Here is a 60,948-nt window from a genome sequence, read left to right on the forward strand (position 1 = left end):
GGCCCCGAGACGAGGGAGAGAGCAGAGCAAACGCCTGCATTCCCGTCAGCAGAGCCATGCCTGCAAGCCTTATTCACGACCGCAGGGCCGGACGGAGACAGGGGAGACACAGGGAGAGGGGAAGGGGCTGTGCTAAGCTGTTTAGGGGCCCTTCATCAGAGGGGGCACCAGATGTCCTCGGTGGGCGAGGAGCTGCCATTGTAAAAACAGAGCCCTGCAGAGTTCCACACCTGCCACCTCGCCAGCAGGTGTTTCAACTCACAGCATCCCCGAAACGCCGCATGTTGCAGGTTGACAGCCTCCCACTCCAGCTGCCAGTCTGCGCTCAGGCCTGGAAGATCATTGTTGCCTCGGGGCAGGCTAGAGGGGCACTGGAAGAGCAGCATGTCGGCTCCCCCCCAAGACCGGAATAGTGAGCGGGCTGCAGGTCAGGATTAGGGGCATCAGAAGAGTTGTGGGTCAGATCCCACTATTGGAATGTGGGGCAGGGGCTGTGGGTTGAGATTACAGGGCAGTGGCAGAACTGTGTATGGGGAGGCCAAAGCTGGAGCAACATAGTGGGCAGTGGGTCAGGACTGAGGGGCATTGGCAGAGCTAGGGCGGAGAGCCCAACAGTGGGGGAGAGGGGGATGCTTTAGATCAAGATGAAAGTGCATTGTCAAAGCAGTTTGTATGGGGGGGGGAGGGTCTCCTCTCATTTGCACCCCCCTGCATTACACTCAGTTGTAACTCGTGTCAGTGCTCCTGCCCCATCACAAGCATGACCCTCTCCCGGTTCCCAGAGATTCCCTCTGCACCAGGCAGCGATGAGTCAATAAGATGGCCGACTGCTGCCCACAAGGGAATGACAGGAGACCTTCAACCTCGCTGTATCTCTGGCATACGGCTGGGTAGGAGAACCTGCCCACGGCCCCTGCTGGAGCATCGTGGCAGGGGCTGTTTCACTGCTCGGCAAGCCCATACACCCTCCTCGCCAGCGCTCAGCCCGTAATCATGCAGGAGCAGCACAGAGCTGTCTAATTTACACCCTGAAGACCTTGTCAGAGAGTCACCCTGACAGGGCTGTCGCTTCATTCGGAGCACACCTGAGACATTCGCTTTGCCTTGCACAGTGCAGACATTTGCTGTCTACAAATGAAGAGCTCCCCAGACTCCATGCAGGCCAGGAACCGAAGCCGAGTGGCAGCAGATTTAGCAAAGCAAGGCCGGTTCGGCACGGATCCCTCTCCCCCTACTGCGGCCCTTCACCACCACGGCCTACACTAGCGCAGTTTGCGAGGCGAGGCTCTCTGGCTATACCCAGTGCTGCTGCTGCCCTTTCGATGCCTTGAAGCTGCCCTCGCGAGTCTGAGGCTTTCACAGCCCATGACACATAATAAAACGCCTCCAAAGTTTGCCAGAGAAAGGCGGGGAGCGGTTGTGCAAGCCTTTATATATTAATCCCCCGGTGCAAGTCTGCGAGAGTAATTCAAGCCAATGGCATGGAACTGACAGACCGGCTCTGGCTCGGGGAGAAGGAATTGGGGCTGTGCTCACTACAGAAAGGAGGCATGGCTGCCTAGCTGTTAGAGCAGGAGGCCGCGGGGAAGGGGTATTCCTGACTCTGCTGCAACCTGTCACATCATCGCCCTGTTCCTCACCTACCCGGGATATAACAACATCTGTAAGGGGCTGCGATTGGAGGTACTGTAGGAAAAGTCATTGTCACATTGCATCACACCAGCATCCATCCAGCCGATATCCTCTCCCCTACAGCATTCAGCACCAGCTGCTACAGAGGCCTTCCCAACCATGCGCTGTTACCCAGCTGAGCAGTGACTAGCCAAGGTAGCCAGCTCCCAGGGCGAGGAGATCCCCTGCTAACACTTAGGTGCTGATGTCAGGGTCAGCTCCCCACAGACACACTGGACAGCCCAGCCCAGCCCAACCCAAAAGAAGGTTCCGTGCCCAGGAGGTCACTGCAAGGAGCACTTGGCCGTCTGCCCCACCTCGACGCCCTGGATCCTGAGAGCAGAAGGCCCTCACCGGCCCCAAATCCCGAGAGTGCTTGGGGCAGAGTTTCCTCCTGCTCCATGCGGCCCTCCCTCCAGACTCCAAGGCCAGCTGGATCCAAAGTCCCAGGCTGTTTCAACTCACAGAGTCCCTGCTATGTAGGCATACAGGGAAACCCTGCCAAGCTTGTGCCAATCCCCTTCCCCCCTGCTGCTTTCTCCCTTCCCCTCCCCCGGTTGCTGCCCAAAAGGCCACTCCCAAAAGATGCTGGCAAGCAAGGGGGAGTGGGGGGAGAAAATGTTCTCCTGCCTTCTCTGCCCCTGGGCAGCAGCACTCAGCAATTCCATTGACTCCTGAATGAATCCATTACAATGCTGAGTCTGGCGCTCACAGCTCCCTCGGGAGGCCGAGAAGCAGCGAAAAAAGCATTCGTTCTTGTCCAGCCATCATCCCCAGGCCCCTCCACTCCCTTCATGCTCTTCACCCCCTTCGGGGCTACCCAAGGTGACTGCAGATCCCGTCCCCCACCGCTCCCTCCTGCCAGGGAAGACGGTCTTTGGGCCTCAGTGAGCAGGCGACAGTCCGGTTCCACCGAGAAGCCACTGACCAGCAAGGCCTGGCCCGTGATGCTTCAGCCGCAAACCCCATCCATCCCCATCCATCCGCTCTGCCGTGGCACGGCAGGATTGAAGGGAATGCAGCAGAGCTGGGTGCGCCGACAGCCAGGCCAGCACCAGCCACAGCTGCCAAAGGCAATAGAGTTTATTGCTGAAGCCCCGCTCAGGCTAACAAGAGAACGCAGCAAGGGAAGGGTGGCTCAGAGTGGGTGATCGGCCCTAGGAGAAGAGTGAATCCCGGCTGCGGAGAGCCCCAGAGCAGATGCAGGCCCCAGGAATTCATTCTTGGGTTCACAACGCTGGATTCAGAGCTAGGGCCAAGATGCAAACTACAGAGCTCAGCCTGGGCCCAGATCCCAGCCTCCCCAGAGCCGGGTTGGAACCGGGCTTGGGGGCTCTCTTGGATTATAATCCCACCCTGGTTTTTTCCAGGCAAAATAAGAAACCCCGATTTTCCAGTTAAAGCAAAAAAGAGGCAGTTTGGCCAAATAGATTGGGCTGGGAACCAGGAGAGCTGGTTCTACCCCTGAGCTTGCGTGAGTCACCTTCCCTCACCACCCTGCCTGCGTCTTCAGACTGCTGAGCCCAGGGCTATCCCTCACCACGTCTCTGTGCAGCACCTGGCACAATGGGGCCCAGTTGTGACTGGGGCCACTGGTGCTACTGTCTCCAAAAACTTAGAACAGCATCAGCAAGAGGGTCACGATGAAGGTCACATCAGAGTCAAGCAAATCTGTACAGAAGACGTTTTGCGTTCTTTGCGCAGGGAGGTTAAGTGAGGTGCCTGCAGCCTGCCCTCACGCACCAAGTCAGTGGCAAAGCCAGAGTGGCATCCACGTCTGCTATCTAGCAGCACCTATACTGGCTGTGTCACCAGCGTATATTAGCACCAAATCATTTCCACCAAGCATACACATTAAGGGAGGTGCTGAGTGCCCCCAATTCCCACTGACCCACTGGACTTGCGGGTGCTCACTTCTGAGAATCAGGTCCAAATCTCCCTACTGCTAGCCCCACCAGCTCTAACCACTGTACTCTGTGGCGGACTGGGAGAGTCAAATTCACATCCTCCGCTCCACAGAACTAAATAAATGCATCAGAGACAAGAAAGGTGTGGCAGGGTCCCCTCTGGATGTTGGTATCAGGCCATCAAATACCATCGGGGGGGGAGGGATAGTTCAGTGGTTTGAGCATTGGCCTGCTAAACCCAGGGTTGTGAGTTCAATCCTTGAGGGGGCCATTTAGGGATCTGGGGCAAAAATTGGGGATTGGTCCTGCTTTGAGCAGGGGGTTGGACTAGATGACCTCCTGAGGTTCCTTCCAACCCTGAGATTCTGTGGTATAAAACTATCGAGAGTGACACACAGATGGATGGGTATGTACACTGAAGACATAAGCAGACAGAGGAGTTGTATGTATGTGGAGATGGATGGATGGATAATTCACCCAACCAACTTGGAAACATCTATATTGGTTAATAATTTATATTTCCTTCCCCACACCCCTTTCCTTAGCCCCCTCCTCTGAAGGGCTCCACTGCCTGTCCAAGGATTTAACATAATCCAGAGAGAAAAATGAAAGCCCCAGCCCTGCAAAATAGAATATGCTGTCTCGTGTAGAACTAATAGTTATTATCTACATTAAGCACCCTGGCTGTCAGGGCAGAATTAATTTCTGAGCATCGAGAGATGAAAGTTCCCCATTTTTCAGGGAAATCTACACTACACAAGCTGGCTAAAGAAAAATAACTTAAATGTGATTAAAAATGATCTCCATTTTATTAAAAATAATTCTAATTTATCTCTCCCTCCGGTTTCCTGTTCCATTGGAATAAATCCTGGTAACAGGAGAAGAGACAACTGGTGGGTATCAGAGTGTGTCCGACTTATGCCAATATAGTCCATCTTGTTAATGCCTGGATTATGCCAGTTCATGGCAAAGAGGAAGCTGGGGCACCCTTAGTGCAATGCTGAAATTACACCAGTTTAGAGAGAGAATGAGGATAGAAGTGTCTTGGATCCCTTGAGAACCTTCCATTCTAGGCTTTGACAACATGCGCTCGTTCTCCGGACACCCAGTGAGGCAGCAAGGCACTGCCACCCCCTCGGCTGAGTGGCTGCAGGTGTTGGGGTCGGCTGCCTGTTAGTGGAGAATTCAGTGACGCAGTCTGAATATTCGCTCTGTGTAACTCAGTTATTTCCACTCTGTACAGCAGTCCTTGGAGAGAGGTGGACACAAACAACATGCAAGCAACTTCCTCTTTCAGGTATCCCAGAATATCCCCAAAATATCAGTGTAAACATTTCCACCCAGGCTTGAACCTGGGCTCAGAGACCCAGTGTGGGGTGGGGCTCTTGGGTTGGATCCCAAGCTCTGAGACCCCTGCCCCTCACCGGGTCTCTGAGCCTGAGTGTGAATGTCTACACTGCTCTCTTTGGCCCTGTAGCATTAGCCCAAGTCAGGTGACCTGAGCTCTGAAACTTGCTGCTGCAGGGTGTTTTTTTGCAGTGTTGACGTACCGGAACAGACATCTTGGAACCAGGGTGAGTGGCAAAAAGAACAGTAAACTCTCCTAAACCAGTCTCCTCCTGGCCCTCAACACTCCAGGAAAGCACATAGGATACAGCCCGAGATCAGCAATGCTGGACTGGGATGTCAGCATGTTGGCTTCAGGGGGAAAAGTAGAAAACTTCAGTGAAACTCCAATAGCTTATCTAAGGCTGACTTTGGACTTCCATGTCTAGCTGTGCTAGACCAAGCCATGTTTGGGCCCTGGTGAACCTGAGAGAGATTGCGCACGCACGCGTGCGTGAGAGAGCGAGAGATACCACAGCAGCTGTGATCATCCCCTAAACCTGGCTCTGCTGCTGACTCACTGCAAGACCTTGGGCAAGTCCCTTTCCCTCTATGTGTCTTAGGTTCCCCAGCTTTTTTAAAGGGCATGATCCCTAAACCCCTTGGCCATGTGCACAGAGGTCCTCGCACAAAGTGGGCTCTGTATAAATTCAAATGATTAAGGATTGTTCTGAGAACCTTCCAGCCAATGCAGGGGAGTCAGAGAGCCCATTTAGACAGAACGCCACAAAACCCTTGTGTTTATGGCTTGGGGCCGGGAGACCCATCACAGCATTATGCACATCAAAGAGGAGAGAGAACATTAAATCCTTGGGTCCAGACAGCGGGCTAACCTCGTTAAGTGGGGGCAGAACCACTGAAAATCAATGGAGTGACACCAGCAATCAATCTGGCCCAGCGACTTTAAAGATCTAAAGACCAATCCAAGATTTTCCTCTCTCTCCCCCCCCACCTTCATTTTATTTTTATTTTTTTTTAGGTTAATGCAGCAAGACAAAAATCCATTTCTCTCTCTCTCTTGGCTTTATTTATTTATTTATTTAACACGCAGAAAAACCCACTGCCAGAGGGAATACAGCTTCTAACGAACCAGCTGCCACCAGCTCCCCAATTTAAAAGCATGTCACGTCCTCTGCTCGGTGACAGTGCACAGCCACACATACCCCGTGCCGTCCACCCCCCAAACCAAACAGAGAGCAGGCTGCCAGTGGGGGAAGTCCCAGGGTGAGGGACCATGCATAGAGAGGGATGGAGAGCTTTGTTATGTATCCACAGGCACAGTCCAGAGCTAGGGAGGTGGTGGAATCTCCTTCCTTTGAAGTTTTTAAGGTCAGGCTTGACAAAGCCCTGGCTGCAATGATTTAGTTGGGGATTGGTCCTGCTTTGAGCAGGGGTTGGACTAGACTTCCTGAGGTCCCTTCCAACCCTGATATTCTATGAAATTATAGGTTTCAGAGTAGCAGCCGTGTTAGTCTGTATTCACAAAAAGAAAAAGGAGTACTTGTGGCACCTTAGAGACTAACAAATTTATTAGAGCATAAGCTGAAGTGAGCTGTAGCTCACGAAAGCTTATGCTCTAATAAATTTGTTAGTCTCTAAGGTGCCACAAGTACTCCTTTTCTTTTTTCAGGAAGACACTGAAAGCCTGGAGCACTAATGGTTTTTGACATCACAAGAACCACGCAAGTCCACCAGGTTTCATTCAGACACTTCAAAAGCTCCTCATGTTTGGTGGGGAGAGGTTGGTGGTGGGCGCAGGTGTTTTTTTGTTTTGGGCTTTTAACACGTCTAACTCGTATGCCTGTCAACCACCTGGGAAAAAGGGTCTGCGTTAAAAACAAAAACAAAACCAACAAAGCAACACCCCACCACCACCACCGCCGCCAACACACCGCCACTAAAAATGAGGGGGTTCTCCAACTGCCCCTGGAAACTCCCTCGAACACTTTCAACCACTCTTTAAAAGATTGAGGCCGCTGGGAGCGCGCGTCGTGGCAGGAATTCTCTCTGTGCCGCACACAGCCAGGGAGCGCGCGCCCACGGAGTTAAACTTTGCCTGAGAACAGAATTCAGTGCAGTCTCACAGCAGCAGGAGATATTAGAGAGGAGACATGTCCCCCGCTCCTCTGCGGCTCAGCGCTGATCTCCCAGGTCAGGCAGCCAGTGATTTGCTTTCCTTCCTAAGGTAGGTATTTTGCAGGTGAGGCCGCAGGGTCCTGAACTGATATTTAAGAGCGCGATGGTGCAGTTTTCCTCCCCGCCAGCAGGCCGGTGGAAAAGGTCATTCCCTCGGATAGCTTCACAGTTTCTTGACTGCGGCCTGAAACAGCAAAATAATTGAATGGCCCCCAATAGAATGAATCACGACAGAGAAGGGAGGCAGCAGGAGACCTCCCAGCGTCCCAGGAGACGGAGCTTCTTGCACATCAGCTGGCGTCTCTCGCCCTAGCGAGGAGCGCGGGCCAGATTCTGCTCACCCTGGCCCCAGTCCAGAGTACTTCCCTGGATCATTTGGGGTTTAATTACAGAAGTACCTAGAGGCCACAGCTGGGTCGGGGCCCCATTGTGCTGGGCACTATACATACACACAGAGACAGCGCCTGCCCCGAAGGGACCACAATCTAAACCAGTGGTTCTCAACCCGCGGGCTGGTTGCAGTCCAATCAGCACACAGCTGCAGCCTGTGCGATAGCTTCAGGGCCATACAGGTAGTATATATATTGTGTGGATGCAGCCCACATAACACAGAGAGCTGCTTACGCCCCCCACCATGGTCAATAGGTTGAGAACCACTGATCTAAACAGACAGGACACAAGGTCGGAAGGGAAACGGCCAAGGAAGTGACACAGCAGATTAGCAATCCAGCAGTTTCTCCTAGCCCCCAAGCCAGCGTCTCAGCCACCAGATCGCACAGCTTCTCAATTTGCATGGCTGTAACCGAGCTCTGACGCCATCTCGGAGCGAATGTAGAGAGGTGCCCGAGGCGCCGTAGAAGAGCACAGGAGGGAGCTAGCAGCAAGTGCCCGAGGAACTGCCAAGGGGACTGAGACCTCTGACACCACCCTGAGCTTTACATGCCAGAACCTCTGAGCTGATCCTGTGCCAAGGAGATTAAGCCAGGAAAGCTGGGCTTGGAGCACTCGGGTAAGCCAGGGACTTTGGAGTCGACTTCCACTAGATCACCAGCTGGAGAGAGCACTCCCTTCTGCATATCCTGCACAGACACTGCTTTTCCCACTCAGCTCCTTCGAGGAGTCCCACCGAGCCCAGGCCCCCTGGGGGTTTACTACAGGCACACCAAGGCAGTTTGCAGCTGAGGGCTGTTCCCAGGGGTCAGTGTCCACATCGCAAAAAGGCCGCTGTCATGTCCCTTGACCCCACGTTGGCTGTTCCCACGGAGACCCTAAGGTCTAAATATGTCCTGGAGGCTGAAGCTCCTTCGCTCTCCAGCCAGGGTCGAGGCACATTGGCAGGGCAGTAAGGTAGGGAAACTGCCCAGTTTCCCGAGCCTACTCCCAGCACGCATTTGGGGGGAAGCAAGTGCACAGTTCTGCTTAGAGCAGGAGGCAGGGTGCCAGGACTCCGGTCGCCTCCCCATTCTTTGCCTCAGTTTCCCCATCCGTAAAGTGGGGATAAAATCCTGACCGGCCTCAGAGAGAATCTGTCCCCAGATTCTTGTATTGTTAACATGCCCGGAGATCTTTGCTACTGGGGAAGGGCAAAATATAATATAACCCATTGGTGATTCACGCTCCCTCTGCTCTGGGGGATTTGAGATGTTATATGCAGCACATCTGCGCCGACAGCCTGGTGATTTTTTTTTTAAAATGTATATAGGCATGTGTCTCTCTCTACACATACCCCCCTCCTAATGCATCCGATGAAGTGAGCTGTAGCTCACAAAAGCTTATGCTCAAATAAATGTGTTAGTCTCTAAGGTGCCACAAGTCCTCGTGTTCTTTTTTGCGAATACAGACTAACACGGCTGCTACTCTGAAACCCCCTCCTAATTGTTTCTCTTCATCTTTTTATGGCTGTTAATTGCTCACTCCTCCATTTGCTGTGTTACACTGACTGTTGCTCTTAATTTGCCTCTATTGCTGAAGGTACTGGATGTATTATTAGCTTTTCATGTGGAGTGCTAGAGATCCATGCATTTGTTGTCCTTGTTATTGATGGATATTTAATTGGCGAGCTGTTGCTGCAGTGGCTGTGCCATCCAGCAGGAATCCACTGCACACACGATTTTGCATTCCTCTGCTGGCTCACTGGCTGCCAGATATTTTAAACAAACAAACACGACTGCATGAATACGTCCCAGAGATTCAGTTTATAAATACCCACCCACGCAGCACACCCAGGGAGGGGTTGCCTCGCCAGTCGTCGGGTGAACAACAGAGATCACCACAGTGCTCAAAGCACCGCCAGGAATTAGTGAAGTCGCACAATCATTTAAACAGACAGGAGAATCGAGGCACAGGGGTGAAGTGATTTAACCAAGATCAGTCAGTGGCAAAGGCTGGGAATGGAACCCAGAAGTCCTAGCTCCTAGTTACCTGCACTCACCACTAAAAAACCATCCTCTTTCAAAGCCAGGAATAGAACCCATGGGTTCTGACTCTTAGTCTCCTGTTCACGCCACATGATACCCAGCTGAAGGCTGGTAAAAACTGCAGTGTCCATGGATAAAAATGGCAGTTATCTTAACCCTTTGCCTGCTGCACCCAAGTCCTCCCCCTGGGGCTACCTGACAGCTGGCTCCTTTTTCTCAGCTCATCCTCACCCACACACTTAAGAAAGGGGAACTGAGCACAAAGCAAGCTCAAGCTGTCACTGATGCTGGGCCCTCGTTAGCTATGAAATGGTGACAGTTTATTTCTTAAAAAGAAAAGGAGGACTTGTGGCACCTTAGAGACTAACAAATTTATTAGAGCATAAGCTTTCGTGAGCTACAGCTCACTTCATCAAATGCATCCGATGAAGTGAGCTGTAGCTCACGAAAGCTTATGCTCTAATAAATGTGTTAGTCTCTAAGGTGCCACAAGTACTACTTTTCTTTTTGCGAATACAGACTAACACGGCTGCTACTCTGAAACCAGTTTATTTCTTGTGCACTGTACCTTTAAATTTCCAAGAACTCCGGCAGTCTGCAGAGACAGCTGCTCTTTTGGTCTCACAGCGGCTGCAGCCTGTTACAGAGGAGCAGCGGCACACGCTGTGCTTTCTCCTGGTGTCAGGACCAGGGCTAGGGTGGTCAGACCTAGTGGTCAGAGCAGGAGTTGGCCAAGGGTCATAACCGGAGACAGGAGTTAAGCCAAGGGTCAGAGCCAGACCTGGGATCAGAAACCAGAGCCAGCGATCAGGAGCAAGCCAGAGAAATGGAAACAGGGACAAGTCAGAAAAGCAGAGCTCGGAGTCAGGAGAGAAGGCATGGTCCAATGTTACAGCCAGCCAGAAATGCACCCAGTGGCATGAAGAACTTCCGCCTCCTGACTTAAATAGTGCGGCCGGACCAATGAGTGGGGCTGGGTGCTCCTCCAGTCAGGACTCCTCGGGTGGGACTAGGGTCCCTTAGCCACTCCACCCACCAGTTACAAACAAGCTGCCGGATGGCAGCCAGGATGTGAAGGCCACCCGCAGAGCTGAGTTCAAGACCTGTGGATCCTCACACCTGGAGACCTGACTTCTGTTCTTTCTTGTTGTTGATTTCCCTTAACCTAAAATACAAGGCTAGGGGTTTCAAAGGTGCCTAAGGGAGTTAGGAGCCAACTTCCTACTGAATTGGAGGCTCCTGTGCAAATCCAAGAGCCAGCCATTGAAAGGTGTGTGTGGGGTGAAAACCAGCAGGCACCTGCCCATTTAACATCAGCTGCTTCTGCCCCCACTGAGTAACCTGAGGCTGCTGTGTTCTGCCCCCTTCTTCACACCTACCCATTCAACCACCATCCCGACCCCAGAGAGAGAAGCCAGGAGTGATTCGCGCAGCGCCCTGCCCTCGGGAGCTTTGCAGAGTGAAACCAGGTCATTTGTTTTCATTAGTTTAACCTCGTTGGCTGCGCTCTTAGAGGAGATGGGGCAGGGGCGAGCTGATGTGTTCGGCTCAATATGCCACTTGCTCATCTCGATGCCATTGATCAGGCCCCGTATGTTGCTGGGGCTCACTGCGCAGCTCAGAGGAGGGCGTTAGCCGGGGAGGAATTTGCAGGGGTCGGAGACGGCGTGAGCGCCGTGCTCAGCAGAGAGTGCCTCCTTCTCAGGCACGCTGCCCAAAGGCAATGCCAACCCACTCCCATGTTCCTCCACAGCCCAGGGTCTGTCACTGCCGAGAAAACTAAGGCCCAGGCCACCCCTTCGGATCCCCATTTTACAGGTCACAGACAGGGGAAGTGACACAGGCCACGCAGAGAGTCAGTTGCAGAGCTCGGAAGGGAGCCCAAGAGTCCTGGCATTTAACCATGAGGCCACGCTTGTTCATCCTTCCTATGCAAAATCATGCATGGGAAATTGCCTCTGTCAGTGGAGGGGTTGAAAAATTTCAACCAGCTCTGCAGAGACACCCCCTGCCCCCATTCGTTTCACAGCTGGCGAAGGGAAAGCACTGCTGAGAGGAAGGACAGCCCAGTGGTTAAACGACTTGGGAGACCTGGGCTCAAGTCCCTGCTTTTCCACAGGAGAACCATTTTTTTTTCCTTGTACTGGGGTATTGGTTTTCATAACCATCTGTCCCCATAACAAGTGGCACTGGTGGTGACACTGGGAAACTGGAGGGCCTAAGGGAATTGCTTGTGTGACTTGTGGTTAGCCAGTGGGGTAGAACCAAAGTCCTCTCTGTCTGGCTGGGTTGGTTTGCCTTAGAGGTGGAAAAACCCCAGCCTTGCGCTGTGACTGCCCTGTTTTAAGCAATTTGTACCCATCTCCCACCTTGCTTTCCCTTTTCTCCATGCCAGGCATCCCCCAGCTGCCCTCGAGTCTCCCTTCTGCCCAGCGACGAGGCCTGTGGACGCCCCTCTTAGCCACGGGAGCCGAATCCCTGGCAGCAGGAATTTGACTGCTCGGTTATAAAGAATGCATAGACAGCAGCGTGCGCAGGTAAACAACTCGGCGGCACCTGACCAAAAATATAGACAAATCATTGAACAGCAATCCCCACGCAGCAGAGGGGAGGGGAAGGCTGTTAAGTGCATCCAGCAGAGCGATTGCTGGCTCTGGCAGTGGCAGGGCCAAGCCCGGTGCGAGGCAAGGAGGATCCATCACCGGGCTTCGCTTTAATAAAGCGGCTGTCTCGTAGATCTTGGGAACAGTCGATAGGCCTGTTATTCACCATTTGTTTCCTAGGTGCTGCCAGCCTTCAAATACTCCCCAAGACGGGAGCAAAAGGAGGGGCCAGGAGAGAAAGCACGGATCTCTGGGTAGGGAGGGTGCAAAGGGGGACAGGCTCACATGCCTGGGCAGGGATGGGGCAACTGGGGATGGGCTCATGTGCCCATCTGCATTCCTGCATCTCCAGCCCCTGCCTCAGCCCCTGCCCCCAAGATTGCCTCTGGTCACCCCTTTCCAGTGTTACGCCATTGCCTGGCCCATGACAACCCCGCCATAGTCGGGCTCTGGTAAAACTTCACAGCCACACACACACACACACACGGTTGGGCCTAGTTGAGGGGCCAGGGGCTCAGAGCCAACAAGGATGGCCCAGGGGACCTCTGAAATCTCAGGGCTTCTCCAGGGGTGCTCACCAATTGAGAAGCCCAGCCTTGGCTGTAGCCGGAGGGCTCTGCCATGCCTTGGCATTCTGGCCATCGATTTTCTTTCCCCCCAGCCCACACCTGGCACCATGTGGCAAACAAAAGGCTCCCACCCACCATTCCAGGAATCTGGGGTGGTGGATGGACACTCATCCCTTCTTGGCCTGTTTTCCACTCAATGTACAGTGTCTAGGGCCCATGCGTCAGAGACTGTGGGGGCATGAACCTACCATTTGTACACTCACCACTCATGCAAACGTGCCAGGGGCATGATCCCATCTACATTTGCACACTCGCCACTCATGCACATGCTCAGAAAGGGGAAAGGAGTGAATGGCATTGAAGCCAAAAGTGAAAATCCTCAGCAGTCATTCGCGGGGGGAGGGGGGGAGACACGTGCAGGGATCCCTCCCCCACTCCCTGCCTCTGCCCTTTTCCGTGCCGTGACACAGAGACTAACCCCTGTCACTCTGCTGCTTTCATGTGCTCTGCCTCCCCTCCAGAAGAATATTCATTTGTTTGTCAGCACAGCAATGGAGGCTCCGGGGCCCTCTGATGGGTACCCACTCCATTAACTATTTATGGCATATGCCAAACTAAAGACTAATTACTTTGGCAGATCACAAGCTCCTTAAGAGCAGATTTCAAGCATTCCTCAGGTGAATATGGCTTGACTCTTCCCTCGCCCTCCTCTGGCCTGGTCTATGGAGAAAGGGAACCAGGACAGATAAAGATGTGACCAGGGATGCTGGGGAAAGGGAGACAGGAAAGAGCACCTTTCCCAGCACAGAGGTGGGTCAGGGATAGACTGGGGTTTCCCCCAGGGGGATGTGGCAGGCCCCGAGTACCCTAGTTCACTGTCAGATTGTCTTAGTCCCTGCTGCCGGTATACAAGGGGCAGTCCCAGGGTCCCTCCTCCAGCCCCATCAGTCAGCTGCAAAAGGGGAACGTGCCCACCTTCCCTCCACATCCCAAGAGCCAAGGAATAAGCCCCCAAGGATCCCACTCCAAGGGAATGCGTTGGAAATGGCACTGGATCATTCCATCATCAGTTGGGCATGGCAGGGCCCCGGCTGAAGCCAACGGGAGTTTGGTCCCTGGGAGCAGGATCCGGCTCACACACGTGGCCGGATCACATGCTTCAGAGCATCAGCCAAACCTCTGCAGTGGGCCAGAAGGACTCTCCCGCCATGTCCCCCATCGCCATGCCTTCTGGCTTTGCACAGGTGGCTACAGGCACCACTGGTGGGGAGGGCTGATGTGTCAGATGCCAGCACTACTGGGGCAGGCATCCCCCGCCCCTCCCAATTCCCCCAGAGCCAACGAGCTGCACCTGCCAAGTCCTGGATTCTACTAACCTGCTCTGCAGTGCACAGGGCCTAAAGCTGTAACAGCTGCCAGTCCCCCTGGCTGCCACTCCCTGCCCCGCTCCATCTGCCCTGCCCAGATGGCTTGGAGACCTCAGAGTAGCAGTGCAGACCGAGTGGGCTAGGAGCATGGCAGAGGAGCTGGCCTCATCACACCGACGCGTATATAAAAACCTCAGCCCTACCTGCACCAAAAAATCAATCAGGAAATTGCTACGCTCCATTGCGAGAGCGTAAAATAACGACGACTTTCTCCTGGCACCAAATTCAGCGGCCTTTTTCAGGGGAGCAGGAAGGGAGTGTGGTCTGTGGGGTACAGCGGGGGGGATCAGGATACCTGGGTCCTCTCCCCAGTTCTGTTACCATCTAGCTGTGTGAGCTTGGGTAAGCCCCTCTGACTCTCTTGCATGTCTATAATACTTAGCCAACTTCACAGGGGTGTTTCAGAGGCTTCATTAATGCCTGCAAAGTGTTTGGAGAGCCTCTGCTGACAGGCTGAGTAGAAGCGCAAACAGAAAATTATTGTTAAAACAATGGAACCCTCTTCAAATCAGCCCCAGGGAGAGCAGTAGCGCTGTTCAGAGAACAGCTTGGCTGCAGCCGCAGCGCTCTTCCTTCTAAAAAGGTGACTTCAGTACCTCCAAGGAGACGAGCCACGAATATGGGTGACAGACGACATCACAGCTGGCGTTAGCAGCATGGCTGGTGTGGCTGACACCGCTGCCCTCTCCTGGTTGGGTTCAGAACTACTCCACCTGTGGGTCACAGGACTGATTCTACTGTAACACCTAACAGATTTCTTTAGCTCGAGGGACCTGGCCTAGCTGGAGCTACCCCCTTTCTATCTCTGCTGGGAAGTCCGGTGTATGTACAGTAACCGGCACAGTCAGGAATTTGTTACCATATCCTGGGTATTTCCATAACTGCTATGGCCACATTTCCACAGTACCTCTCACCCAAAAGATAGGTCGATGCCCCAGGTGGGGAAACTGAGGCACGGAGAGATGGCGTTATTTGGCTAAAGTCACAAAACGAGTCAACGGAAGAGAGAACGCAGCAGTCCTGACTCCCAGTCCCCTGCTTTAAACCGCAAGACCACGCTCCGTCATTTTGGAGGACTGGGGTAGCATGCACCCTCATGTTGCGTGGCACCTTACCTCCCACCCCCAGCATCAGAAGGTCCAGATGGAGCACCCAAAATGCAGTAACAAGGCAGCCTGAGACTGTGATGTTTTATATGCACGCACAAAACCAGTGGTTCAATAATGACCCGACCCTAATACATCTGCTACCTTTGTCTTAAACACAACTCAAGGTCCTTGGAATTCTATTAACAAGAGTAGCCAAGATCATTAAATATCAGTTAGCAGCATGCTAGGGGTGATAAAACAGTCTGCTAGCTACATTTTCCCCTTGTTCGGCTTTGCTTCCAGCCCCTCTGGGAAGCCTGTTTCATGAGGGGTTTCTTAGGGCTGAATGAAGCAGATTGGAAAAGCAAAACAGCAACCCACAGCATTTGTCACGCCACAATTTGTGCTGAGGTTTTAAAAAGCATCAGACTGCATTACCTCAATTCCCTCCCCCACCCTGTAAATCCTCTTCAGCTACACCTTGGAGCCCACTCACAAGTAGCCACATGCACGTACACCAACATGTGTCATTGCGTACATGGGTGTGCATGTGGCTCATCACACCGGGGTGCCCGCCATGTGCTCACGTGACAGGATGCATGTGTGTGTGTGCGCGTGCACATCTTGGTGTCACGCTGCATTCACGTGCGCTCGCTACAGTTGTGTGTCACTGGGAACACGGGTCCCCGCTGTTGTGATGGAGCACCAGTGTCAGCAAGCACACATCTGGGGTGTATACACATGTGCACTGCATGACGGTCTGCACCCGAGTTTGCACGCCCGTGTGCGCCTTTGGGATGGTACGCCGGTGCCAACATGCACTTGTGTGCACGTGTCTAGACACACTTCGCGTGACTGCAGCGGATAAAGGTCTCGTAGCAGGTGCACGAGGCCTGACGAAGAGCACAGAGGGGCGCCGGCACCAGCCTCTCTGTTGTAGCTCAAGCTCAGTAATTTAGGAGTTGGCTGAACCCCTCCGGTTTGGCCTTTTCTCCATCTGGTGATCTCTTAATTACGTTGGTGTAATTAACGTAAGAGCCGTCTCCTTACAACCCAGCCGTTACCTGGAGCTGCGCTGGTAGCTCTGCCGCTGTGACCACTACCTGAGGCTAAAGCAAAGAAAACAACCAGGCCTCAGTGGGAGCCAATTCTGTCACCAGGGAACAGAGACACCGAGAGCTTTATGGCAACTTTGGCCCATTTAATTAAAGGGAGAGGAGGCAGGAATCTTGGGCAGCTGCACCTCGCATCATTAACAGCTCCGTCCTGCACATTTGGGGGCACCCTCATTGCGCACAACCAAAGTGCTCTTGCTGTAACTTAGCATGGCATCCATACAGACACTTTGTTATCTCACACCAGGCAAAGCCACCCAGCGCTCCCCCCGCAGCCCTCTCCCAGACAGCTCCCCCGTGCAGACACTCACCTACCCATAGCAGGCAATCACTGAGCGAGTCCCACAGGCAGAGCAGAGGGGACACTGGCTGCAGGAAGTGGGGCAAGGCCAGGCAGGCCCCCGGGTGGTTAACCCTGGTGCAAGAGCCAGCCCCATGGCAGCAGTGGGACCAGCCACCCCACTTCCCGCTCTGGTTTGGATCCGCAGCCTCGGCCATCACAAACCCGAGTGGGGCAGCCATACCATTGCTCCTCGCTGCTGCTGTTGGGCAGGTCCTGCTCCCGTACACGACGCAGACCAACTGGAGCTCAGCTTCCCCCCCCACCACCACCACCACCTGGGCCCTCGACACGCGCCCAGGTTGTCTATGCCTTAATCCAGCCCTGGCAATGGCACGTACTGTGTGTGAGGCCGGAGGTGCCGCTGGAATTGATGGCCTGCAGCCTAGTTTCCTTTGACCTCCGGAGACCGTCCACCAGTCAACCGAGCTTTTCGGGTACCTCCGGGCGTGGTGGGAGCTCTGTGGTCCGAGTCACAATGCCTGAGCCCCAGCAGCTACCCTCTGCTCCCACCGTTGTGTGCTTGCAGTCCAAAACGTCAGCTGTCCTTCAACCAGCTTCCGTGCCTCCCCCATCCTCAGCTCCCCTCTGACACCCCCCACCCTCCCGACACCATCACCATTTTCCCTTTCAACTTATTTTCCTAAAATAAGGACTTTGAAAGCAGAACCCACTCTCCTCCCCCAACTCTGACAGAGGGCTCCATAGCAGCTGGCTAAAGAGCCCAATGCAGGCAAGCACCCAGAGGCAGAACTCAGCCCAAGTTCTGTGCCGCCCCCCGTGAAAGTCATTGATTGCTGTGCCAGGGCTAGCTTTTTGATGTGGGGGGCTGCAGCATGGTTATTCTCGGGGCACTCCTCTTTTGCACCCCCATCAATATTCACAGACTGAAAGCACCATGTTACATATATGACGGTCTGTGTCACAAATGGCTGTGACCCCAGCAACTAGATTCTCTGCTCAGCTTCATGGGTCACAAAAGCCAGCTCGTTGCCCATCGTAGACTCGGAGCCCTGCACGTTCCCTGGCCGGTGCCTCTCTCACCTGCTCCAGAGTCCAGACAGCACCTGCCTTTGCCCCTGCGGACATCCTACAGAGCTGCCAGTCCGCCCCTGCACAGAATGAGAGCCTTGCTGCTTCGTGTTCGGCCTCCCCTAGAAACTGATCTCACTTTGGCTCACCTGCCCTGGGCTCCCCTTCCCTGGTTCTGCTGTGTTCCTACCTCAGAAGCCTTTGCAGAGAGAGAGAGAGAGAGAGATGTGCTCCCCACACCTGTTAATATCCCATTCAGCATGGCTGCGGGTACTCTCCTACCAGGTGTTGTCAGCAGGAAAAAGGGCCAGGTTCAATTTTCTAGGAGTTCCATCTGAAAACTGAAACCTCACCAGCTTGACTCCCACCCAGAACCCCGGGAAACTATATATGCCCCCTTGATAGCATTGAGACCAGGGATTTTAAACAACGACAGCTTATGTGGGGAGGAAGGGAAGGAATGGGGGAAAAACAGAATAAACTTTGGAAAGCCAGCAATTAACACATCATCAATATCTATTCGGTAAGCCTCTCTTAATATTCCCAACCTCAGTCCTCCTCTTGCTGTCTCCAGTCACTAATACAGTCTAACTGCTTCCCTCCTCTCCTTCCCCCCCCCCCCCCCGGCTTCCCCACTCACGGTTTGTTGTCCTGGATTGGTGGAAACTAGAATTCTGAAGATCCATCGCCAGCCACACCTGGGTAGGGCTCTGCTACCTAACCCAGTCGAAGCGATTTTAACTTTAAATTGCTGGATAAGGAGACCTGCGTCCTTGGTGGCTGCTGTTCTCTGTATCTTCAGCCTTAGCAAGCGCCGCACCACCACTTGATTCAGCACCACCTGCTCCCTCAAAGATTCCTGCACCAAAAAGATTTTTTGGAGATGAACCACTAGTGCGCACAGCCCTAACCACAGTCATTACCACCAGAAAAGCACAATCAGCAAAAAATAGAAATTCGTTGTTTTTTCTGTCTTTAGCCCTGTGCCCCGGTTCTCTTATCCAACTGGGTCTAACTATGATCTCTGTCACGGTGACCCCCCTCACCCCAGGCATATTTGATGCATTTCTCTTGCCCTTTTACTTCTCATCTGGGATAATCATGTTTTATTGCCCTCAAAACTCAAAACCTAACTGTATTTTAACCAAAATGCCCCAAATTGTCAGATAAGTGAAATGCAAATGAGGCCTGGCCCAGTCAGTCATTTCCCCTTGCTTGCCAATATATGGCAACACAGAGCTCTCCCCTCTCCATCTGGAGTTGTCAAGCAGTTCTGGGCCACTCTTCTCCTTGTTCACCATCAGGCGTCCCTCGTGAGCGCCCTGCTCTTTAGGGCTTCAGGCCATGGGTCTGACACATTCTCTCTCCCAGTCCCGTCTCCAACCCGCACAGCTTGTTGCAAACACCTCAGTTCATTGCCACCCATTCCAGTTTTCCTGGCAGCAGCTGACAGCGGCTACGCCATCCCGCAGGGAGATCGCTCCTCGCAAGGAAGGGGCGCTTCATCTATGGCTGCTTAATTGCCCTTAAAAATAAGCTTCCTGCTCTCAGCTTGGGAAATCGATGCAATTTAATATGAAGCTTCAAGGCCTTAAGTGCTGAGACCAAGGAATCTGCATTAGAAACCAGAGGGCAAACCCGTCCGGGAAGAGCTAAACCAAAGGAGGAGGGCCAGTTTCAAGGCGCCTAGGTGGGATCTGCAGCCCTGTGATTCCCAGCTCAGTAGCCCCTGCAGACTCCTCACCAAGATCTCCCATTTCCTGATCCTGCAGAAGGTGCACAACCACCTTGTCTGGTCAATTTCTATCTATCTGAGGTATTTAGCTGGTCCTAGGGTTGCCACCCATCTGGTTTTCACCCAGATAGTCCAGATTTCAGCTTGTGTGTCCAGGGGCCATTTGACAAGCCCTGATGTCCAGTTTTTTTGACCAGGGAAGAGGCTGAGCAGGGGCAGAGCCTGGGGGGGGAGGGAAGAGGTGGAGCAGAGGGTGGGGCATGGGGGAAAAGGCGGAGCAGGGGGTGGGACCTCTGGGTTCCAGTTCCCAGCCATTAGAAAGATGGCAACCCTATTGATACCTCAATTTTTAGTGTATTTATCCTCACCATACCCCTGTGAGGTAGCCCAGGGCTGTTATCTTCATGGTACAGAGGCGGAACTGAGGCACAGAAACCCAGCTCTCCATATGTATGGAGGCACCTAACCCCCATTAAAACCAGTGGGAGTTAGGCACCTAACCCAGAGAGATTAAGGATTTCAGTGAAAGCGAGGAGCCTGAATACATCTGAAGATCTGGGTCTAAGTGATTTGCCCACGGTCACAGAGGCAATCTGTGAGAGAGGAAGGATTTGAACCCTGGGCTCCTGAGTTAGAAGCAGCCACCCTAGCCCTGAACCATCCTTCCTCTCCAATGCTTCAGTTCTGTCCTTTGGCACATGTGCTGTCAGTGTCAAGCATTCGGCTCCCCCAGGACAAAGGGAGGAAGAAGTTCTCAGATGTTGTATCAAAGACCTGGGCACAACAGTGACAGTTACTGTGGAGAGGCTGGTAGACAGAGGGCTTTGCAGCTCCCTGCAGCTGATGACCTATCAGACCCAGAGCCTGGCGATCTTCAGGACACAGCCCCATGGGGTCTGCTCACTCCTGGTTCTAACCTAGGTTTATTCATTAGATGCAATCAAGCCCAGGGAGAGGGCTGGCTGAGCAACCCAGAGAGCAGGGTGACTCCCTGTCGAGGGCTAAGACACTGCAGTCTTGGCTGCAGGCCCTGAAATTAACTTTGGACTAGATGATACTTTGCATTACTCTCCTCTCCTGCATTATGCCACTTTCCAGGGGTCCGTCCTCTGGTCACACTCCCGCTGAGAAGGGCACAGTGTAAGGGCCCGAGGATCTGAAGGAGCTTACCCCTTTCCATCACTCACCGGCTTGGGCCAGTTCTGTGATGGATGGAAGGACCAGCCCAGCTGCCAGACTGCTTCTGCATGAGACAATTCCCTGAAAGCCTTTGCTGAATGGAGGAGCCTCAGAGATGCCGAGTGCCTACAGAGACCTAGATGGCAGCTGCTTTGCACCCTCCTCTCCTTGTCTCCATCAGTCAAAGCCTGAAAACTTAATTCCAAGGCATCATTGTGCAGCCAGTTGGCCAAACAAAGCATTGGTTATAAGGCCAGCAGCAGGCCACCTCTCAGGATGCTGTCCTCCTCTCCCGCTAATTGCTTCATTAGCAGTATTTGTGAGGTAACTGCAGTTTAATTATCTGCAAAATAAACATATTTGGAAAGTACCATCCAGCAGGAGCAGCGTGGGCCTGGAAATGATAAGCCTGCAGCCGGCACGCTCCCCCCTCCCCTTATCGCCGGCCTCCCCCCGCTAGAGTTAGTCTCATCCCAGCCTTCTGCATGGCAATTGCTTGGGCCTCTTACCACCACATCCCTTTCTCTCTCCCCTGCTTATTCCCTTCCCAGTTTCTCTGTCTTTCCTCTAGCTCCCTTTTTCCCCTTAACCACTCACATACCCCTCCAGCCCTCGCAGCGGTCATCCAGGAACAAGCAACGCCCTCGGAAAACAATAGCCTGCTGGCAGATCCGAAGTCGGTAGGAAGACAGACTTTGCTAATGGCAGTGACCAGCGAAAGGATCCGTTCAGTACTGCTGTGAGCGGTATTGTTGGCAACGGACGTTTGCTCTCCCTAGCCCACAAAGGGCTTCTCAAAAATCAAGGCAGGGAGGCGCGGGAGGCCTCTGTCTTTACAATGTATAAAGAAGGCCTCAATGTTCTGGTTTAAAAAGAGAGAGAGCGCGCTTGAGGGGACGGATGGTCCCACTTGGTTCTGTACCAGAGTCCAAGCAGTTAGCATCACGGGTAGTTTTCCCTAGTTTTTCAGGAAGACCTCGGGGAGGCCCCTGGGATGCTCTCGATGAATAGGAGGTACAGTGGTGTTGGATCTTTAGCAAAAATTTCCTTTCTCCAAAGTGTTTGTTGGGTATTGGAATTAAATTACACCTGCTCCAAAAGCGACACTTGTTTAAAAACAGCTGCTAGAAATCTCTTCCACTCTCAACCGCCGGGCTCGTCTCTGGTGACGTCAGCACTACACCAGTTCTCTGGTGATGATGGCATCTTCCAGGGGAGACCAGGCTTGAATGTCTTATGTGAAAAGCAAGCAAAAAAAGGAAAAAAGGGGCAGAGGAGAAATTCAATTTTTCAGGCCTATCGAATTCACCATGAAAAGAGACCAAAAACAAGGCAGAAGATGGGTTTTTTTTGTTTTTTGTTTTTTTGTTTTTGTTTTTGTTTTTTAACTGTATTTCCTCTTTATAGATCGCCTTTAAACCCTTCGGCTGGGAGTCCGGGATCCTCAGCACACCACTGACCCCAGCAGGAACTTCAGTTCATACCCAGAGCCATTCCCGCCCCCGACTGCCTTTTGTGATTGCAGCTCTCGGCTTGTAATTCAGCAGCATCCCTGCTCCTTCTCCGCTCTCCCGGCCCCCAGCCAGGGATGCCATCGCTGTGCTTAGCTTCCGACAGCGAAGAGGCTCCTTGCATAAGCGCACAGTAATGCTCCCATCTGGCGGACACAAGAAGGCCGGTCCCCGGCTAACACAGAGAGGGAGGACGTGGAATACAGATCCCCTCTCAACCCCTCGCATCTGCCTCATCCCGTTTATGCAGCCCTGCCTCTTCCTCAGCGTGCCAAGGGCAGGGAAGATTTTCACAGCAGCTTTGCAAGGGTGCTTTAACAAGGGTCCCTGAGACCACCAAACTGGCAGGGTAGAGAGAGCCCACTGGTGCCACAGGAGCAGGGGGCCAGCCAGAGTCCCCATAGCAGGCCAAGGTTAACATCCGGCATGGGCAAGGAGCAGTTCTTGCGGGGACAAGCAGGAGGGGTTATCATCGGGCCTTTTCATTAGCATCCTACTGCTAGAGCTTGCTCTCTGTGCGCGTCTGCTGGTGAGGGACTGGGGTGCGAGGATGGGGGGTTTAAGATACGTGGATGAAGGCAGAAGCAGATCTGTAGTGAAGGGCAGGGGCAATGTTGTTCTAATAAAGCTCCTTGTTCAGTGTTAGAAGAAATTACCTCTTTGTGGGCTGGGGAAATGGGCAGAGGATTACTAGCTACACCTTTGCACAGGAATGCCATTTCAGATGCTAACCCCCTATGTGTTTAACCCCTTTCAGTAATGCCAACACCAAGTGTCCAGAAATAATTAATCAGGCCTCAAAAACCATGTTTAAAATAAAAAGTTTGGGGTTCTTATTCTTTGCCTTCTGATTTCTGAGTCTTTTGAGTGTGCTCAGATCGCAGTTTCAAGCTTTTCTCTGCCACCAGGAAGGCTAGCAACTTACTTTTTTTATTTTGTAAATTAAAGCCAAGATTCTCCTGTAGTCACCTGACTCCAGGAGCTGGGGCTTTAAGGGGGACAAATATCACAAAAGTCACTGTCACATTAACAGAATTGGCACTAGATTCTCAGCTCTTTGGGGCAGCAACTGTCTTTTGTTTTGTTTGTACAGCACCTGGCACAAGGTCTATGAATAGGGCTCCTAAGTGTTGGCGCAATATACCACCACACTGCCCAGGCTGGTAAAATGGGTAACGTTCCCCTGCCCCCCAGAACCACAGTCTCAAGTCTGCCCTCCCCCAGACACCGATACAAATTAGCTCCTTTTTATTCCCATGTGGCAGGTGGGAGAAACTAAGGCAGAGAGGGACATTAAGTGACTCCCCCAAGGTCATACAGCGAGTCAGTGTCAGAGCTGGGATCTGTACCCAGCGTTCCTGGCTCCCAGGCCTGTGCTCAGACTACACCATGATCTCGCTTACACACCCATCTCGACACCAGCTGGATCCTGGAACAGAGCATTTCTGTTCTCCATGGCAGCTGGCTCCTTTTCCTGCCCTTTAGAACAAAACCCACCCAGCTCTCAGCTCCGCTCCCCTGCCTGCAGGGAGGCTGAGTGCTTTCATATCTTCATATATTGCATGCTCAGACAGGACCATTGTGGTCATCTCGTGTGACCCCTGTATAGCCCAGGTCACAGAACTGCCCCAAAATAACCCCTAGAGCAGATCATTTAGAAAAACATCCCATCTGGGTTTTAAAATGGTCAGTGATGGAGAATCCACCGCCACCCTAGGTAAATAGTTCCATTGGCAGATTACTCTCACTGTTAAAAATTGATGCCTTTTTCAAGAGGCTCATTTGATATTGCACATGTCCAAGCCATTACATGAATGCAACAAACAATCCACCCCAATGCCTCATTCTTTGCCTGGGGAATTACGGCCCGGGCCTTATCTCCTGAATACCGACCCTGAGCAGGGCATTTCGGATCTGCCTGGAGGAAATCGGGGGTTATAAACAGCCAGAACTCTGACCTTGCAGAGCCCTGAATGTATAAGCTGTGCAGAGACAACCCCCACCTGCTTTCCAGCCCTGCATTTTTAAGAGAGGCAGCAAACACCTAAGGGTACATGTGAGAGGCAGAAATCCCCAGATGAGGGAAAGTGCAGCAGAGAGACACTTGAAGGAAATGACAAGAGGTTGCTGCTGACTAGAAAACGGGATGTTTAAAATCATTTTGCAATCTAGCAAAAGCCCGATTCACTACCCAGTCAGCCAGCCCAGAAGGCAGAGAAAGAGAGAGGCTGAATTGATTACTTTGCATCTTTAAAAAGCTCCATTAGGAGTCTCAAAACTAATGGGGAAGCATCTTTTTAAAAAAAAAAAAAATCACCACATGGTAAAGAGGAAAGTCAGGTCAGTCTCTCCGGGAGGGGGTTGCTGCTGGCTCATTGCTCGAGGGGGCGACAAGCCAGGGTTCTCCCTACCAATTGGCAAATCTCTTTGCTACCCTGAAGTCTGGGCCTTCTCCAGCTCCTCTTGGAGCCACTGGCAAGAGTGCCCCAACTGTGCTCAGTTCAACCCTGGGCGGCTGAGCAAGGACCGGCATAGGTTAGCATCCCAACTGCAAACCATCTCAGGTAAGAGAGGGGCAGAGGAAGCAAGCTCTAGTGGTGAAAGTACAAGATGGTGAGCTCTTTGGTGTAGGCACTGTTTGCTACGCTGTGTCTGTACAGCGCCTAGCACACCGGGACCCCGATCTTGGCTAGCCCTTAGGCACTGCCCTAATAAACGGGATGAACAACAACAAGGCAGAGTTTGGAAACCTGCGTCCTAGCCCCAACTCTGCCCTGGACTCCCTGAGCAAGTCACTTCCCCCATCTATTGGGAGGCCTCCGGCCCCACTTCACACAGCCATCCAGAGCTGGGGTTTGCACAGAGAGCAGGATCAGGACCCTCATTTGTTAAAAGGGGCCTAGCCCTTGAAGTTTTCCTCCAAGAATTATAGGAGGTGCAGAGGAGTTTATGGGGGTGGGGGCTGATGAGCTTCTGGGAGACTACTACATTGTTTACAGCTCTGTTGTACCCCGGGGTATCCCACAGCTATGGTGCAGGCCCGACAAAACCTCCCTGCTCTAAGTGGCTGACATGAAAGTGGCACAAGAAGGGCCGGAGATCACATGCTGACCCCTTCACAACAACTACCCTGGAAACACCCAACTAATCAAGCAGAGACAACAGCACTGAGCGACCGCAGGATGCCAGGGTCCCACGCCTACCCCCAGCCTCCCTGGCACTAGGGACCTGGCACAGCAGGTGTGACAGAGACACCCCGACTAAAGCAAAACAACTGATTTCAGAGAATAGTTCTCCTGCTCCTTCTCCTCAACCTCCCACTCCATCTTCAAAGGAGGTCTCTGGGAGGATTGATTTGCATTGCAAGAGGGTGGGCTGGTTTCACACCTGTTTGGCTCCCCGACCTTGGCTGGAGAGGATCCTTCTCCTTGCCAGCCCCTTCAACAAAGTGCAGACTCTTTACCTTTTATGAGTGCAATCAGTAATGTACGTCTGGCTTCCCGAAAGCTCCCTTAACAGCTTAAGAGGGCTGTAATCATGGCTTCACTCAAGGAACCTTTCTCCTGCTACAGAGGAGCCCATCAGTTATTCCCTTATCACTTAATTTACCCTCCTTAGCAAAGATGCTTGAAAAAGGGGGTCATGTCAGAGAAGCTGCAATTCCACCTGGGTAAATCCTCCATACAGGAGCTCAGGGTCAGCCCCCTGGTATCACAGTCAGCTACCAGCACTTGCTGATATATATGGGGCTGTTTTCGCTTACCCCAACCAACAACAAAAAAAAAAAATCTTGCCTTAGAAGGCACAAAACCTGCAGCTTCTTGGTGGCTTCGTTACAAAAAGGTCAGTTTGGGTAAAATCAAAACAAAACGCAACAGCAACCGAACCTCCACACTCAGCTCTGGGGGTTTTCTGGTCCCTCTACCATAACGCACAGCCCCACACTGAACGATAACATCTCCTGGGGGCGCAGGTAGGAGCGTTCCCCGGGCTCAGCTGCTGCCGGGAACTCCACTGCTGAGAGCCGAACTGCTCTTTGCACTACTGGAGAGCCTGGAAAGTCCAGCCAGGATCAGGACCCCATTGTGCCAGGCACTGCACAGACACATGCTGAGAGACAGGCCCTGCCTCAAGTTGCTCACAGTCCAATTAGAAGCAACAGACAAAGGCTATTTCTTCACTGCAAGAATAGAATAGGTGTGTTAGCTAATTTCATGAGAAATCTTGCTGTAAAAGCCCAGCAGAGGAAGGCACTGTTCTTTTTACCCTGATAAAGCCATTTCTGGTGAACTCCAGGTGTGTGGAGGGGTGTAATATAAACCTCAACTAGCCACTGGGTAGAAACTACCTGTGCCTTGTCCCCACCAGGCAGATACCTAGAGATAGCTACTGTGGTATACAAACCACCTATTTTTGCAGTGAAGACAAAGCCAAAGGGTGGGTGGGAAAACCAAGGCACAAAGGGGGAAGTGACTTGCCCAAGACAGACAGGGCTTGAGTTGCACCTTGCTTACGCCATCTTTACAGCAGCATAGCTCTACCAACGTCAATGGACTCGTCACATGAGAATCTGGCCTCACAGTGCTTTGACTCCCAGGAATCAATCTCCTTACCTTCCCCTCCCCATCCTGGAAACCCAATTTAAGAGGCTTATCTGCTGAGAATTTGCTCTGAGCTTCATTTCACATCCAACTGGCTCAGCACCTGCCTCCCTGTTGAGTTTTCTGACCACACTGTCCCATCGCTAATTGATTTGCTCAGGTGTGGCAACAGCTGCTGCAGTTCAGGCTGCTTTAATCAATTACCCACCCAATAAAATCTTGTCAGTTTCATTACTCCCTCCCCTGTGATGCAGAGGAGCTCTCTGAAAGCCTGCAACCCTAGCGTGCTGTAAATCAGGCTAAGGGGGCTCCCCCTTTAAGAGAGACTTTATCGGGCTATAACCAGGCCTGAGAGGAGTGACTGCGCTGTGCTTTTGTCCTTTTAACCAGGTGGTTTACCCTGATGTTTCCCTGGGATCTGTATCCGTTTCACTGGAAGTCTTTGTAAAGTATTTCACAATAAGGTTAAGATAGAGGGGCTTGTTAGGGGCTATTATGCATTAGCAATGCCCCTTTGGAGAGCTAGGTTCAGATCTTGGGTCGCCCGTGCAATGAGTTCAAAGGGCTCAGCCTAGTCCCTAGGGGACAATGCAAAATCTCACCTCACAATGGCATAGTGGCAAGCCCGGGTTTGACTCCAGGTCTCATGTTCTCGGTCCCCAGGCAGGCTAGGAGAGCCGTCAGTGCATGTAGACAAGACCAAGCTGCTAAAGAGGAACAGCAGAGAGCACTAATAATGAAAGGAAGCCGAGAGCCTCTCTCAGGTCCTGATCTGAATTACACTGGTGTAAACCCGGGGTCACTTCACTGACTGGTGGAATGATTCCAGACTTACACCATCATAACACAGATGGGAAGCTGTCCTCCTGCTGTGAAAATTACCTGTGTCTGCCACTCGTACATCCTCCAGATTCTCTTGCCCCCTTGTCCAGCCAGTCACACCAATAGTGTGCTCCAAGTCACACTGCTAGAAAACTGCATTATTGAATGGTTAACTCTTCCACGCTGAGGCATGTCTCATGCTCAAAGCTGGGCAGAGATGAGGGAAAGGAAGGGCGGCCCGATTTGGGCGAGATCCAAAGCTAGGGCAGGTCCAGCCCCCAGCGTTCCTGACCATAAATCTCACACCTCAGTCTCTGGGCCCTGATCAGAAAATGACAGCCCCTCCCAGACAACAGGGGCAACACAATGAAAGGTTCCTCAACCTGCTCTTAACCGCACAACCCTGCATGGGACAGGGGGGAGCATCTCCCAATGCCCATGCCAATGGCCTGGCTACATATTCCCCACCCCACATGCTGTGGAGAAGCGGCTTACGCCAAACTGCGTATTTCCGCCTATCTCAAGGAGGTCATTATCGGCTCACCCTTGGTACCTCCACCGAAGTACGGAGGGAATGTCCTGTGTTTGGTTCCCCCCCCCTCCGTCCCCGAGAGGTCTGTGCATTATGGGAACCGCCACAGGGAGGAGGGAAGATCTGGCCCCCTTTGCTTCGCTGCAAGGCTCTCTCAGTTTTATCTGCTGTGCTGCTTGCTGGCCGCTCCCCTCTGTAGCTGGCAGCATCCAGGAAGTCTCAAGCTGAGCCTCAGGAAGGGGGCAGAGGACTGTATCTGCTCTGTTAGTTTCTCAGAAGGGGCTTTTGCAAAGGCAAATCATAAACGCAGGCCTCTTGGTGCAGCGCGATTACAGGGAGTTAGCCATCTAAATACCTTTGAGATTCCGGGCCCTCATGTCCTCAGAGCCATGTCCTTTCATTTGCTCGGGTTCCTTCCTAGCCCATCAGCTGAAATAAGTGGTTGATCTTTTTGCTATAGTCTGGGGACAGGCACAGGAGGGACACAAGATGATTTTGGAGCCAGGACTCTGAGCTGAGACCTGGAATAAATTCCCAGCTCTCTGTGTGACTGCACTGCTCCAGCTGTGACTCTTACAGCCAGATCACCACAAGAACTTCGCTGTTCCCCAACACGCCGGGTTGATTTGGGATTGTGGCCCCTCATTTCTCTGTTCCCACAGGTTCCGATCTGTAAAATGAGGCTAAGAAGAGCTCCTTGGTCTATCTTGTCTGTTTAGTCTGTAGGCGCTTTGGGGAAGGAACTGTCTTACTCAGCATCTATACAGGACCCAGTCTCATTTGAGGCTTCTAGGTTCTACCGTACAATCCCAACAGTGTTACGCTACCTGTAGTCCTGTCTGAGTGCCTCTGCTTTGGGCTGCCCACCCCCTCTCCTATTATAGCAGGGCCAAGGCTCCTTTTTCATTGTATCCTATTCAGAACATTAACCTTTTGTGTTATCAACCAAACAGGGTGGCCAGCTGCAGCCAGCGACTGAATTACCCTGCGAAAACCTGCAGCAAGAGTCTAAACCGATCCAAAGAAAGGATGGAGGTTGTGCAATTTTTAAAAGACATGATTTGGTGCTGGACACCTTGATCTGATTAAGTGGCAATTGAACGGAGCAGCCAGCTCTGTATCTGTCCCAGTAGGTGTTGATACCACACTCATCACCAAGGTATTTGAGCATCCAACCTCACTGAGACAGTTATTTTCTGCCTACTCATCTCAGAGCCACTGGCCCATCTTAGGTATTTCTCATGGTCCCTACGACTCTGGTATCTGAGCACCTCACAATCTTGTGTGCAATTATCTTCACGACACCCCAGTGAGGCCTGCAGAGCTATTATTCCCATTGCACAGATGGGGATCTGAGGCACAAAAATTAAATGACTTGCCCAAGGTCCCACAGAAAGACTGTGGCAGAGCAGAGACTGGAACAGGGATCAGCGAGTTCCCCGGCTAGCACCACGAACTGGTGGTTAAACCCCAAGACAAGGGAGGGGTCATCATGAGATGTGGTTTCTATTCCCAACTCAGCCACTGAGCTTAGACAAGTCATCTCATCTCTCTCTGCCTGTTTCCCCATTCATAAAATAGGGATGATGACACTGACCGACCTCCAGTTGTGCAGCTGACTTCATTCATGTTTCTAAAGCACTTTGACAGGGTGAAAAGTATTGTCACACCATCCCTGCCCATTAGCCTGTCTGTCTCCCATACACCTGCACCTGGAAGTATTACTCTGTTCTGTGTGTGGTTTTCCTTCCATTCTCTTTGACTTACTGGTTTTGTTTCCCATCCCCACCTGAAAGCAGCAGTCCGAAATTGGAAGTCACAGCTGTTGCAGCCCTCGCTTTACTCTGTAATTATATATCCCAATCTGTTGCTATGCAGTAGAAATGATTTCCGGCCATCTGTCCAGGTCCAGTTCCCCATGGTAACTGGGAAGGAAGGAGACCTCCTGTGGGCGCCAGGCCCGAAGCATGAAATCCATCCCTGCCCAGCTTCCCTCAGTAGATGCTCGCTGTGAATCCATTCCTGCCTCCGGTACAGCGACACCAATGCTGAGAGAGGCTCACTGAACACAGCTGAGACAATGGATCCTTAGGCAAGTTAGTCCAGGGAGCTTCCCGGCATTGAGTCGGGCGTTCCCAAGAGGATCTCCTGGTTCAGTCAATTACCAGGAGCTGAGACGGAATGAATCTGTTACTGAATCACAAGGCAGATGTCGTAATGGTCCCTGGAGCAGGGATGGAACCAGAGACCTTTGGCACCAAAAGCCTAGGCCTTGAGCACTTGAATTAACAGAGTCAGCCTTATTTGCTACATCGGTATTAAGGTTTATAATCTTTTCATAGGGCAGCCACTAGAGCGCAAGATAGTCACACCAAAGACCTCGCTCCCAAGGACCTCAAAGCAATTTGCAAATATTAATGGAGTCTCCCAGCACCCCCTGCACACTGGGGAACTATACCAGATTCCCCTTCTACGGCGGGTGAATCTCAGGCAGGGAGAGAGGAAATGACGCACCCAACACACTGCAAAGCTGGGAGTAAAAGCCAGCTCTCCTAACCTCCAGGCCTGTGCTCTAACCCAGGAGTTCTCAACCTTTTTCTTTCTGAGCGCCCCCTCACCATACTACAAAAACTCCATGGCCCAGCTATGCCACAACTGGTTTTCCGTATATAAAAGCCAGGTCAGCGTTAGGGGGTAGCAAGCCGGGGAATTGCCAGGGGCCCCATGCCACAAAGCTAAATTGCTCAGGCTTCTGCTTCAGCCCCAGGTGGTGGGGCTTGGGGCCCCGGGCTGCACTCCTGCACGGTGGGGCTTTGGCTTTCCGCCCTGGGCCCTAGTGAGTCTAACACCGGCCATGCTTGGCAGACCCCCTGAAAGCTACTCATGGTCCCCCAGAGGGCCCCGGCACCCTGGTTGAGAACCACTGCTCTAATCACCTTCCTTTCAGGTATGCCATTCTCTCCAGTAGGGGGTGCTGCTTATCCCCGAGCATGGTGCTCTGCCCCCCTCTAGTGGTGGTAGGGCCAAGTATAGAGATTGACGAGTCTGCTACAGCCTAGCCTAGCCTAGCCCTCACTGAGGCTCCTCCTTTGAGATCAGACATCCCAGGTTGCATCTGTGGCTGACAACCCACGCGTGGGTGCAGCGTTACAAGCAGCGCCACACCGAGAGGATGTGGTTCTGTATCCGCGGGCTGCTGGTGCTTTACACCTGAGGTTGTCACCCCTATAAATAAGAGAAATTATATATGGGAAAGAGAGAGACAATCTTTTACTGGACCAACTTCTTGTGGGGGAAGGGACGATGGTTTGGAGCTTTGCAGCGCTCTTCTTCAGGGCTGGAGAAGGAAGCTACTCGTGTGTCCAAGCTAAATAGAAGGTCGGACATGAGGCGTTCACACATGTTGTAGACGTCCACATTCCCTGCTCCCAGCAAAGATTTCCTGGCAACCGAAATAGGCTGAGCAAGCCGTTGGAGAAGAGCGAGTCGGGGTTTTGAAATCGGAGAGTGAGGGACTGGATGTGTGGGGAGGAAAGGAGGCCAAGATTACACCAAGATTATGGGGTTGGAAGACAGGGAGGAGAGCGGAGCTGTCAGTTGAAATAGGGATGAGTTCTTATTCATTGCATAGGAAACCTGTCATTTAAAAGGGGAAAGTAACAGTATTATTGCAGCTTAACCAACCAGCACACAGACTGCTGTATGTGCACCAGGATACCCTCATGCAATTCTGAGTTGGCAGCGGCTGGTTGATGGGGAGAAGCCCCATGCAGCCGCTCTGCACAGCGATGTTAAGAGAGCACCATCTCCAGGTGAAACTGCTGATGGAAGAATGCAATTACCCTAGTTGTGATTTAACAAGGACGCTGGGCCTCACATCACTTACTGCACCAGGAAATCTTTAATGGCCATGAGTAGCTAAGATCTCGGTTATATGTGTAATCCCAGACAGCACCCCACAGCACAGCACCCCCTACTACCACGCTGGGGTCATTGGAGTCAGCGCTGACCCAGAGCAGAGAGCACCCCTTGCTGAATCACCCATGCTGGTCCCTACTGCACAGCATAGATTCCACTGGATCTCTACTGAGATAGTAGGATCCGTGATTAGGGGAGGGGGATAGGGTGACCAGACAGCAACTGTGAAAAAACAGGACAGGAGGTGGGGGGGGGGGGTAAATAGGCGCCTATATAAGAAAAAGTCCCAAAAAACGGGACTGTCCCTATAAAAACAGGACATCTGGTCACTCTAGAGGGGGATGCCACTGAAAGAATGGGGTCCGTGCTTGTGGAGATGAAGCGTGAGTGGTGTGGCAGATCGTGCTGAAGAGATGGGGAGAGTGCACCTCTTTAGAGGGGGAGGGCACTGGTGGGGGGCCAGTTCCATAGAGAATCTGGTTATGGGGCAAAGGGGTTGGGGATAAATTGGCGGCGTGGCTAGCGGAGCATTGCTGAGAGCACCAGGGATGGCTGCTGAGAGTGGTTCATGCACTGGCAGAATGGCAGAGCTGCCCACGGATACCAGAGGGGTCTGGGAAGCAGGCTAGGGCTGGAACACTTGTCTGTCCTATGGAAGTTGGCCGGGACTCAGCCCTGCATGGCCCCCTCCTCCTCCACTCTTTTATTAGTTTAAACACATGGATGCATGAAAAATAAATGTTGCTAGAGAAAGACAGTGATAGAGGGCTGGAAAGCAATTAGCATCCAAAAAGGCATAATTAGTGCTCCGAATGCAAGCAGCAGAGAAGAAATAAAGTAGCATTCGGATGCAATCAGGGTCGTGCCTGAATTACAAACCGTTAGCTGAATTGCTAATTAAACGCAGTGTGTGAATCACGTCTTATTAAGGGCCCAGTGCAGGCTGGGAGAGCAGCAGCCATGGCAGGATGAAGGGTGTGAGGAATGGCGGAGATGTGTAATGGCTGAGGATTGCCAGGGGTGATATTTACAATGGTCTCGCTAGCCGCCTGGCCCCACAATACTTGGTGCTTCGCCCAGCCCAGCCAAATGATACAGTAACTTCAGCCAGGCTACCATCTCTGTCACTGCCAGAGTGCCTTCTGGATGCAACGGGTGCCAGCGCTGTATGGGAACGAGCACACATGCAGAACTTTAAAGCACCTACTGGGCCTTGTCTGTGTGCTCCCTCCCAGCTCTGCTCCAGCTCCCATATCCGGCAACTCTTGCTAGCCCTCCTCTCCGCCTGTCCTGGCTAGATCTGAAAACCCCTGATTTGGGCACAAAGAGGAGGGAGCAGAGCTTCCAAATCTACACATGGTTGAATGTTGTGATTCACCTTTATCTCCATCTGTGAAGTTCTGGGGTGCAATCCAGACCAGTGAAGGCTTGTGTCACTGCCTGTCCTGCCACAGTGGGTCCCTCACCATGCTTTGCTATTGTAGCTCCCAAGCTGGGCCACTCACAAACAGCCTGCCAGCATGCAGGTCACCCCCTGAGAGTCTGTGTATAGCTGCAGACCTGGTCCAGTAGCCGCACCCACAGCAGCCGGTCAGCAACATGCCAGTCACACTCTGGCTCCCACCAGCCTCGGTACCACTTGCAGTGTGATCACAATACACTCCCAGTCCTGAATTTTCCCAAAAACTTGTGTTCTGCACCGTCCGGCCCCATCCAGGACAGTTCAGATATTAAAAGGTCCGTTGCCCCTGTAAAGGGTCAGTATTCAACACTTTGCTACTTTAACTGGAGTTATCAAGCAGTTCAGTTTAAACACAGCACTGGATTAATTTAGATTAAAAATAAAACCAGCTCATTTAACGACAAAGGGAGAGATTTGAAGTGAGTATAGGTATAAGGCATTAAAGTCAGAAATGGTTACAAGAGAAGGAAAGAGAAAAAGCTTCCTAGTAACTCAGTCTTAACAAGCTAGATCCGGTTCAAGGTAAAATCCTCACCCCATGTTCCCAGCAACGGGGCTGACCCAATTCTCAGGTCAGGATCTCTCCCCAGCATAAATGCAGACTCCAGGGGTGCTCTGGGGTTGGAGCACCCATGGGGGGGAAAAAGTGGGCACTTAGCAAAAGTGGGCCCCGCCAATCAGCTCCTTCCCCACCCCACCCCAGCACTTCCCGCCTGTCACAATCAGTTGTTCAGCGGCATGCAGGAGGCACTGGGGAAGAGGAGCAGGGGCAGGAAGAAGTGGGGGAGGGGGCAGAAAGGCCCGAGGTGGGGGGGTCGAGCTCCTCTTGGGAACTGGGGAAGTCAGCGCCTCTGCCCCCCAGAGTCAAAGGGCTGGTTCCTTTGTCTTCCGAGATGAGAGAGCAATAACCAGAGGTGTTTTTACCCCCCACATTTACAACCCAGTCACCCTCTGAAATGCATGTTCCTAAGAGTTACCCCGAGGTCAAGTTCATTCCTGTCATGAGGAGGGAGGAGACATGGAGTCTTGTGGTGAAAGGTGCCATGTTGTTTATTAAAACGCAGATCACTCTGTTCCTGCCCCCCTGCACTGCCAAAGAACAACCACTTGTCAGGCGATGGCCCATCACTTTGATGACACCTGGCCAGAGGAAACAGCTTCCCCTTTGTCTTTGAGAAATCGGTTTACCCCCTTCCAGACATGTCTGGTGAACACTGTGTAGTCATCATTTCAGCTTCTGTTCATAATTTAATATCCATTTCACACAAGAAAATTGGTGATCAATGCGGTGTTCATTTTTAAATGATACCTCACAAGGCATATTTTGCACAGAGCTTATTACAATAACATGCAGGGTGTCAATACAGGGGCGCTTTTGGTCACACTGTCTGTCTCTTATCCTGTGCTCTTCACTCTGATATTTGAGCACCGGCCTAGGTATCACCCAAACTGATTCTTTACACAGCACCTCTGCATGCAACTGGTGTCTTCTCTCCCTCTCATCTCCCCTCACTGCATCATTCACCTCATCTCCCTGCCCACAATAGTTTCCCTTCTCCTAGGAGGGCCCTTAATCTCTCACACTCCCTCTTGCTGCAGGGATCTTTGTGACTAGATATGGGCCTGAACAGAGTCCCTGGCTCCAAACCTGGGCCCTGGGTCCAGATTTGCCTCTGAGTGGTTAGCTCCAAGTTCTCTCCATGAGGTGATGAATGCAAATATCTCCCAGACACTTGGTTCCTTCAGATTAGAAATGCCCATGTGTCCAGGAATGCTCGGATCATGGGGGATAGTTTGGCCCTTTGGAAAGAGGAAGAGCTTGGAGGTGGAATTCCCTCCCCTCCTTCCACTTTTCTCCATCCCGTAATATTTCTTTCCCACTCTTGCTGGGCCCATCTCTCATTACACATCTCAAATCCCTTGTTCCTCCCCATGCTCCAATCTCCATCGTCTTGGTCTCTCATTACCCAGAACAGTTAGCATTCTCCTGGGATAACAATTAGACACAGCAGCCTATGAAACATCCAGTTAAGCAAAGGTATTTACTACACAGACAAGGGCAATTAACAGCAAACGTCCAGTTCCAAGGGTCTCATTAGCAGCCTTAAACATGCCCATCGTTATTAACCATCCAACATGAAGATTTAAAGCCTGTGCAAAATGAGACATTTTGTTGGCCATATGTCGCCGGATGGAGCCTGCCATGCAGCCAGGACTAGACTCCGGCCTTCATAGCACCACTCCCCGTTCATCTCGTAGCTTCAGAAAGCAAATCTCCTTCATCCCTGGCCTTTTTCAGCCTGAGTGGTTCGTCCAGACTTGGGGTCCAGTGGGCGTTCCAGCTGGAGGTGAAACTTGGCGATGGGCGGGGAATTCTTGGATGCAGGTGTGTTCATTTACAAAGAATGTACCACGTCCCGGGTCTCTGAGCACAGAAGGAATCAAAGAGAAGGAAACAGCTTCATGTGGTCACAGCAATCTTCACCTCTGCCCCATAACCTCTTCCCGGGTTTCTTCCGGAGCCAGCTATTGAGTTTTCTGCTGCTCCTTCAGGCTGTCTGTTTCTCAGGCTGTTCTCAGTTTCTGTGTGCACTCTCCCCCCCCACACACACACACACCTGGTCACAACACCCGGTTGGACCCTCCGCCCACCTGGGGCTAGTTTCTGGCCAAACTGCTAGGCTTTGATTTAGCTGTGGCCCCGTAACAGTCTCGTACCCCTGTCTTAAATGGGGGAGTCATTCACACACTGGTTTGAAGGCGATTGTAACTCAACCCATTCCCAGGTCTCCCCCAGCTCAGACCACTCATTTCTTGTTCTCAGAGTAGCAGCCGTGTTAGTCCGTATTCGCAAAAAAGAAGTGAGCTGTAGCTCACGAAAGCTTATGCTCAAATAAATTTGTTAGTCTCTAAGGTGCCACAAGTCCTCCTTTTCTTTTTTGCGATTCCTTGTTCTCGCACTCTCCTCCCCATCTCAGGGGGCTCACATCGAGACTGTAGCTCAGGCCATGGTTGTCCTTGGAATCGTCTTCCTCTTATCAGTATTTATAGCACAGTAGCACCTATGGACCCCCGCTGAGATCGGGGCCCCCTTGCGCTAGGGATGGGCCAAACTTCAAGAAGAAGAGTAGCCTCATTGAAGTCAATGGGATTATTCATGTGCTGGAATTAGGCGCAAGCTTCTGTACCTTGCTGAATCGGGGCCCATAAGGGGTAACGGGACAAACTGAAGATGGGGGAACCCTTCTAGATATCTGGAAACCCTTCCCAAAGCAGGGAGCTGTTAGACTTTGGAATAGGAGGTGCTGGGAACGCGTCAGCGAGACTGAACAAAGCACCAGACCCTACCCCCTGCTCTGGCCCCTTGGGAAGGCAGGGACGAGCTAAGCTCAATCTTTTCCAGCTCTAATTTCTCTGGGTATGCTCACCAGGGTAGCTCTGCCTGCAGCAGGCCCACATGGAAAGGGGAGAACTGCATGCAGCAGGAATCTCGGGGCCCCACTCTCCCCTCTAATCATCAGCCTGTGTCCTCGCGGGAAGGGATGGCCTTGCCCATCTAGCGATAATTTAATGCCATTTAAGCCAGGAAATGAAAACTAACTGGCTTTAAAGAGTCCCTGTCCTGCCTGCTGCTCCTTTCGCTCTTGTGCGCGGGGAGGCACTGGCTGCCGATATGGGGACAAGTTCTCCCCTCGATTACAGAGACTCAGCCCTCTTCGGATGACTGACATTGTCAGCTCTTTGGGCCAGAGGCTTTTAGTTCTGCATCTGTACAGCACCCAGAACAATGGGGTCCTGGTCCAGGATTGGGGCTTCTACGCACCACTGCGATCGTAATAAATAATTACAAACTACACCAGAGAACAGGACATGTGACCTTTCCACAAAGGTGACATCATTTAGGGAGCACATGGGCCAGGCTGCACCCCTGCTGGGACATGTAAAGGGCTGGAGAACTCTGAGAACCCCTCCGTGCTCCACGCCCCCCGCTCTCAGGACTACGCAGAGGAATCCCTCCCCGGTGGGCCCAGCTGGACCTGGTGCGGTCAGCGCAGAGAACAAGCCGTGGTGTGATGTGCAGCTTGGGATGCTCATGACCCCGAGATCAGCTTTGTAGCGCAAATGAAGAACCTTCCTCATAGTGCTAACAAGGCAGCTCTGCTCCTCGAGGAATTGAGGGGAGTTCTCTGTTCTAAACGCTGACAAGGCAGCCGCGGTGGGGAGGAGATATCCTCTGTCTGACGCTCATTCCCTCTGCCTCCTCCCGCCAGCTGCCTAAACCCACGGCACTTGCGGGGCTGAGGCCCGCCTCCCAGCTCCTCCTGACTCTGGTGCGATCAGAAGGATGCCTCATGTCACCTGCCAGCAGACCCCAAAAGCGCAGGCATGTCAGAGCCCAGCACATGGGAGTGAAGTCAATGACGGCTCAGTGGGGAACACAGCGAATATGCAGAGAAGTCCCTTGCCCAGCCCAGCCCACAATTGTGTTCATAGCCCTAAGTACAACAGGGGCCTGATCCCTGGTGAGGGCTCTCCACACAGCCCCAACACATGTCACGAATAATAGTCTCAGCTGGTGTCTGGTCTCAGAGGAAGGTGCAAGAAACGCCTTAGTAGACAATTATGGAATAACTTGCTCTTAGAGGCTAGAGCATTGGATTAAGACTCAGGAGACCTGGGTTCTATTCCCAGCTCTGGCCTACTGGGTGACCTTCAGCAAGTCAGTTCCTGCTCTGTGCCTCAGTGTCCCCATCTGTAAAATGGAGACATTGATACTGACCTCATTGGTAAAGCACTTAGAGATCTACTGACAAGAGCCCTATAAGAGTTAAGTATTATTATCCTACTTGATATAACTGGATGGTCTCAAGACATATAAGAGTGTAATCAATCACACGTGATGCCATGATATTATCTTTGGACACGACAGACAGCCATATTGCAGGAATACTGTTACCTATCAGCTCTGTGTTCTTGGGGAACTAGGGCACAGTATCCAACCTGTCTGACTCACGAAGGACCCCCGCCCCCAGCCTGTGCTTGAACTAAAACCGATCAGAAGAAAGACTTACAAAAAGCAACAAAAAGGCCATGGGAGACACACCTAACCCCTCCAGACAAGGGTGACAGGACTAAGACAACTCCCCTAGCCTCATTTGCATCGGAGATGGGACAGGGAGGCATCTCCATTAGCATACAGAATGGAGAACAGAGATTCCAAGGCAAGAACCACCCTGCACTCTGGGACTAGAAAAGCAGGGAGGCACTGCATAATGGGGGATCTCTGCTCCAGATGTTAATGAACCCATGCCTGCACACACCCAGCTCAGTAGTTATCAGACCAATTCTAGTAATAAATCCTTTATCGGTATCAAAAATACAGAAGCTGCCTAATTGCATTGTGAGCTCCCCTGAAGGAAAAGCGCCCATATCCAGGAACGAGCAGTTCCTGTTGTCTGGCCTGAACAAAACAACTGTGGTATCATCCCTTGAGCCATCAGTTTACCCATAAACAAATCTAGTGTTCTCCCTTGAAGCATTGTTTTTTTCCCTACCAAAAACCCATACCCACGCTCAAGTAAGTGCTCTGATGCCTGGATCCAAAATCTTCATCAGTTCCATTGGAACTTCATCTTCTCCTGACTGATCATGCTGGGGGCTCTGCCTGTCTCCAGCACTCCAGCCCTCAGCTACCACCACCAGCCGGGACCCCAGACCAGTTCAAGCTTCACGGAGTGGTGAAAACCCATCTCTCTCTCAGTATAGCTTTCTAACCCTGGCTTGTGTAATCAAATTTAAACTAGATTTAATATTGTGACATTGTTTTGTTTGTTTGGCTCCCCTTGTATGGTTATTACCTGGCAATAAATAACTTTTATGGTTAAGCTGGTTGTTTCCCTCCCTCTCTCTCTTTTTTGGCTTCCCCATTCGCTCTGCAGCAATGCTCCTCGTACCTAAGCTAAAGATCCCTGCAGCGCCCAAAAATCCTGTGGGGTTTGCTCATCACATGGGTTACAACCAGCACATTTGTAACGTGAAAGACGGGACAGGGACATTCTGAACCTGTAGCATAGGAGGGTGGCAGATTGAAAGTGCTGCTCAACCCAGCCCGCTCAGGCAGGCTCTGTTCCGGTGCAGTGCCCGTGGCATATGAGGGTGACAGCTTGGAAGTGCTGTTCGACGAAGCCTGCTGAGGCCAGGGGTCAGCTTGGGTGTGCTGATTGACCCGGTCCGCTCAGACGCACTCTGTTAATGTATGTGTATATATATATATATAATGTGTGTGTGTGTGCGCGCGCGCCCATCTGATTTTGGGGCTGGAGGAATCCAGCCCTGGGGAACCTAGGTCCTGCAGGATAGCTCCATTGGGAGGGAACTTGCAGAAGGGAGAAGTAGAGCTCCCTATGAAAACACAAGTGACACAAGCAGTACATTGATAGAATTACAGAAACCTCACCCCCCAGAAGAGTAACCATAAAACATAAGCATACCCCAAAGTAACAGGCAAATCTGGTAACAGTCCAACTCATGGTCTAGGTGCTGCACAAACATGGAACAAAAAGACAACCCCTGCCCCAAAGACTCAGCCTTGTTTTCTTCTTAAGTGCACGAAACTCTTGGCCTCTTCCAGCAGTGAGCTCGACAGGTATATAGTGTGCAACTTCGTGGCGCAGGAAAGGAGGTAGAAGACTAGTTGTCAGAGTGGAAGTTGAATAGACCAACTTTAGGTATTGAGTGAGTGTAATAATGTCACCCCCTAGTGACGGAAACTAGAATAAGGAGCCTACTGTGAGAGCTAAATTGAGGAGATTTCTCCTTGGGCTCAAGTGGCAAAGGCCCGTGCAGGAGCCGGGTTCCAGTCCCAGCTCTGTGGGTGATTTCTCTGCTACTCATGTCCGCTCTCTGCAGCTCCTGGATTCTTTCCACCCTGCATTGCAGAGGGGAGAAAGATCAGAGCCATGAGATGTTGCTTCCTGTAAACAAAGGGAGCGAGTGCCTGCCGCCATAATCCCCACGCAGAGAAGGTGCTTTGCTGCCATGCGCTGGGATAATTAGCAGCCCGCTTGCCAAGTCACACTTCAATATATGCCACAGCTTTTCATCAGGAGCCGGCAAGCACAATCCGCTGACAATTAATTAGCTATAATTAGCAGGATTCACCTCATTCTGACAAACTGGGCAAATATTTTCCCAGGGAGCTCTGCACAGCGTCCTGCCCTGGCACACAGCCGGGCCTCCCGGTCCCGCTCTCAGCGAAAGGAGAGAAACTGAAATGCTAATCAATGACCCCGTTTCTCCTCCCCACCAGATGCCTTCTTGGCCTCTTTGCAGCCCTGCCTCTCAGCCAGGCATGTCCCAGCTCACAGGCGGGTGGGGAGGCAGTTTGTCCCTTGCAGATTCTAAAGTTGACACCAGGTGAGAGGGTTTCCCAGAGAGATCTATGCTAGTGCCAAACAGGCAGGGTTTGACTCAGGATAAAGCCCTGAGAGAAGGCGCATAAGAACTGAATGATGTAAAAAGACATACTCCAGGCACTAGCTTTCTTTCTCTGGGGCTGGGCCAGGTGTGTGCAGGGACAAGGATGGGTGCATGCATCTGGAAGTGGAGGCGGGCGTGTGTAGGGACTAGGGTGGGCGTATTTCTATAGGACAGGTGTATGATGGTTGGGGCTGGTGCACAGGTGTTGGGGACAAGCATGTTTGGCTGAGGGTGGGAGCATTTCTCTAGGACTGGGGAAGGTATGTGGGGCTGGTTCATGTATATGGGGGTTGGGAGCAAGCGTATAGGCCTGACAGCGGGGGCATTTCTACATGGCTAGGGCATGTATAATGGGGTTGGGACAGGTGTCCACAGGGGTGAGTTGGGTGCATTGTTATATGGACAGGGCAGGTGAATGCAGGGGAATCTTTCTGCCGCCATCCCTACAGGGCCCCAGCAAACTTTACCACTGATTATTTCTTCTGCATTTAGCTCAAATTTGGATTTGGAAAGCGGGAAAAAAAAAAAAAAAAAAAAAACCACACAAGAAAGGCACTGCTTCTCCTTTGAAGGCAGCTTCTGCCACAGCCGCTTTGTCTGGCTCAGGCAGGGAAGCGAGGCTCCGGTCACGGGCCCAGGCTGCTTTCATTGCGCACACACAAAAGCACTCTATGTTGCAGCTCCCTGTTTAATCAGATTAGCACAGCAGGAAGGTCAGCGCCCACAGGCGCACGCTCAGCGGCTAAGACACCACCAGCAGAATCCACAGGGGGCCGGCTTCATTATTCAGATTTTAATAAATTCAGACACGTCTCTTTAAAGTTCTAACAAGTTGTTTCTTTCCCACCGGGGACATTCTCCCCCACATGCTCTCTCCTTTTTCCTTGAATTCATTTTTCATTTTCACCATCTCACCTTCTTTTTTAAACCCCGGTGGCATTTTTATAAGAAGAGGGTTTTGACCCTGTCTCCCTAACTGGGATCCCCCTCCCGCCCCACCTATCACTGCCTGCCCAGCTCCACCCCAGAGGTGGCTGCATTTCTGCAGCGCTAGGTGAAGTTTGTGAAGCGCTTTGGGATCCTTCCAGGTGAAAAGCCCTGCACGAGTAGTAACAGGCCCTCATCCCCTTCTGCCCCAGGGTCTCCTACCACTTTGCAAATACACAGTAAGGGATCCCTGGAGGTTCTCTCTGAGGTAGAGGAAGCAGATTTGCCTGAGACTGCAGCAAGCCAGTGCAACAGTGGGGAAGAGGATGCAAACCCCTTCCCCACAGCCCCTGCCCCTCTCTTGCCCAGTGCCCTTCTCCACTGCAGCATCCATAACCAACAGGGGAGAAGAGACCAGCACTCCGGCCAATCGCAAGGGTTTACTGGGTATTGAAAAGGAGAGAAGGAAGCAGCGAGGTTACGGGCGATGTGCACAGACAGCGGGGCTGGTGCAGCAAGTTATCTGAGCAGTAAGGTACAGGGCCAAGGTGGGTAGTGGGGCTAGTGAATTGTGAGGTATGGGGCATAGTGCAGGGCAGTTAAGTTAGGGGCAGAGTGCAGTGCCAGAAGGATGAGGGGCAGTGGTGTTGCCGGACATTAAGGAGAGGGGCAGAGTAGAAGGGCTGTGGGGTCACGGAGCGTAGCCTAGAGCCTGCTTGGAGTGGCTTCTCCCTCAGCCTCTCTAGGTTCACCCTTCTCTCAGGGCAAGACTTAGAGGACTCTCCCCTGGGATCCCCCAGCTAATCCCAAACCCAAAGTACAAACTTAACCCTACTTCTGCCCTCCTCAGGCTTGACCCTTCATCTGAATGCCTCTCTGATCCTCCAGGCTTCACCACGGGAGCTTGCTCCTCCCCACAGACTGCCCCATGTCTCTTTCGCTCCTGGCCTCATGGCCGACACTCCCTACTCAGGAGAAGATCCCAGAATCAACCCTCCCCCAGGGCTTCCTTCTTGGCCATACCAGTCCCTCTACTGCTGACTGCAGAATCAGCTTCATTGTTGATTAGGCCTGGCCCACCCTCCAAGTAGGTTAACTGGCCTCCTGGGCCCAAATTAGCTCTTTCACCACCTGTGTGGGGGTAGACCCCTCGTCGCAGTCCCTGTGTATCACGTCTCTCCTGAGATTCCCAAAGGTAGGGAATGTTCTCATCCTAGCTTGCTGGGTGACCTTAGACAAGTCACTTCACTTGCTGTACCTCAGTTTCTCCATCTGTACAGTGGGGATAACGATACTGACCTTTTCATAAATGCACATTGCATTTTATTGATGAAAAATGCCCTAGAAGAGCAACGCATTAGTTTACAGATGGGGAAACTGAAACATACTGCTCAAGGGATGCAACCCCGTGTCCCTAGCCTCTGTTTGCCAGAAGCTGGGAATGGGCGACAGGGGATAGGTCACTTGATGATTCCCTGTTCTGTTCATTCCCTCTGGGGCACCCGGCATTGGCCACTGTCGGATACAGGACACTGGGCTAGATGGACCTTTGGTCTGACCCATTACGACCATTCTTATGGAAGGCCACCCAGCGAATCAGTAGCAGTCAGGGATGGACCAGAACATTGGGCAGGCTCTGCAGGAAAGATTGACAGACTTCAGCCCAGTTCCTAGTGACCAAGAAATCCCACAACAACCAGCCCTGACTGTTGTCTAGGATTGACTAGGTCATTGACAAGCAAGCCCAGGGGTGGTCCCTCCAGGGTCAGACATGAGGCACATGGGTGAGAACCAGTGCATGGGGAAGCTAGCGCCAATCCTTTCCATGCTGCACCGGGCCTCTGCATAGACGCCATCAGTCTGCAGAGTTTCCACCAGCAACATCATTCACACCCACAAGCAGTTAGGGAGGAGGGAAGAGCCGAGGACCCAAGTCTGAGCCTCTCCCACACAGCTCCAGCTTCCATGGAGCCAGACTTTCAGAAGAACTCAGCCCCCAACCTGCTGAGACCCAAGTGAAAAGCTGCAGGTTTATTTCAGGGCTTCAGTGTGAACTGATCCCTTCTGAAAAGCTAGCCCGAATCCTGGGGGCTGAGCACTTGGGAAGCCGGCCCTGAACACTTTGGAAAATCTGGCTTCATGGGCAGGGCTGTAGCTCCGCCCGGCAGTGGAAAGTTCTGCAGCGAGAGGACCCAGCCATGAAGGCTGACTCAGAGCGGAGCCTAGTCCAGGCCCTGTCTTAGACCAAGAATCTCGCACACACTCGCTGAAGATCATCAGCATTACCCTGAGAAAGGGCAGGCAGCCTTTGCTGGAGGCCAGCAGCGGGGAGAGACCTTGCGAGCGCGGAGGAGATTCAAAGGGAGATCTTCATCAATTTTCATAAGTCTCAGCCAAGACATCTGAGTCAGTCTTACGTGGGTAAGGGGCCTTCCCAACGACATCAAAAGCCCTGTTTGAAAGGCACAGGGGGGCAGGAGCAGGAAGAGGAGGGAGGACAAGAGGAGATGGAAGAAAGCGAGAGATGAAGAGCAGAGCGACGTGTATTTTGAAACTAGATTTACCACAGTTTTACAAGCATCTGGGGCAAGAGCGAGCAGCCTGAGAAACAGAGGATAAGAAGGAGCTCAGTGCAGACTGATTCTCACTCTCTCTGGCCTTCAAAGGAGCCTTTCAGAATCAAACACTGGCACCTGACACTCGGCTCTGCGTTTGATCCTGCCCTTTGGTTGCACTCCTCTCCAATGCTGGGGTGTGGAGTTCATGCCACAAGGGACTTGGATCTCACTCACACAAGACAAGGGTGTGTGGCAGGCACCTAGCTTGCAGCTGGCAGGTTGGCGAAGTTGCAGGCTCTTTCCTCTCGGATCACCCTGCTGGAATGCCCTCCCCTCTAGAGATCAGGGGCAGGCCAAGGACAGACCTGCAGATCCAGAGGTTGCCCAGAAATCTGGCAGCTCCCCCACTGCGGCAGTCACTTCTCTCTGCAACTCCCATCCTGACTCTGGGCCTTACCCAGCCACTGACCAAGAGGCCGGGGAGAATTTACCAGGGAATCCCATTTCCCATCACCAGGGTGGAGGAGAGAGAACCAGGGTCAATTGTGGGTTGGCACCAAACTCCAATATGGCATTTCCCTGGTGCCAGCTGCAGGTTCGTGTCATGAGGCATTACTGGAAGGAACCAGGTCTTCACTGCACCTGTATAGGGCCATGGACACCTGTGGCGCCCAATCAACAATAAGGATAATTCCCTTGCCCAGCTGTTCATCACCACTACCTGCTGCAGTGCCACCCAGATGGCACCACAATCTGCCATGTGCAGACTGGAGGCAGGTCAGCTGTCAGTTGCCGTGGGTAATTCCTGGGAAACGGAAGCATTTAAAGGGGCCTTGGCACGCTTATTTTTATGCGCAAGTTAACCGAAAAGGCCCTGAGCTGCCACCTGTGGGAATGTCACTTGCCCATGTGCTGCTGGTGCCCATGGCCAGCAAGGAAAGCCCAGGAGTCTATCTGGGTGCCAGGAAACAATGTGGACCTGATTGTTTATGCCACACTCAGATGGGGAGGAGGCTCCCTGGGGCTGGGGAGAGTCACCAAAAGCTCTTTAGCAAACTAAGTAGTCCCGGGATGGGTCCCCCCCAGATCAGTAATTGGTTACTAGATAAGAAACAAAGAGTGGGACTACACGGTTAGTTTTCAGAATGGAGAGAGGTAAATACCAGGGACCCCCAAGGACCTGACCTGGGACCTGTGCTGTGCAACTGATGATCTAGAAAAGAGGGTGAACAGTGAGGTGGCAAAATGTGCAGATGATATTGAGTTACTCGAGATAGTTACATCCAAAGATGACTTGGAAGAGTTCCAAAGGGATCTCACGAAACTGAGTGACTGGGCAACAAAATGGCAGATGAAATTCATTGTGGATAAGTGCAAACTAATGCACATTGGAAAAAATAATAATCCCAACTATACATACAAAACGATGGAGTCTAAATTAGCCGTTACCACTCAAGAAAGAGATCTCCGAGTCATAGTGGATAGTTCTCTGAAAACCATCCACTAAATGTGTAGCGGCAGTCCAAAAAATGAAGAGTGTTAGGAACCATTAGGACAGGGATAGATAATAAGACAGAAGAGATCATACTGCCTCTGTATAAATCCATGGGACGCCCGCATCTTGAATACTGCATGCCGATCTGGTTGCCCCATCTCAAAAAGGATGTATTAGAATTTGAAAAGCTGCAGAAAATGGCAATGAAAATGATGGGGGGATGGAACAGCTTCCATACAAGGAGGTACTAGCCAGACTGGGACTGTTCCGTTTAGAAAAGAGATGAGTAAGGTGGGGGGGGGGGGACTTGATAGAGGTCTATAAAATTATGAATGATGTGGAGACAGTGAATAGAAAAGTGTTATTTACCCTTTCTCATAACATAAGAACTTGGGGTCCCCCAATGAAATTAATAGGCAGCGGGTTTAATACAAAAGGAAATAGTGCTTCACACAATGCTCAGTCAACCTGTGGAACTCATTGCCAGGGGATGTTGTGAAGGCCAAAAGTATAACTGGGTTCAAAAAAGAATGAGATAAGTTAATGGAGGATAGGTCCATCGATGACTATTAGCCAAGATGGTCAGGGACGCAATGACATGCTCCAGGTGTCTCTAAACCTCTGACTGCCAGAAGCTGGGACTGGATGACAGGGGATGGATCACACAAAATTGCCCTGTCTCGTTCATTCCCTGTGAAGAATCTGGAAGAGGCCACTGGCAGAAGACAAGATACTGGGCTAGATGAACAATAGACCTGACCTAGTTAGGGCTGTTCTTATCTATGTGCCGGGGTCAGATGGAGGGGGGTCTGGGGGCTGGGCAGGTAATAGGGTCTGTATTGGTGTAGATGGCTCCCTCCATCTGCTCTTTACCATGGAATCAGGAGAAGGGAAGTGGCTTACTATGCTTTGTCCAAGCAGATTTCCCCTTGCTGTCTGGGGGCCCAGGATGTGCCCCAGCCCAGCACTGCCCAGTTCCATGCTACACAGCCCAGTCTGTCTCTGGGCACAGTGGGCCCTAGCTCTTCATTGCTCAGAGACAACACTCTCCCAGCCCTCCTGCATCACACGATACCCCTCCCTTCCCATCCCTGACTACCCCAGGGCAGGGCGAGAACAGTGCCCCCAGGAAGGTGACAGCCACCACCACTGCATCGTACACAAGCAGTTGCTGCCCCACCCAGGGGGGCATCCTGAGAGCTGCAGAGCTCTTCCCCGCTGGTTCGGAGTGTGGTCTAACGGGCATAGGGGCAGATCCAGCTGTTTCCGATACAGAAAGGCCACATGCACACAGAGGCGAATATGTCCAGCCCAGGCTGCAGAACATTAGCGAGCGAAGGAACGTTTCTAACCTGTCAGCTCCAAGCCAGCCCCTCCGGGGATGAAAACACTTTGCCTTTTATGGAGGATTGGTCTAGTTTTGTTTAAAAAAAATCACCAAGGAAGATTTCATACTCGAATAAACCTCTTGCTCAGACTGGATTAATTCTCTGAGCCCAGAACTCTCAATTGCCTTGGAACCAGATAATGGGGAGAGCAAGTTCAGAGATAACTGAACACAGCCAAGGAGAAGCACTCTCCCTTGACTCAGGAGCTAATTTGAATAATACAGACTCTGCTAAGGCAGGCAGGATTTCAGAGAGCAGATAAGGATGAATTATTTGCGGGACAGAGCTTGCTTCATGTTAATCTAGCTCCAGTTTTGTAGGGAAAAGTGCTGAGCTCAAATCTCCTCTTATCTCTGAAAGGGCCTGTAACAAACAAGAAATTCATTGCAATAAACATTGCCCCCACTGCATGCGCCCTGGTTTGTTATCATCGGGTTGCTTACGAGACCTGGGCTGTGCATCCCAGTTTATTTTATCATAAGGTCACTAGGGAACGCTTTGCAAACAGGTGATTTATTGTAGGGTTGCTTATGAGTGGTGGGCTGCAGTTTCTGCTGATTCATAGACTGCACACACTTTGTTATTGTAGGGTTGCTTGTGTTGGGATGCACGCGGCTGCTTTACAATTCCCATTAATTGCCTGGCTGCACACGCTGGTTTGTTATTATAGGGTCACTCAAGGTAGTCTTGAGCGTTTGTTGTTTATTTTATAAATGAAAAATCACTACTGAGGATTTAGGGAGAGGAAAGATATTTTTTAAAATGTGGCTTTTGCAGAGATAAGGACACAGGTGGTATCATTCCCGGCCTGCCCAGTCATATGGTTTCCTTTTCAAAGTACTGAACACAAAGGTGCTGGAACTAGAGGTTCTGGGGGGGGGGCTGCCACACTCCCTGGCTTGAAGGGGTTTCCATCATATCCAGGGTTTACAGTTTGGTTCAATGGCTATCAGCACCCACCACTGTGCAGCCCCCCTGACTGAACATAAACTGAATTACACACACAAAAAACAGTGTTAAAATAATATTAAAAGGTGCAAAATCAAGAAGCCAGAAGGTAGGAAGTGCTGGAATTAAGATTGCCTTTGCCATAAGCATCGACTCAGTGGGTGCTCTGGGGCTGGAGCACCCCCGGGAAAAAAATTAGGGAATGCTCAGCGCCCACCGGCAGCCCTGCGGATCAGCTCCTCCCCCACCCCCCCCCAGCACCTCCTGCCCGCTGGCAGCTCCACCAATCAGCACCTCCCCCTCCCTCCCACCCGCAGCGATCAGCTGTTCAGCGGCGGGCAGGAGGCGCTGGGAGGGAAGGAGAGGAGCGAGGGCAGGGCATGCTCAGGGGAGGGGGTGGGAAGAGGCAGGGTGGGGCCTGGGGGGGGAAGAGGTGGAGTGGGGGCGGGGCCTGGGGCAGAGCGGGGGTCAAGCACCCCTGGGGGAAAGTAGGCTGTCGGCACATATAGCCTGTGCCACCTTAACTTGGCCTTTCTGTGGGTACAGGTGAGGAGACAGTCTTTCATTCCATCCCCATCTCTCCCGCAGCGTTCGTATCCCAGCCCTCTCCAGCCTCCACACATTCAATCTTCATCTGATCTCATTCGTTCCCTGCCTCAGTTGGCTCCCAGCACTCTCCCCACCCCATTCCCCCAGTGGCTACCAATCCCAGTCTCCTGCACCCGCAGCTCCTCCTTTGATCTCAGCCTCCCCCTCCCCACTTCGGGCCCTCCCCCACAATGTCTATTTCACCTCCCCCCATCCCAGGCTCCCCCCCACAAGTTCCTTGTCGCCACCTACTCCTCTCCTGGGATCACAGGATCCAAGCAGCCACTTGCCATCTAGCGGGTGCCATCTACTTCCTTTAGGCATTGTGAGCACTTTGAGCGGCTCAGAGCCGGCTGGCTCCGACCATCCATCTAGCTCAGGCAGGGCCTTGCTCGCTGCTTTTCACGTGGCTCATTCATTGCAGGAGACCAGAAGAGGATATTCCCTGTCAGGTGCAGTCAGGCCCAAGGCTAATTAGCTGAAGAGAGCAAAAGGTCAAACTCAAAGGGAGAATCTCTCTTAATTCTGGGGACATTATTTGTGGAAGTGGGACTGCCGGGTCCAAGAACACGGTCTCTTTCCATATCAGCCTCTGTTTTCTCGCCCCTCACCGCTGTCTTTTGCTCTCGCTCACCCGTCTGCCTGGCAGAATAATCAGCCTGACTCATTAGCTCTGGGAAGAGTGGGCCAAGCCAATTATAAAAGACCAAATTAAAAAAATAAATAAATTGCAGGAGGCTTGTCAGGGGAAGGCAAAAAAACAAACAACCCAATTCTTCACTTAATGGCCAAGGAGCCAAGTCTCCATCAATTGCAAAACTGCCTTTGAAAACTCCAGCTGTCACACTTCCTCAGTGAGTTAGATCGGCGCCACAACATCACCCCCAAAGCGACATTTTTAACCTTCTCTTGTGCCCCTTTTCTACCAAAGCTGAGGATCTTCAGATCTATCTGGCCAATTATAGAGGGAAAAAAGAGCCTCCGAAATTCAGTTGTGAATTGCAAGGCAACAGCAAGCCACCTTTGTTCAGAGTGCGTGGCTCTGTGATTCTGGTTCGGCCCCCGCGGAAAGAGAGAGGCTGTACTTTGCATTTACCGCTCCCCCTTCTACAGGTCCCGAAGCACCGCACGAAGCTGGGAATGAGTGGAACTCTCCCTTGTTGTTCTGCTGTTGTATCCCTGCTCACTTTCCCCCTCTGACCAGGCTTTCTGCTTGGATGCTGATTGGAACAGCATTACCCAACATGCCCTGCATCCCGGTGCTGAAATGTTCTCCACCTGTCACCCAACGCCAGTTCTCATCACTTGGTTTTGCCAACGGTTGCCCCCGGAGGAGGATCTGCCGTTCCCGTGAGCTGGTCCCAAGACGCCGTAATGGGGTTGGCTCTCCAGCTGTCTGCCTGCCCCCAGGCAGCCTCAAAGAGCTTGAGGAAAGCCCAATGGGAAGCGGTATTTACCCAGCTGCCGCAGGCCGTGCCCAGCGCTCCCGGAGGAAGGCAGAGCTGCGCTCGCAGCATGGCTAGCTGTTTGTGCCACCGACACAATGGGCCTTTCCGGGCGACCCAGCCGCTGCTGTATCTGCTCCGACACTGCTCTGCTCCTGGGCAAGGCTGTTCGCAGCCCAGTCCCCCCCTACCAACACGATCTCCCCTGTCCCCACGCCCCTTCCCTCTCGCCGCTCTGCCCAGCTCGCTGTACAATCTCCCCCCAACTCCTCCCTGCACATTCCGCTGTATCCTGCCCCCCGGGACCCCCTCTCTCCCTCTGAGCCCCCTCTCTCACTCTCTCAGCTCTGCCATGTCAGGCCACCGACCTGCATGCTCCCTTTTCGGCCTGGGCCCCTCTCACCACCCATTCTGGCCTCCTCTCAGCCCCCACCTTGCCCCCCAGTCTTCTCACTTTGGCAATCAGTCCACCCTGCCACTCTGAAAGCATCTCAAAACTCACTGCTTTGCAGGGAGCTGTCAGCCAGCTCCCACCCACCTCCAGCAGCCCTCACTGCCTGTTCCCAACCCTTCCCACCACGGCTTGTCTCCTGCCCCCCAGAGCCCTTGCCTTGCACAAAACCTCCGGCACACACTTTGACAGCTGACATGTCTCCCCAGGAGGGGACGGTCCCTGGGGAATCCCACCGTTCTGTGCCCACTTGGAGTGAATTCTAAGCATGGCCCCTGCACTAAGCTGCACGCACCAGAGCTGAGAATCACCCAGATACTCAATCAAAGCACTGGAGCCGTATCGCGAGGTCAGCCATGGGCAGGTTACAGTGAATCATAGAATATCAGGGTTGGAAGGGACCTCAGGAGGTCATCTAGTCCAACCCCCTGCTCAAAGCGGGACCAATCCCCAATATTTGCCCCGATCTCTAAATGACCCCCTCAAGGATTGAACTCACAACCCTGGGTTTAGCAGGCCAATGCTCAAACCACTGAGCTATCCCTCTCCCCGTAGTGCTGAAAATCAAGCTACCTCACTTCACCAGCTATCACGCAGGAGCTATCCTGCTGTAAAAAACCCCCTGTGGGTCAGTGAAGACAAAGCCAGAATCTATCACGGAGAGATGCTGGGACCAGATCCTCTGATGGTGTAAACTGGTGTATCTTCACTGACTTCCACAGCGCTCCACTGATTTACACCAGCTGGCCCCAAAGAGATAAACAGCGACATCCCTTTTGACACCCTCCAATTCTGAGCACAGCTAACTGCAGGAGCACAATTTGTGACCGGGGTGAGCATCATTTGGATGCTGCGTGCTCAACTGGTGGAGGCCCTGCAGATGGCCAAGTGACCGACACGGCACCCACGAAATTGCAGATGCAAAGAGAGAGACTCAGCTGAGGCCAAGCTGAAAAAAAAAACCAATCAAGTGTTGAGGTTTTGTCCACACTGCAGCTGTGACCAGGGGAGCAACACATTTAACCAGGATGGGGAATATTCCCCCCAGTGTAACTTGATTACAGCCAAGTGAGTCACAGCAGGGGTGTGTAGGGTTTCTCTGCCTGATGTGGACAGGAGTCTACTCCGAGATGCTGGTGCTGGAACTAGGGGTGCTGCTGCACCCCCTGGCTTGAAGTGGTTTCTGTCATATAGAGGGTTTACAGTTTGATTCAGTGGCTCTCAGCACCCGCACTGTACAAATGGTTCCAGCGCCCCTTACTCTATGAACCATGGTCTAAGACTGTGCTACAGACAGGTAAAGGAGGGGAGGATAGGTTGAATTCAGCTGTGCTGGGAGCTGGCAGATAACAGAAAGCCTGATTCTGAGTGGGAGATGTGGGTGCTCAGCCCAGGTCCAGATCAGGTCCAGAATTTGCAAAGCTTTGCAGGGTTGGGGTTGGATTTTTTTTACTTGTGAGGGAAGAACTGGGAACCGGCAGGTTTTCCCCAAGCTCAGCTGGCAAATGATTCATCCATTTAACAGACCAGCCCGACTGCTCGTCCCTCAGAAAGCCTGTAGGAAGGGAGCCCCATTCGGGGCACAGGAAGGGAGCCTGCTACAGCTGCGCCCAAGCCCAAAGGAGGCAGCTTCAAGCCCTGGACTGAAGTCTGCTCTTTTTTGTGGCTCCTCGTTCTAGGGAGGAGGATTGAGCTGGCTGCCAGGCTGGGACCTAGCGGACCTGGGCTCGGTTCCTAGCTTTGCCACAGACTCTGTGGGCAGCTCGGTCTCCTGCACACAGAAATACTCTGACCCCTGTTCTACAGGCAGCAAAACTAAGTGACTTGGCCAAGGTCACACAAGGAACCTGGAGAAGAGGAAGGACCTGAACCCAGGTCTGCCAAAGGCCAGGCTAGCTCACTAACCACTAGGCCATGCTTCCTGAGCCTAACTCAGATCTCACTGACACAGAACAGATATTAGTGAGAGGAGGAGCCTTCTCCCTCTCACTACATCAAACCGTTGGCTTCCTTAGCAGCCATAAGAAGAGTTCTGTGGAGCTGGAAAGCTCGTCTCTCTCACCAACTGAAGCTGGTCCAAAAAAAGACAGCATCTCCCCCACCTTGTCTCACTAATATCCTGGGACCAAAAGGGCTACAACAACAACACTGTGTTCGGCTTCCTCTGTGATTGTTAGTTTCTCATTCAGTTTAGACAATGTTTAAGAAGCAGTTGTTTGATTCTCTCTCCTTCGGAAGGCGTTGTAGCTATCAGCATCTCTTTCATATTACACCAGGTTGCCCCATGAAGAACTCCCCCACTTCCTTGTTTTGCTTTTGGAGCCAGTTAGACGCTAATTATGCTCTCCCTTCATCTCCAGCCAGATCCTCCCCATCCCTCTGGGGCGGGTTTGCTTTCTCTTTGCCTTGTTCAAGGCCCAGTTCTGATTTTTGTATGTGTATGTGTGATTTAGAAAGGCAGAGAGATTGGTTTGGTTTTGGGTTTGTTTTTCCCTTGCTCCCCGCGGCACCTCCTGCTGGCCCCTGACACGCTACAGAGAACAAAAGGCGCTTTTCTAGTGTTTTCCTGCTTTGATACAGCCACCTTTTACCCAAATCAGTCCAGGCAAGGGCTGTAATTATCTGCCTGCCTCCGAGAGCTCCCTTGCCTGCTTGCAATGCTCAGACACCTGCTTTATTTCCATCAACTTGTCACTTTGAAAAGCAAAAAGGGAATGGCTCTCCCCCTTATTCCCCCCCCCCTCCATTATTGAGGAGCTGGAGAACAATCTATGCTATTCTTTCCACTCCTCTAAACAAATTCATCAAGGCAGTCTCCATACCCACTTTGTTCCTCCTGCTCTAAATTGCTACAGAAGTCCCTGGCTAACCCACTTCATTTGTAATTCTTCTGCCGGGATCACACAGCACTCCGCTCTGCTTCTTAAAAGAGGATGCTGTAGGGATGGAAGGTGCATGCAGTCTCATTATTTATAGGCACAGAAGACCTCCAAGCACCTGCGGTGGGAGGGTTTCCTTAATTCCACGGAGGCTTCATTTAAAGCTTCTTAGAATCCTAGCGTTCGACGGGACCGCAAGGGTCAGCTAGTCTACATCTTTCATAGATGGAAGGCCACAAGGGACCATCCTGATCATCTAGGGCTCCGCTCTAATCTGGGCCAGAGAATCTCTCCATTAAGCCCATAACCACTGTCTGAGCTACAGCACGTCTTTTAAAAACAATGGCTTCAGTACCAAATCCCATTTGTGCTGAGCCCATGGGGGAAAGAGGGGAGTCACCCTACTTGTGAAATGGGAAGAGGAGGGAGGAAAATGGACACAATCATCCACTAGGTCTTTTCTTTCTCTTTAAGAGGAAGGATGGTTTTGCCAGGTCAAGCACTGAATCAGGACACAGAGAGCCAGCTTTAGTGCCAGGATCTACCACAGACTCCCTGCACGACTGGGGCCAAGTCATTCAATTTCTCCAGGCTTCACAGCCCCATCTCTAAAATGGGAATAATACTCCTGCCTGTGTCTGCTCTACTTACATTGCAAGCTGTTTGGGGCAGGGACTTACTCACAATACATTTGTGCAGGATGGAGCACCAGGGGATGTATAATGCAATTCCTCTGAGGTTTGCAGCACCATTTCTGCTCATCCCTTTACATACCTATAGAGCTTTTCATCCAGAAGGATGCAAAGGTTTTCCTCAAGCTGAGAGACATTGGAATCACTTGAGACATCACTGAAATGCAGCCTCCAGGGTGGAGAAGGGTGGCTGTTTAAAACTCAGGGCTAAGGTTGAGGACAGACAGCATGCAGCTGAAACAGCAAGGCAGGTCCCGACTCTGGGGAGGACCTGTGCATGCTCGACTCCCACGGACATCCACGGGGATGGAGGTCATTCCCCTCTTATATGATCATGTCACTAGGATGATGGGCTTATGGGATCACAGGGCTGAGATAGTGGGAAAGGGAGGAAGTGTGATCAGTTCACCCACCACCCCTGTACAGGGCCCTCTCCAGCCCAGTGGAAGCATGGAAAATCCCCTCCACCCTGGACAGAAATCACATGCAGCCTGGCCCCCAGGAGCTCTGAAGTTTCTTCTCACTGACAGCTCAATTACCAGCATTCAATTCCTGTTTGCCCGCAGATCCTGTAATCAATGTCTGCATGTGTATTCTGGCAAAATTAATCATAATTGCTGAAAGCAAGACACATCGCACTTGTAACTTTGGTCCTTTAATTAGGATTCTGTAATTGGATACAGCACTCCCTGTAAATCCAATTACTCAGGATTAGAACAGCAGCAGCAGGACAGCAGCTGTCTGGGAATGGGAAGGGGGAGCAGGGCGGGATGCACGGAGGAGCTTCTCAAGGCCAGCAGACAAGTTTGGGTGGCAACACTTGGGATGCAGGTGGGAAATCCAGGCCCCCCTCACACCACATGTAGGCCTGACTCCCCCATTTCCTCTCTTGGGTGAGGCTCACTTGCCTCTGTGCAATGGGGACAAGGGGAGGGCTTCCGTTGTGGTCTCACTGGGGGGATTTTGGAGGAATAAACACACCCGCAAATAGGAAAAACCTCAGGCTAGAACATCCTCTGGGGCTGGGCTCCTCCTTACCAACTAGGCCTAGAATTCATCCTGGGAAGAACACTACTGAAGAGAATGATGTTACATCTAGCAGGTCTGAACTTAGCCCAGGTCATCACACAACTGACAAGCCAGCAGGTTCAGCAGGGAGGCCAAAGCATTAAAGAATATGGAAAACCCCCCCCACTGCTCCCAGAGGTCGGCTGGTGCCTCTGCCCCTCAGAACAACCATGGGACATGGGGGAGAAGTGTTATCCCTATGAAACGGGGATAAACGGAGGGGCAAAGACGTGAAGTAACTTGTCCGTGGTCACACCACACATCACTGGCAGAGCTGAGAATTGAACTCAAGAATCCTGTCATCTAACCTGTAGGCAACCTCACACACAGCCTTAGAAATGGGGTTTGCAAATGCACCAGCTTTTGTAGAGGTGTATCTAGTTCTACCATTGGATGGAGAATAAGCTGTACTGGTATAACAGTGTATACACCTTTGTACTGGTACAACTGCAGCTACACTAGGGGTTGTACTGCTTTACTTTACCACTGTAACAGGTTTCAGAGTAGCAGCCGTGTTAGTCTGTATCCGCAAAAAGAACAGGAGTACTTGTTATAGTGTGTATGGTAACACCTATTGTTTCATGTTCTCTGTGTATATAAAATCTTCCTACTGTATTTTCCACTGCATGCATCCGATGAAGTGAGCTGTAGCTCACGAAAGCTTATGCTCAGATAAATTTGTTAGTCTCTAAGGTGCCACAAGTCCTCCTGTTTACCACTGTAGTTACAGCTACACAACTTTTGTGTGTTTAGCCCAGGCCCCGACTAAGGGCTTCTCTACACCAAGAGTTATTCCTGATTAACTTCCTGTTTTGATGTGCTTATCCAGAACAACAGTGCCTTGTTCCAAATGAACTTAATCCACTGTGGAAATGGATTAAGAGCCTCCAAACAGGGAGTTAATCAGGTGCAGCTATTCCACTTTAAAGTCACACCCTCCTTTAATCTGAATTAGATTCCTTGTGTGGACAAACCCACACACATCACTGGGATCTGTGCTCCAAATTCCAATCCCAGCTGGGGCTGCTCATGCTGGGTTTGCCTGTCATTGCCTTTCATTTGATATAGCAAATTCACACTTGAAGCCTCAAAGTAGCCTCCCCAGAGTGCTGTGCGATCCAGCCTCCAAGGGGTTTCCCCAAGCCCCTCCCAGCCCATCTCAAACCAGCCAGAGGACTGTGTAGCCCAGCACCAGTGCTCCCTGAGGTCTATAAAAACTGAATTACCAAAAAAAACCTCACTTTTTAAAAGAAACCCACCATGAACAATCTTTTTTAATAACCGAAGATAAAAAGCATAATTGTTTTAAATGAGCGTTCAGTAATTTGGACTACGCTTGATGGTGTTTGGGACCATAAAGTCCTCTTGCCGAAATCTCTTGGCAGCCTTATACAAAAAGCTTGTGTGTTGTTGGTCTTTTTTATTTATTTATTTATTTAAAGTTATGCTGGGAAATATGGAACAATTCCAGCCTTAATTTATAGGATCCTGAGGGTTCATTTTTCTCTCTCTAAATTACTTTGGGCTAATCTGAAGAGTGGGGGGAGATCTATGCATGCTAACGGCACCTTATGTTAAACTCAGCCTTTCCATTCCTTAGGGGTTTGATGCTGTAGACCAGGGGCCCAATCCTCAGTCCTGGTCCAGGGGCCAAATGGGAGCTTTCCAAGCATTTTGTCCTGCCTGGCTGAGATTCCCTGGAACTGGAGCTCATCAGAGGGCAGCATATAGCTGCATAGTGGCTACTCATGGTGGCTTTACCCTGTGCCTGTATTGGGGGAACATCCCCAGCTCCCTTGCTGTCTGGGTTCACCTCCTATAGGATGAAGCAGACCCCCACCCTATTTTGGACCTGGGCATTGCATTGTCTAGCCATTTGGTATCAGAATAGCTCAGAGACTGCTCTAATCTAGACTCTGAGCCAAAGCCCTCTGAGGTCAATGAGAGTCCTTCCATTACTTACAAAGGGCTTTGGATCTGGCTTCATCAATACATCTTCATGCACAACAATCATCATCACCAAGACTGCAGAAAAAGATTCCATTCCCCAAGCTCCCCCTCCTATTCTTAAAGATATTTAATTAGGGGAATCTCTCCTTTCATTCCAAAGTCAGAGAGGAATCTACTTCCCCTGCCACTGATATGCAGCCGCCTCTGGAGTGGAACACTGCTGCTGTTTAACAGTGCAGAGCAACAGCATGTGATGATCCAGAGAGAGAGAGGAGAAAGAGAAACACACATCCACAGAAAATGCAGGAGAAATTTAGCTCTACAGCATATAACAGTTACTCACGCTGAGATTTGGCCAGGTCAACCCCACCTTTGTGAGACGCACCAAGGGATCTTTAACAGACACGAGGGCTCAGGAGCTCAGTTTTGGATCTCTACTGAAAGGCAGCGCCTCCAGCAAGCACAACATCTCCGAGCACCATGGTAAAAGGTTGACGCAGTGCCGACTCACAGGACAGAGCACCACATACTGGACCACCGGCACCGCTTCCCTTCCTGACAGGAAGGGCGGGGGTCTCCCATCCAAGCACTGAGCAGACCTGAGCTTGGTTTAGACACGAGATCTGATGAAGTCAAGTCCCTAGTGGGATGAGGCTGTGGGCCAGGAGGTGGGGGACAGGTAACAAAGGGGCCGTTGGCCTGTGGTGAGGTACGTGGGAAGGTTGTGGAAGGTGAGCAGTGCAAGATGCAGTTCTGTGACTGGAGAGTTAACACCCACACTGTGAAACCAGAGTGAAACCTGCACCCGATGTCACTGCAGCATTAGGCCCGTTGCACAGGGGGGCCAGCCCCTGGGGCTGGGAGCAGCAATTCTAATCAAGGCTCCGGTTCCTCACCAACCTTTAATAGACAGTTCATCATTATGACCTACTCCACCTGCCCCCACAAACACCCCCACTTCCAGGTCCCTGGCTCATTCTCAGCTGTGCTCCACTGCCCATAATGACTCTGACATTTACATTTTAAAGAGAGAGCGAAAAAGAAGCTTCTGCTGATGCAAGATTCGCTTTTGCATTTTCATGAGACATGAATTCCCTTTGCCGTTTTAGACCTGCCTCCGGTGTTTATACCCCAGAGTGGGAAACTGAGGCACCCAGCCAGGAGGTGATTTGCCCAAGGTCACACAATGAACCAGTGGCAGAGATGAGAACAGAGCTAGGTCCCCTGACTCCCTGGGCTGGGAAAATATAAACAGCACTAGAAAAATAAGTGACCGGGAATAATCTTGAACTGGGTGAGGGGAGGGCTAGATGGGACCTAATGGGCCAGATCCCATGCTGGTGGAAAGCAGTGTTGCTTCATTAAAGCCAGGGGCTCTAGGCCAATTTACATCTCTTATTTTTCTAGTGATTCCATGACTCAGACAACATGATTGCAGTGATCCCTTCTGGCCTTGGAATCCATGGCCCAAAGGGCGAAAAATTTACCTCTTCACCTTCTTGCCGTGATGTTTCCAAGCCAGAATGCTCAGAAGAATGGCTGACAGGCCCCGGCCAAGCAGCTAGGAGACACCCACAAGGACAGGATGGAAAGATAGACATCCCGTCGGGGATCAAGAGCCCTGTGGAGGAACTGCCCCACCCCTCCAAACCACCAAGTGATAAGGGGACTCCTTATACACACACTCACAGCAGGAGAGGGGATGCAGGAAAGACCCCTACTGGAGAATCGGTTGGCCATGGCGCTCTTTGCCATGTACCCCAATTCCAGTAATCTGCTTGTGGAGTACAGAGGGGCCAGCATATGCCGTAGCCCCACATGAAGCCATCAAACCAGAGCTTATTAATTATGTGTGTTACAGAAACACTCAGAGGCCTCAGCTGAGATCAGGGCCCCCTTGTGTCAGGTGCTGTACAAATACCTAGCGGGAGACCATGAAGTGCTGCTGTGTTAATAGATCAGGCAGACAGAGGGTAGGATGGGAAGCAGAGGGCCAGGGAGGAGGAGTGATTTGCCCAAGGTCACGGCAGGTCAGTGGCAGAGCCAGGAATGGAAGTTAGTCCAGTGCAGTGCACTAGCTTCTAGACCATATTGCTTGTTGAGCAGTGCTGACCCCTCAGGTGCAAGCCCTGCCCTGGCTTTAGCCCCGCATTGCTTCCCACTAGCAATGGGCACCTCCCCAGAACCCACTTGCAGAGAGACCGCCTGCCTTTTCCGCCACCTCAGCCCAGCTCTGCACTCAGACTGTGAGAAAGAAGGTCCATTTAAGCCTAACCCCTGATTTTGCGAGATGAGCCCCATTCAATGATCCAGAGAAAGCAAAACCCACGAGACACCTGCCAAGGTGCCCCAGGGACGGAATTCCTTCCAGGCTCGAAACTCACATACAGCTCACCATGGGTTGAGCATCTAATCCCATCCAGGCTGCCATCTGACCTGCGGCGGGATTGGCTTGCTCAAGCCAGGACCCATGCGGCGCCCCATCAGCTATCCCAGCAGAGCGGGGCTGGGAGGGGGTCCATAGGCTAAGACAAGACCTGGGAGAGCTAATCGGGGCTCTCAGCAGCCTGGCTGGGGGTAGTCATGGCCCAGCAGGTGCCCGGGCAGGATGATTTAACGCCTGCTCACGCACCTCCCCAGCGTTCCTGTCAGATGCTACACTAATAGGCTGCACGTGCTATTGATTTAATGGCACCTATTAGCTCCAGGAATTGATCTGATGTTTCCATTAGGCTAAACAAATTTTTAACATTCGGGTTCATTCCAGATTAGCTCACTGGAGGCGCGGGTAGCCAGCGAGCACAGCCCTTGGCAGAGGGCGATTTATCAGCACCTGCACGCGGGCCCCATTCCCAAAGAGAAAGAAGCGCTGCATAGACAGACGAGTCTGGCCACGCACTCAGAAGTTCTGGGGCTGGCTAGTGTGCACCCTTGTGGCGGGGCAGGGCACGGCCACTCGGCATCCGTTCCTTCTTGGGATTCAGCCGCCAGCCCAGAGATTTAGAGCCTTCCCGCTTCTGGGGTGACAAAAAGTCCAAACGGAAACCGAGCGTCTTAGTGACCCTGTACCAGGCCTTCAGCCCTCACCCCTTCGCACCTGAGGCAGGCACCAGCCCTTCTCCCCTCCCCTCCAGCCCCCAGCCCAGGCCCTTGTGATAAGCAGCTAGGATCTGTTTCTTACAATCCCTTGCTGATTCCTACCTGGACCCACAGCAGGTGTCTGTCACGGAGTTGCGCTCACTCATCCTCCCCGGAGCTTCAGCTTTTCCCAGGTTGTTGCTACCTTTGTCCTTTCGCCGGCTACCCACTCCTTCCAGGGCCTATGCTGGCCCAGCCTACACAAACCCTACTGCTGCTGTCCTCCCTTAGGGCCCCTTCCTCAATAGGAACCACCCCACGCGCGTCCCCCTAGCTGGGTCTAATCCTTAATCACCAGTCTCCCCTCCAGGTGCCACAGAATGGGCTGATTGGGATCACTGGCTCCCCTTTAACCCCGTCACTGCCAGGGTGGGGTTTATACACCCCATAAGCCTGCGAGGGGAAGGAATTTGCTCCTCTAAGGGATCCCGGCATCTCAGTCGCGACCCCGGCATTTCTTTCTCCCCAGGAAGAGAGTCGATGGGCTCGGC

General features: G+C 52.0%; 1 long non-coding RNA gene across 3 annotated transcripts; it reads right to left on the reverse strand.

The window, feature by feature from the left end:
• Positions 1 to 4,375: 4,375 nt before the first annotated feature.
• LOC119845351 lies at positions 4,376 to 60,642 on the reverse strand. 3 transcript variants are annotated; one of them, XR_006278217.1, is made up of 3 exons: positions 60,521 to 60,642; positions 18,332 to 18,550; positions 4,376 to 4,826 (listed from the first exon to the last, which is right to left on the reverse strand). It is a non-coding gene; the product is annotated as an uncharacterized LOC119845351 (long non-coding RNA). The 3 variants fall into 3 exon arrangements; XR_005289574.2 differs by lacking the exon at positions 60,521 to 60,642 and adding an exon at positions 26,730 to 26,863; XR_005289573.2 differs by lacking the exon at positions 60,521 to 60,642 and adding an exon at positions 26,622 to 26,730.
• Between the last annotated feature and the right edge of the window lie 306 nt (positions 60,643 to 60,948).

This window comes from Dermochelys coriacea, chromosome 19, assembly GCF_009764565.3.
Source record: "Dermochelys coriacea isolate rDerCor1 chromosome 19, rDerCor1.pri.v4, whole genome shotgun sequence".
NCBI lineage: Eukaryota > Metazoa > Chordata > Testudines > Dermochelyidae > Dermochelys > Dermochelys coriacea.